General features: G+C 45.6%; 1 long non-coding RNA gene across 1 annotated transcript; it reads right to left on the bottom strand.

Annotated features, from left to right (window-relative positions):
* Nucleotides 1-13866: 13866 nt before the first annotated feature.
* On the bottom strand, nt 13867-62617 carry LOC141169374 (uncharacterized). Its single transcript, XR_012252292.1, has 3 exons — nt 62422-62617; nt 57899-57994; nt 13867-16474 (listed from the first exon to the last, which is right to left on the bottom strand). It is a non-coding gene; the product is annotated as an uncharacterized lncRNA (long non-coding RNA).
* Nucleotides 62618-72089: the final 9472 nt, after the last annotated feature.

Here is a 72089-nt window from a genome sequence, read left to right as displayed (position 1 = left end):
GCCGTAACGACACAAAAATTAGCAGAAATTCAATCTTGATGATTTTCGACTCAAGCATAATACTTAGCAATTTTTCTCATTTGAGCAGCACGACATTGCTGTGAGGCCCTTAGTTTTAGAAATAGCAGAAGTGTGGGGGAGGGAAGTGGAGGCGGTGTATTCAGCAGATGAGAAAGTGGAGGAGGAAAGTATCCAAGTTTTCAGAGTGGGTAAATTACATAGGATGTGGATAGGGAGGAAAGCACAATGGGAGGGGGGATAAGTAAGAGAGTGGATAGAACTCATGGAACACTATGTGTGGAGAGGGTTGGGGAAATCCACTTCTCAAGTTTCTGGAGAAATCACTCCAGGAATGAAGCTGTATTAATTTTTTTGTATACAACAGCTAAAACTAACTCAAGAAATGTATATTTGGCAACCATAGGGGACCACAGCAAAAACAAACCCAAGACAAAAAAAACACTAAAATATTATGACTTTATTAGTTATTAATTTATTAAAAAAATAATAATACATTTTTAATAGTATACAACAGCTGGAGGCGTATGCTCGAGGGGACAGAGTTGAATAGTCAGCAGATGACTCTGTATTAATTGTTAGATTTTTTTAAAGGGTAATTCCCCCCAAAAATTAAGTTATCCCCTACCAAAAGGATAAGGATTTGCAGATTGATACAGATCTGAGTCCTGGGACCATCAGCGATCCTGAGAAGGTGGCACTGAAAAATTGAGAATGAAGCTCTGCAGCCCCATCCTGGACAGTCTGGAGGTGAGCATGCGCGGTCTCCAATACATTATAGTCTGTGGGAATGAGGGAAAAATTCAAGTGCTGTGTTCAGTAGTCTCATGAAAAATAAATGCACTGAGGGTGCACTTGTGCATCTCCGCATTATTTAGGATAGGGCTGCTGAGCCTCATTCTTGGTGTTACATAGCTCCATTCTCAGAATTGCTGGGTTTCCCAGCACTAGGATGCCCATAAATCAAAAAGTTATCTCCTATCCTTTCGATAAGTGATAACTTGATTTTTTGCCAGGCCTGGACTGGCAATCTGCAAAAGCCGGGCAAATGTCTGATGGGCCGGAGCACTAAACTACAAAGTGGGCCACCAGCCCTTTAAAACTTTATTTGCCTTGCACTGTATGTGGACACGCGAGCACACACTCATGCCTATGAAACATTGCCATGTGTGCTAATAAAGAGTCCTCCACTTTTTCTTCACATTTAATCGGAGTGCTGCTTACTTTCTTTTTCTTTATCCACTGGACCTATGGGTATGTGTCCAAACTGCTTCGCACCCGCAGCATAAGATTTCGTGCTGCTCCGTTATATTATATATAAACTGCCTGTATGATGGGTGTAAATCTAAGCATCTGTATTATTCTGTGTATATACTGAACAGTACCACTTCTCCTGTCCTGTATATATACACTGCACAGTACCACTCCTCCTGTCCTGTATATATACACTGCACAGTACCACTCCTCCTGTCCTGTATATATACACTGCACAGTACCACTTCTCCTGTCCTGTATATATACACTGCACAGTACCGCTTCTCCTGTCCTGTATATATACACTGCACAGTACCGCTTCTCCTGTCCTGTATATATATACTGCACAGTACCGCTTCTCCTGTCCTGTACATATACACTGCACAGTACCACTTCTCCTATCCTGTATATATACACTGCACAGTACCGCTTCTCCTGTCCTGTATATATATACTGCACAGTACCGCTTCTCCTGTCCTGTACATATACACTGCACAGTACCACTTCTCCTGTCCTGTATATATATACTGCACAGTACCGCTTCTCCTGTCCTGTACATATACACTGCACAGTACCGCTTCTCCTGTCCTGTATATATACACTGCACAGTACCGATTCTCCTGTGCTGTATATATACACTGCACAGTACCACTTCTCCTGTCCTGTATATATACACTGCACAGTACCACTCCTCCTGTCCTGTATATATACACTGCACAGTACCACTTCTCCTGTCCTGTATATATACACTGCACAGTACCACTTCTCCTGTCCTGTATATATACACTGCACAGTACCACTCCTCCTGTCCTGTATACTGGGTGTAATTCTCAGTATCTGTATTATTCTGTACATATACACTACACAGTACCACTTCTCCTGCCCTGTATATATACACTGCACAGTACCACTTCTCCTGTCCTCTATACTGGGTGTAATTCTCAGTATCTGAATTATTCTGTATATATACACTGCAGGTCTTTTTTTTATTGATAGAATAAGTACAGTACATGACAGAACAATAATACATTACAGGACACCAAACATAAGAACAAAACAAGACGACAAATCACAGAAAATAGAAACAAAATAAATCCCCCCAGGAATATATACATATACAAGAAATAACTATTATAAAACCTATAAAACCCCCGGCCCAGCTTCATTCATACTACTATATACAATCCCACACAACGCTCACACCATCCTATATACACATAAAACACCCCCCTATATACAAGATTATATACAATAAAACACTAAACCTAATATAACGTATATACAACTGGAAACTAACACTAACCTACTGGTCCCACTGCCTGACCTTAGTCACACCCTTACCGCACCTCATTCACACCACAGAAAACCAAAAATAACAATATACACAATAGTGACATGAACAATTTTAAACCTTTTTTTTTTTTTTGTATATATATATATATATATTTTTTTATTTTGTAATTTTTTATATATATATATATATATATATATATATATATATATATATATAAAACACAGACCTACACTAACTATCCCGCCACCCCTGATCCAGCTCTGGCCACAAAGTTCAGGATTACTCCGAGCTAGGATCAGGCCCCAAAGTTTTTCCCCAGGCGGGGCCTGGACCAGGCCAGATCAGTCCTCTTATCGCAGCTGATGAAGAACCCCCCCCAAATCCCCCACCCAACCTAACTAAAACCCCCTATTATACATTATATACAACATATACAGAACACAACCTACACACTCACCATCCAAGGCTCAAGTTCGATGCCGGCAAACCTTCTATCCAGGAGACAGAAATACAAAACAAAAATCTAGGGTGGAAAGACATCAGCCCACCACCTGGATATAAGAGTACTACCGGACTAAGGCACCCTGAAGGAAAAGCCCCTCCAGAGACGGGCCGCCCTCCGGGCACCCAGTCTTTCATACTCCAGAGAACGTACCTTCACCAGGTCACCTAGGATGTTCCTACAGACTTCATCTACATGGAGGATTTTACTCTGCGTCGAGACTAAAACTCGTGCGTTCCACGTGAAATACCTCACCACTGCGCTGACTATGAATAAAGTGTCTCGGTCCCTTCTCCCAAGGTCTCCGAACGCTCCATAGGCCCACCCGGCGTAGGACAGAGTAGCCAGCCGCGGCCAACCAATGGAAGCCCCCACCCTGTTGTAAAGGGAATATGAAGCAGGAAGTGCTCCATGCTTTCCAGCACGTTAGCACAAGCCTCACGGGGGCAATTCCTGTCCTCGGAGCTCCTGAACTTCAAATTGTCCCTCACATACAGCTTACCATGGAAGCAGCGCCAAGTCAAGTCCCAGTACTTCTCGAGGATCCTGCTAGAATTTAACAAACTCAACCCAACCTCCAGATCCCGACTTGGGCAGTCTTTGAGGGCCAATGGACTCTGAAAATGAGAAAGCAAGACCCTCATATCGAGGAGTTTCCTCGGGAGGGACCTCACCTCCCACATTCCCAGACCCCACCGGCGGATCATTTTCAGAACCGGGGTAACATAAGCCGGGAGATGCCCGTGTGGTGTGCGAAGATCCTTCAATCTTCCCCCTGTCTCCCATTCCTGGAAGAAAGGCTGAAACCATCCCTTGCAGGAGAATACCCACGGAGGAGCCCTCTCTTTCCAGAGGTTTGCCACGTTCACCTTCAAGAAGGTGTTCACTAGGAACACCACGGGGTTCACCATATTCAAACCCCCTAGTCTCCTCGTGCGGTAAGTGACCTCCCGCTTGACTAGGTTCAGTCTGTTCCCCCATAACAGCTGGAAGAACAGACTGTAGACCCGTGTCCAGAGAGGCTCTGGCAAGACACAGACGCTGCCCAGGTAGATTATCAAGGGGAGCAGGAAAGCTTTGCACAGGCCAACCCTTTCCCTCAGGGTCAAAGACCAACCCCTCCATTGGTCCACTCTTTGGGTGACACCTTTGATTCTGCCTTCCCAGTTTTTCGTGGGGTAATCACCCTGGCCGAATTCGATGCCCAGGACTTTGGCATGTTCTTGGGGTTCGGGGAGGGTGTCCGGAAGATCAAACCCGGGATCTCCGCCTCCCAGCCAGAGACTCTCACACTTATCCTGGTTGACCTTGGACCCGGATGCCTCGGAGTAGCGTTCCACTTCTGACATCACCACCACTGCCTCCTCTTGCGAAGAAACAAAGACGGTGACATCGTCCGCGTAGGCCACCACCCTCAGGATAGCCTCCGGCGCCGCCCCGCCCATCCGCACCCCCGCCAACGGTCCACAATTGATCCTTCTGAGGAAGGGATCGATCGCAAACGAGTAAAGCAAAGGGCTAAGAGGACAGCCCTGACGGACACCGGATCCTACCCCGAAAGGTCGTCCAATCCACCCATTCACCAGAGGGAAAGTCTCAGCCCCTGCATACAAGGTCTTAAGCCAGTCCACAAACCCTCCAGGCAGACCATACCTCAAAAGAGTGGACCAGAGGTACTCGTGGTTAACCCGATCAAAGGCTTTTGCCTGATCCAGGGTCAGCAAGAACCCCTTCCAGAGGCCCGCCCTGCCTTGCTCCACGGCCTCTCGGACACCTAGAACAGCACTAAAAGTGCTACGGCCAGGAACGCAACAGTGCTGAACCTCCGAAAGGAGCCGGGGTGCAAACTTCACCAGCCTGTTGAAAAGTATCTTAGCCAAAATCTTCCTGTCCACATTGAGAAGCGCTATGGGACGCCAGTTCTCAATGCGTGACGGATCCTTACCCTTTGACAAAATGATCAAAGCTGACCTCCTTAATGATCTCGGCAGAGTGCCCGAGGAGAGACACTCGTTAAACACCTGAGTCAAGAGGGGGACCAAAGAGTCCCTAAAGGTCCTAAAGAACTCGGATGTTAAGCCATCCGAACCTGGCGACTTTTTGGGCCTAAGCCCATCGATCGCCAGTCTCACTTCCTCTTCTTTGATCGCTTCTGCCAAATCGCCCAGCGAGAGGTCAGCCCCTGGCTCAGGAACGGATTCAGCCAGGAAAGCCGACATCCCGTCACGATCAAGCTCCCTCCTTCCCAAGAGGTGCGAGTAGTAGGAACTGACGACCTCCAAGATCCCTGATCTGGACCTTCTCAGGGACCCCGTACTGTCCACCAGCCCCGTCACTATCTTACTATTCACTGACATCTTACAGTTTCTGTAAGGGTCGGGCGAGCAGTACTTCCCGTAGTCCCTCTCGAAAACCAAAGATGCGTGCCTATCGTACTGACACCTCTTCAGCAAGGACTTCACTCTGGAGATCTCCTCGCGGCTACCTCCAGTCGAGACAAGATGCTCGAGTTTCCTCCTCAGGCTCTGATACAGGCGATCTGAGGTTCGAGAGCTGCCGGAAGAATCTCGCCACCCGATGTTTGAACATCTCCCACCACTCTGACTTAGTGTTACTTAGGCCCAGCAATGGTACCTGGCTCTGAAAGAATTCCTCAAAAGACCGTCTTACAGCTTCTTCCTCAAGGAGTGACGAATTCAGCTTCCAATAGCCTCTTCCGATCCGAGGAGTCTCTGTAACGTTCAGAGAAAACATAATCAAACAGTGATCGGAGAACTCCACCTCTACAACCGACAACGGTGAAGAGACGGACTCCTCCTTCAAATAAAACCTGTCTAGCCTAGACCTGCACTGACTACCTCTAAAAAAGGTGAATCCCGTGTCGCCCGGGTTGTGCCGGATGTGGACATCCACCAGGCGAGCCTCACTCACTATACTGTTTAACGCGACGCAGTCATAAGCCAGCCGGTCTCCGGAATCTCCTCTATCACAGGATCTCGTGACATTGTTGAAATCCCCTCCGAAGACCACCTGCCGACTCGAAAATAAAAAAGGTTTGATCTTCAGGAAGAGACATTTGCGGTCCCACTTGAACTGGGGACCATAGATGTTAATGAGCAGAAGCTCTTGTCCCCCCATGGAGACATCTAGGATCAAGCATCTCCCCATTTCTAATTCGATCACTCGTCTGCATTCAACCGCTGCGGTCTTAAAAAGGACCGCCACCCCGCTATACGGCTCGGCTGCAAGAGACCAGTAGGAGGGCCCATGCCTCCACTCCTGCCTTGCTTTATGCAAGGTTGATATATCGGTCAACCTGGTCTCCTGCAAAAACAAAATGTCGGCGTCAAGTTGGCCGAGAAAATGAAAGGCCGTGTACCTTGCCGCATCTGACTTTATGCTGTACACATTAATAGTTGCCAGCGTCAACGGGGTGGGTGCCGCCATCATGATTGATTGAATTAGATAGCCTTTTTCTTCCCACCACTGACAGTCCCAACCTCTTCCTCCGATAATGACGGGTTTTTAGTGCGCTTAAGACAAACGGACTCGTCCATTCTCTCCTTACATACATTCTTGCCCTCGTCTGGTGGTCCTGGGTTAGTCGTCCCCCCAGAGGGCTTTGTATTTGCCCCCCGAGAGGAAGACCCAGCTATCTCCTGAGCCCCAACCACCTTGTCCGCAACCTCCGGCCCCGGGTCCCCACTTCCCCCCTCCAGAGGGAGGTCCTGGAGAGCCCCGAACCGGTTGGAGAGATCCACCAGAGGGGGGGCGGCTGAACCCTCCAATGGCGCTTGGATCACGGCCAGAGATTCAGAGGGGTCGCACTCCAAAGAGGCAGGTCGAGACCTGGTCACCCTCCTACTTCTGGCCGTTTTCCTGTTACCCTTTTTCTTTTTCTGTGACCACTCCCCCTCTCCCTCATCTAGACTGTCACCAGAAGAGGGTTCCTGGGAAGACGTGGCGTCCTCTTGCTCTTCCCTTTCAAGTCTCTTGACTTTCTCGCTCAGTTCGCTGTCTTTAAGATCCTCAGCTGCAAGTGAAGTACCTGGGTCAGAGTTTAGGGACATTACTCCCTGCCGCCTGTCCCCACGGCGCTGCTCCTGCCGCCTGATGGTGGATGGCGGCAGCTTGCTCCTCACCGGTTCCCTGCCTCCCCCGCCTCTGCTGGTCCCTTCACTGGCAAGATTAGTCCCGGCTTTCACCTGTCCCGCACTCGCCGCTTTCAGGACCGCATTGGCGAAGGAACGCAGACAGCGACTGAACGGGTGACCGAGGTCACCACACAAGTTACACCTAATCCTGCGACAGGCAGCAGCAAGATGACCAAGGTCCCCACACAGTGCGCATTTCTGGGTGGTACTCTGTGCATTGAAGTGTGTGGGGCTACCGCACCTGTGACAGACCTTAGGCTGCCCCCGGTAGAAAATCAAGATCCTATCCCTCCCCAAAAAGGTTGAGGAGGGGATATGGGTAACAGTGTTTCCCGAAACCTTCAATCTCACCATAAAGGTCCAGGCCCCTGACCAGATACCATGGTCATCCAGATTCTTTTCGGGAATATTGGTGACCTCTCCGTATCGACTCACCCAGGTGGTAATGTCCATACAGGAAAGCGACTCGTTACTAGTCAAAACGGTCACTTTCCTGACTGAATCTTGGCGGGTTATTGCCAGGGGAAAGAGACCATGCCATTCGGGGCGACTCCGAGCCAGCTCATGGTGAGACCAGAAAATCTCAAGGCCCTCCGGTCTCACGAAGCTGACATCGAAGTAGCAGGTCCCGTAGGGATGGATCAAGGCAAAGATGTCATATGCCGCAAAGCCCATCCCCAGCAGGAGCTCAACCACCTTCGACCTATCAGGACAGGCATCCTTGCTTACCCACTGGAGACGGACCACGTTCCTACGGTTACTCCTCTGCCCCGTTGTCGGCAGAGACCAGACAGTCTCTGCCCCTCTATCTCGGAAGGCTGAAAGACCATGTCTCTCTATCCAGAAAGACAGATCAACCTCCCTCCCCTCTACAGTGATGGAGCTCTCCCCTCTCCTCAGGGCGTCCAGGAGCTGCTGTTGCAAGTCACCATCCCCAGGGCCACCAGACGAGGGCGCACTACTACCCCCAGCACTGACAGCTCCTGAATAGCTTTAGGCTGAAGCCCCCGCCAATGCTGGGGGGGCAGCGGGACCAGCGCCTACTTCCCCCCCACCAACACCAGTGCTGCTCCCACCATTCACTCCACTACTACTCACACCATTCGCAGGACCATTACTCCCATCATTCACTCCACTACTTCTCCCACCATTTGCTGCATCACTACTCCCACCATTCATTGCACCACTACCCCCAACATTTGCTACACCACTACTCCCACCATTCCCACTACTCCCAGCATTCATTCCACCACTACCCCACCATTTGCTACACCACTACTTCCACCATTCCCACTACTCCCACCATCTGCTCCACCATTACTCCCACTATCTGCTCCACCACTACTCCCATCATTCACTGCACCACTATTTCCATTCCCTTTACTTGTCACCCCATTACCTCTGCTGTTCTCTGTACCTTCCACAGTCACATCCATTCCTTCCTCCCTTGTGTCTGGTGTCTCTGCACTCACACCTGCTGGGCCGGGGGAGGGGCTTCCAGAGACTCCTTTCCCTGCAGCACCACACCCGTTTCCCTTTGGTTGCTGCTGGCTTTCTGCAGGTCATCTCCTGGAGCGCCCCGCCCCCCTACTGGAGCATTTTGGTCCTTGTGCTGGGCAGACTGTTTGTTGGGCACCGCTGCCCGCCCTGCACCCACAGACTTTGGGGTCTTAGTGTCCTTTTTGGGCGCTGGGGCACACTGCCCCCCTGTCGCAGCAGTGTGCCCAGTGTTCCCTGCAGATGTGTTTTTCACATCCCTCCCGGCCCCCCCAGCCCCGGTGATAACCGGCTTAGCCGCAGAGGGCAGGGAGGGAAACTCCACAGAACTTCCTATGTCCGGCGCTGTGAGTACCTCCACAGCCTCACCCCCTGCACTGTTCCCCACACAGATGGCAGCATCATCGGACGTCTTTCTCCTCTCCCCACCTTGCCTCTGCCTCGAGCCCACTGCAGAGCCCGTGCCTTTAGATTTGGTGGGGTTTAAACAGAAGGTGGCAGGCGCAACATCAGACATTGGTACATTCTTGTAACTCACCACCTCCTGTGCGGCTCCTCCGGTCTTCCTCTTCCTCCTGTTGGTCTCCTCCATTGGTTTGTCCTCACCGAAGGAAAACCGTGTCAGGTCCACTGGAGACTCCAGCAGTCAGATCTCCCTCAGCAGTCCTCCTTCCTCTTCCTCCCCCGACACTCCAGCCTCTGCTGTCGGAGTCCTCTGCCCTGCAGGGAGACCACTTGGGCTCCGGCTCTGCCCCTCACTGGCTCCAGCAACTGAAACTCCAGTCACCTCTTCATCCTCCTCCTCCTCTTCACTAAGGACGCCGGCTGGCGGTTCTCCTGAGGTGTTTAACCCCTTTATTTCTGAGAACCGCCGCTGGTTCTTAAACCTCTCCAGGAAGGGACCTGCACTTTTCTCAATCCCCTCCCGGAGGATCACTAACCTGACCACCTCGTCTCTGAGGGCTTTAAACCTCTGGGAGGTCACGGGTCTTTCCTTGTTGGACGCCCGGGTGTTCAGGATCCGGGCCTCCCTCAGCTCCTCTTTCAGCTGGGTTAGTGCTTTGCCAGCGTCCTCGTACTCTCGCAACGTGGCGACCACTCGGGAGGAGAAGGAACTTGTGGACTCGCTGGAGCTCATCTCCCCCCAGGATCTTGCTGGGCTCTTGTTCCTGGGGCTTGGGGTGCCCCGGTCTCCCTCTCTGGGCGGGCGGTGAACAGTCTCGGGGTTGGAGCAGGTGGATGTACTCTTCCTCACCCTTCCCGATCTCCTCACTCCCTCCTGGGCCGGTTGTTGAGGCTCCTTCTCCCCCGCTGGCATAGACCGGGGGATAGGAGGCTGGGAAGCCATGCCGGCCTCCCAGTAGGCCTGCCTCTCCCTGGGGAGAAGAGAGGCAGACGATGACCCTCCTCCTGGAAGTGCTTGAGCTCAGGAAGCAGGTGCTACTCTCAGCACCACTCCTCCTGTCCTGTATATATACACTGCACAGTACCACTCCTCCTGTCCTGTATATATACACTGCACAGTACCACTTCTCCTGTCCTGTATATATACAGTACAGACCAAAAGTTTGGACACACCTTCTCATTTAAAGATTTTTCTGTATTTTCATAACTATGAAAATTGTACTTTCACACTGAAGTCATCAAAACTATGAATTAACACATGTGGAATTATATACTTAAGAAGAAAGTGTGAAACAACTGAAAATATGTCTTATATTCTAGGTTCTTCAAAGTAGCCACCTTTTGCTTTGATGACTGCTTTGCACACTCTTGGCATTCTCTTGATGAGCTTCAATAGGTAGTCACCGGAAATGGTCTTCCAACAATCTTGAAGGAGTTCCCAGAGATGCTTAGCACTTGTTGACCCTTTTGCCTTCACTCTGCGGTCCAGCTCACCCCAAACCAACTCGATTGGGTTCAGGTCTGGTGACTGTGGAGGCCAGGTCATCTGGTGTAGCACCCCATCACTCTCCTTCTTGGTCAAATAGCCCTTACACAGCCTGGAGGTGTGTTTGGGGTCATTGTCCTGTTGAAAAATAAATGATGGTCCAACTAAACGCAAACAGAATGGAATAGCATGCCGCTGCAAGATGCTGTGGTAGCCATGCTGGTTCAGTATGCCTTCAATTTTGAATAAATCCCCAACCGTGACACCAGCAAAGCACCCCCACACCATCACACCTCCTCCTCCATGCTTCACGGTGGGAACCAGGCATGTAGAGTCCATCCGTTCACCTTTTCTGTGTCGCACAAAGACACGGTGGTTGGAACCAAAGATCTCAAATTTGGACTCATCAGACCAAAGCACAGATTTCCACTGGTCTAATGTCCATTCCTTGTGTTTTTTAGCCCAAACAAGTCTCTTCTGCTTGTTGCCTGTCCTTAGCAGTGGATTCCTAGCAGCTATTTTACCATGAAGGCCTGCTGCACAAAGTCTCCTCTTAACAGTTGTTGAAGAGATGTGTCTGCTGCTAGAACTCTGTGTGGCATTGACCTGGTCTCTAATCTGAGCTGCTGTTAACCTGCGATTTCTGAGGCTGGTGATTTGGATAAACTTATCCTCAGAAGCAGAGGTGACTCTTGGTCTTCCTTTCCTGGGGCGGTCCTCATGTGAGCCAGTTTCTTTGAAGCGCTTGATGGTTTTTGCAACTGCACTTTGGGACACTTTCAAAGTTTGCCCAATTTTTCGGACTGACTGACCTTCATTTTCTAAAGTAATGATGGGCACTCATTTTTCTTTACTTAGCTGCTTTTTCTTGCCATAATACAATTTCTAACAGTCTATTCAGTAGGACTATCAGCTGTGTATACACTTGACTTCTGCAAAACACAACTGATGGTCCCAACCCCATTTATAAGGCAAGAAATCCCACTTATTAAACCTGACAGGGCACACCTGTGAAGTGAAAACCATTTCCGGTGACTACCTCTTGAAGCTCATAAAGAGAATGCCAAGAGTGTGCAAAGCAGTCATCAAAGCAAAAGGTGGCTACTTTGAAGAACCTAGAATATAAGACATATTTTCAGTTGTTTCACACTTTTTTGTTAAGTATATAATTCCACATGTGTTAATTCATAGTTTTGATGCCTTCAGTGTGAATGTACAATTTTCAAAGTCATGAAAATACAGAAAAATCTTTAAATGAGAAGGTGTGTCCAAACTTTTGGTCTGTACTGTATATACACTGCACAGTACCACTCCTTCTGTCCTGTATATATATACACTGCACAGTACCACTCCTTCTGTCCTGTATATATATACACTGCACAGTACCACTCCTTCTGTCCTGTATATATATACACTGCACAGTACCACTCCTTCTGTCCTGTATATATACACTGCACAGTACCACTCCTTCTGTCCTGTATATATACACTGCACAGTACCACTCCTTCTGTCCTGTATATATACACTGCACAGTACCACTCCTTCTGTCCTGTATATATACACTGCACAGTACCACTCCTTCTGTCCTGTATATATACACTGCACAGTACCACTTCTCCTGTCCTGTATATATACACTGCACAGTACCACTTCTCCTGTCCTGTATATATACACTGCACAGTACCACTTCTGCAACATACAAAAGACAAACATAAGTTTTTGATCTGGGAATGCTGCTAAAAAATAACTTGCGTCCAGAAGATCATAAGAGACTGTGTCATTACAGGGTTAACGAATAGTATTCTGTACATGAATGCAAAGAAGAAAAAGTCCCATTCATAACGTTGTCTTATTTTCTGAGCAAAAATGAGTAAATTAGTATGAAACCAGCGCTGCGGCATTCTTCTTATTTCCCGAGTGCGGTTTCCTATTTGATCTGACTCATAATAGCGGGCGAGCTGCTGGATTGCTCATTTCTTCCCTTTCAGAGCGGTAGCCGGGTCTTGTTGTGCATCTGTGTTGTGTTCTGCAATAGTAATTAGCAGATGGGGCTTCGGCTTTTGAAGTAAATACAAAGGAAATGCCACATTCCAGCATCACAGAGAGCGCTGACAACTACACCTATTATCTCCAGATATTGTTTTGCAAGGTGATTTCTCTTAACCAATGTAATTGTTCCTTTAAGTTAACTCCTTAAGGACCAAGTCAACATCTGTTTTAAAGAAGTTTTCCTGTTTTGTATAAGTAGCTGAAAAGTTTCTACAACTTTCTAATATATTTTGCCGTTTGCGGGATCTTTTCTGTTTGTTGTCAGTTAACTGATAACACTCTTGTTTCCATTCAGAGGCATTAACTCTGTACATCGCTCATCCTGCTCTCAGCTGAGAAATGGATACAGTTGTTAAATATATAAGAACATTAAAGAACAATCTCATCCTGGTTTGGACTTTTCTCATGTGGGAGTATCTCTTCCAGTAATACATGCTGGATGTTACGTCTGAGAATCCGGGATGATGCTGTCTTCACTAGTTCTCATGTGTCAGCACAGCTTCATTCCTGGCGTTATTAACCCTTTTACAGGCCATGAGAAATCTTCTTTCCCTTGGGCTGATTGTCACTGATGCTAATGAGTATGTGATCCCACCTCCCTGCAGAATCTGCTGTGTGTGCTTTCCTCTTTTTCTACACTGTGTGATCTGCCCTCTCTGAACCCTTGGATGCTTTTTTTACCTCTCCATACTCCATTTACAATCTTCTCTCCTGCCTGCTGATATTTTAAGAAATGACAGATGAAAGGGAGAGAACAGAGAGAGCTGAAACAGTCAGGAGCAATGCACTTACAGCTTTTTGTAAGAAGCAGCAGGATAGCCAGCTATGTGAAGAATTTAACCAAACTTCAGCAAAATGGTAGGTAACTTTTTAATGCAGATTATTTAGAAAGTTGGTTTATTTCCCATCTAGAAAACATTTGAATGAAGACAAACATTTAGTGCAAAGGAATCCAAAGTCTTTAAAGATAATCTGTCAGCAGGTTTGTGTTATGTAATCCGAGAGTAGAATGATGTAGGTGCTGAGAGCCTGATTACAGTGTTGTGTTTTGGTGTCTCGTGCCTACTAGTCCTGCTGCTCTGTGTATCTCCACCCCCACCACAGATTGTCAGCTTTCTGCCTATGCACATTAAACAGAGAAAGCTGCCAATCAGTAGTGTGGGAGGGTTATACAGAGCTCAGCCTAAAACAACCACAAGCAGCCCAGAAAGTGATACATCACTGTAATCAGGGTCTCAGTCCCTACATCACGATACTGTCAGATTACAAAGCAAATACCTGCTGACAGATTCCCTTTAAGCTTTATTTATATAAATCAGCGAACCCCTTTAAACTAGTTGTCATACTGGCCAATCAGCTCGTCTGGCGGACCAGTGAATCAGAGAGGCTGGTCAGTGGAGCAATCGGTGCACGGGTTCAATAGCCAATCGTCACTACAAGTACCCTATTTGTGTCCCTTAATTCCCCTTCTAACTACTTCTAGATTTTTTGGTATTTTAACCTTTTAGTGCTACCCCTTTAAGGGGTGGAAAATAGGCAGCCATTGGACCCTTCTAGCCTGACTGCTTCGTTTGAACAGAATCTGATCCTTACTTCATCCATTATCTCATACAGGTTATGTAGAAAGCTGGCAAAATAGGTAGGTAGCCATGACTCTACAACCCCACTCTGCCATGTTACCAGTGACGGATCTTCTTTATTGGTCACCCGGTCACCATTTAAAATGGTAGCCCAGCATGTATCTCTGATGTCAATCCAACATGCCTCCTGACAAACCCAGCTCTGCTACATCGCTGAGCTCTGCTACATTGCCACAGGTTTTCCTCCTGACTTACATAGCACTGCAGTACTGCTGGTTTCTACTGCATCACCACAAGTGAGTCATTTGGCATTCCCTGCTCTGCTGCTGGGCTCTGCTATAACACTGTACTCTGCTCCTTATTCTTCTCTCCAGAATCCAGCGTTTGACACTGCTTCCCCCTCTTGATGCTGCCTCTCTCTCCTCTTGTAGTGGCCTTCTTCTCAGATGCCATGCCCAATGTTCTCTTGGGATACCCAGCTGTGCTACATCGCTGAGCTCTGCTACATTGCCACAGGTTTTCCTCCTGACTTGAATAGCCCTGCAGGCAGCACTGCTGGTTTCTGCTGCACCACGACAAGTGAGTCATCTGACATTCCCTGCTCTGCTGCTGGGCTCTGCTACAACACTGTACTCAGCTTCTTCTCTACAATGAGTCTCCAGCTATGCTACATCGCTGAGCTCTACCACATTGCCACAGGCAGGGCCGGCGTCATCACCCGGGCAAGTGCCGGGGCCCTGAGCAGGAGGGGTGACCCACTCACCGTTGGGCATCCTGGTGTGCTATGGCGTCCGTGAATGGAGGAGTGCGGTGCCAGCGCCTGCGAGTAGGCCCCCCACCCCGCTTGCTCAGCAGGTTCTGTATCTTCCACGTCTCCTGACTGACGTCTCAGGTCAGAGGGCGCGATGACGTCTTTCCACCGTGCCCTCTTCTGAGCCGTCACAGCGCAGAGAGCGGGAAGACGGCGATGCTGAGAAGTCTGGAGCAGAGCAGCAGCAGCAGCAGAGGAGAGGTGAGTATTTGATTTTTTTATTTTTTTATGTATGGAGGCATGGGACATTATATAGGCCCATTATGTAGGGAGCATTTATATGGGGCCCATATTGCATGGAACATTTATAGGGGGCCAGTATTCTGTATGGAGCATTATATGGGGCCCATTATTCTGTATGGAGCATTATATGGGGCCCATTATTCTGTATGGAGCATTATATGGGGCCCATTATTCTGTATGGAGCGTTATATGAGGCCCATTATTCTGTATGGAGCATTATATGGGGGCAAGTATTCTGTCTGGAGGACTATGTGGTGCCCATAATACTGTATGGAGGACTATACTGTCCGGTCTGCACTGTGTGCTGCGAGGATTCGCCGGTTTCTGAGCTATTGTAGAATTTACAATAGATATCGCTCGTGTAATGTAAGAAGTGAAATCTTTACATTGTACTATATATATTTCTGTGCGGTATCTGTGTGTCATGAATCGTGATATGTGTTAAAGGGGCCACTGAAACTCTGTCGTCCAGGGCCCACGAAAATCTGGAGCCGGCCATGACCACAGGTTTCCCTCCTGAGTTACATAGCCCTGCGACACTGCTGGTCCCTGCTGTATCACAACAAACTAGTCATCAGACATTCCCTGCTCTGCTGCTGAGCTCTGTTACAACACTATATACTCTGCTTCTTCTCCACGATGAGTCTCCAGCTCTGCTACATTGCTGATCCCTGCTACATTGCCACAGGTTTTCCTCCTTACTTACATAGCCCTGCAGCACTGCTGGTCTCTGCTGCATCACGACAAGTGAGTCATCTGACATTCCCTGCTCTGCTGTGCTGCTGGGCTCTGCTACAACACTGTACTCTGCTTCTTCTTCACGATAAGTCAACAGTTCTGCGACATCGCTGAGCTGTACTACATTGCCACAGGTTTTTCTCCTAACTTAAATAGCCCTGCAGTACTGCTGGTCTCTGCTGCATCACAAGTGAGTCATTTGACATTCCCTACTCTGCTGTGCTGCTGGGCTCTGCTACAATACTGTACTCTGCTTCTTCTCCACGGTGAGTCTCCAGCTCTGCTACTCTGCTGCATCAATGTTCAGACTCTGCTTCTTTCTACGCTAAGTCTTCAGCCTCTACAGCCTCCATTGCACTAATCAGCTCATCTCGCTGCACCAACGTCATCTCTCTGCGCCGCTTTCCATCTGCTCATTCGGACCAAGGGCTGTGAGCATGGACCTTACCAGGAGACATAACAGAAAGTAGAACATAAGAAAAACTAATATAAAATCCTATTAGCAATTGTCCATTTTTTAAAAAATGTTTTTTTTTAAAAAAAATATATCATTTTTATTGTTTTTCTGTGGAACCCTTTTACTATTCGATCACAAACACATCACACACAGTGTTACGTGTATATAAATTCTCAATGGTTGTTGTTAATGGGGGCACAACTCATGACAAGGCGGTAAATGAGCCATCGGCATCTGTAAGTCTCCATTTCCCTCCTTATAATTAGTGGGGTTAGATGTTAATCTGCTATCAGTCGCTTTGCTGGAATTCTCGGAACTTCCTTTTTCGCTTCCGGGGAGTCAGATATTTAACCCCTTCCCACAGAGCCTCAGCCATTCATTAAAAATAATTATACCGTAATATCGTTTTCATCATCCGTGCTCATAGCCCTATATATATATATATATATATATATATATATATATATATATATATACTGTAGGATTATTTCTGAAACGTGAAGGGAGTGGGAGGACAAGGAAAGTGATCACTTATCCCGGAGGCGCTTACCAGAGCCTTCACTGCTTTACATCACCAGACATAATAACAACAATTCACATTTATATTTCTAATCTTTTGTTTGGAAACTAAAGACACAATTCGCTTTTTTTGTATCAATAGGTGGAGAGAAAAAATAACATAAAAAATGTAAAAACAAATAAACGCTGTAAATAAATATAAAATATAAATAGAAAAATATATATATATTTTTTAGCATTTTTTAAGCCTCTATTAAAGAAGCACTCCTCTTCCTCCTCCTCCTCCTCCCATCAAAGTTTTTATCCTCTTAAAATATTGCAGTCATCATATTATATAGCACTGTGTACTTACAATTGCTCATTTTGCCTTTCTACCTATAATTGTTCTCTTTTCCATTAGGTCTATGACATTAAGAACAGACTAGCAGAATCCTTCTAAGCTTTATGGAGAAACATGAAGTCAATTTTCTCTGTATGAGTCATGATTCCCTGCAAAAGTCAATGGCAGGGGGAAGATGGAGCAGCTGGGTCAGGAGGTGAAGAGGGGAATGATAAATGCACGGACAAGAGACTTCCTGTTTCTACATAGAGCAAAGAAAAGAGATAAATTAGCTGGGTAGAAAGGCAAAATGAGCAATTGTAATTACACAGTGCCAAAATGTGTGAAACTACTCCTGAGGAGAGACTTTTTGCTGATATAGTCTAGTGAAAACTTCTTGAAAAAAAACCCCTCAAAACTCCTCAAAAACGTGGGCATTTCCGCTCCCCCCAAAAAAATAAGCTTCTTACTTTTTTTTAACCGCTTCAGGCTTCCAAAGCTGGAAAGTGGTTAAAGAAGTAACAAAAGAGTGATAATATGCACAAGTCATTTTGACATTTTGGCATTTTTTTGCGCTTTTTCAGACAGGTTCCAGCCAGGAAAAAAAGATGTCCAAAGACAACCAAAGCCTGTGTGCACATGGAGCCTTTTTGTAGAGTTTTTTTGTGTAGGAAACTAAGCAGCAACTGAAAGGTTTTTGATCAGTTTTGAGATTTGGAGAGAATGCCGGTGTTTATTCTGGTGTCGATGGCGGTTATCACTTTGCACTTTAGGTATAGAGAATGGACGGCTTTCTAGTGAAAGCTGCCTGAAGACTGAGCACGTGACGTCTTTTAACCGCTTCTGCGTTCCCGAACCTCTGAAGCTATTGAGAGAAGCGACATAAGACTGAACATGTGCACAGGGCCGTTTTCACATTGCTGCTCATTTTATGGGGCACTGTTGCAGCACTTCCGGGTAGCATCCGCCTTAAATGCACGGTGTGTACGCGAACCCTCAGGGTATGAGCACAAACAACTACTAAAATTATGGGGCACTGTTGCAGCACTTCCGGGTAGCATCCGCCTTGAATGCACGGTGTGTACTCGAACTCTCAGGGTATGGGCACCAACAACTACTAAAATTATGGGGCACTGTTGCAGCACTTCTGGGTAGCATCCGCCTTGAATGCACGGTGTGTACTCGAACTCTCAGGGTATGGGCACCAATAACTACTAAAATTATGGGGCACTGTTGCAGCACTTCTGGGTAGCATCCGCCTTGAATGCACGGTGTGTACTCGAACTCTCAGGGTATGGGCACCAACTACTACTAAAATTATGGGGCACTGTTGCAGCACTTCCGGGTAGCATCCGCCTTGAATGCATGGTGTGTACTCGAACTCTCAGGCTATGGGCACCAACAACTACTAAAATTATGGGGCACTGTTGCAGCACTTCCGGGTAGCATCCGCCTTGAATGCACGGTGTGTACTCGAACTCTCAGGGTATGGGCACCAACAACTACTAAAATCAGAGGAACCCTGAGTTTTTCAAGCAGAAATCTCTTCAGTAAACTCTAGTGTTTTTTTCACTGAATTGTCTTGTTTTTTTTTCCGGTTGATTCCTGAGCTTCTTTCTGAGGGTTTTTCTGGAAGTTTTTCCCTATGGTTTTTGTGATGTCTTTGTTACTGTCATTTTACCCTCCACTGATTAATTAAGAAATGATGGAAAAATGCTCCAAAAATGTTCGGGCGTCTTTTTTTGCCTTCCCATTGACTTGTATTGTAAAGTATGGAACGTTTTCCGAGCGGAAACTGGCAGAAAAATAGACGTCATTTCCTTCATACCCTTTTTTTTAACTCAGCTAATGAGACATTTTCAGTATGACTGCTTGCTGTCAGTGAATCTACATGGATCTCATACATTATGCTCCTATGGGTTTGCTACAATGTATCCAGTGCAGACAATGTTCTATGAGCTGAACATCCTGGACTCCGGACTGATACATTGTAGCTGATTCTCAGGTTCGTCCTGTTTGGATTGTTATATCTGTTTCTGGGGTGACGACATCGTTCCCTTTCTTGCCTGACATTCAGGAGTCTGGGAAAGCTGGGAGATAAACTACACAGTAGCCGTAATAGTGGCCATCTTGGTTGCCGGCTGGCCGGCTCGGAAGTAACTGATATATGAAGAACTGCGATTAGGGGGAAAGTGAACAAGTTCTGTATTCAGCAGAGATACATTATTACTGTGAGCTGATGACCGCATTACTGAGTGTGCTCACTGTACTGGTCATGGCCAGTAGGGGGCAGTATCTTCTCATACTAGAACAATAACCCTGGCGTCCAGATCCGGAGCAGCTTTTATTATAATGCAGACTGGTGTGGAAGGGAAACATCTCGCTCAGATAATACCAGCGTCGCCCGGGCAGATGGATCGTACATTTACTGATTTGCTGTTGAATTGAAGCCTCAGAATATACAATATATATTTATATATATATATATACAAGAGGAATAAAGCAAGGACCGGAATTAAAGGGCCAGTACCTCCCTGGAAAAAAATTGTTATATACTTCTATTATAAGTCCCATAATAGTGGAAAGTCAGCTCCCATCAGCAGGGGAGTATATGCTGATCCCTGGCAGATGCATGACCAGACATCAGGGGGCGCCACAACACAACACAGCGGATTCCGGAAATTCCCTCTTTAGTGCTCAGTTGTAATGTTGTAATGGTTCCCCACATAAGTTTTGCCTGGGGGGGTTGTCACTAATTAAAGGACTTTTATAGGACTATAATATTGATGTGCCATCCTGATTGTTTACACAGCGCCATCCACAGGGATGTGGCGGTGTCTGGTACTGCTAGTATCCACAGTAAGGCTGTGTGCTCACGATGCGTTTTTTAAGCGTTTCCGCAGTGGCAAAAACGCTGCAGAAACGCTTAAAAAACGCATGGTAGAAGGCCTGCCATGTTCCCCAATGATAATCTGCATGTGCTGTGCACAGGCTGCGGAAATTTCTGCTGCGGATTATCATTGCAGAAAAAAACGCAGCACTACCAATTATTTTGAGGAAGCGCGGCGTTTTCGCCGCCATTGACTTGCATTAGAACGCGCCAATTCTTCAAGACTGCATCTGTACATGCAGAATCCATGCGTTTCAATGTGCGGGTGGTACCCGGGTGTGGAGGACAGGAGACTCTCCTCAGGACCCGGGTACCATAGAACCTGTAAAAAAAGGAATAAAATAAAAAATAAATATCATATTTACCTTCTGATGGCCCCCGGTCTCCTTGTCTTCACTTGCCGGCAGATCGCGGTGGACTGAAGGACCTGTGCTGAAGTCATAGTCATGTGACAGCAGGTCCTTCAGTGTAGTGTACCACGAGCTGCCGGCAGCCAGGACGGAACGAAGCAAGACTCCGGGGGCCATCGGAAGGTAAGTATAGATTAATTTTTTTATTTTTTACCATTCTTTACGGTCACACTATATAAATCTGTGCAGTTTGCATGGATTTATATAGTGTGACCAAGTTGTCAAGCACTTTCCAAGTGATGCTAAAATCGCTTGGAAAGCACTTGTCAACCCGCATGCGGAAATGCAAGTGAAGAACACTTCACATCCGCTTGTCCCTGGCAGGAAAAACGCATGTACAATCCGCATGTACAATCCGCATGTACAATCCGCATGTACAATCCGCATGTACAATCCGCATGCACAATCCGCATGTACAATCCGCATGCACAATCCGCATGTACAATCCGCATGCACAATCCGCATGTACAATCCGCATGCACAACCCGCATGTACAATCCACATGCACAATCCGCATGTACAATCCGCATGCACAATCCGCATGTACAATCCGCATGCACAATCCGCATGTACAATCCGCATGCGTTTTTTCTGCCGGGGGAGATGCAGAAACGCTCAGGAAAAATCCGGAGCATTTCTGCATCGTGGGCGCATAGCCTGAGTGTCAGAGCCCATCGTTCATCAGTTCCATGAGTCCCAGTGATCCGATACTGAAGGACTGTCCTAAAGAGAGATCATCGATATTATAATCTCCAGAGACCCTTTTATTATTACATTTCCTCAATTCATCACAAAAAGCAGCATTATTCAAGAAGAGAGCTATTTTAAAAAAATTATCAATTAATCCGGGTATTGTTAACCACTTGTTATGGCGCCCCCTGCTGTTACATTCTTATTATAGCACCCTCTGCTGTTACATACTTGTTATTGTGCCTCCTGCTGTTACATACATGTTATGGCGCCCCCTGCTGTTACATACTTGTTATGGCGCCTCCTGGTGTTACATACTTGTTATGGCGCCCCCTGCTGTTATATACTTGTTATGGCGCCCCCTGCTGTTACATACTTGTTATGATGCCCCCTGGTGTTACATACTTGTTATGGCGCCCCCTGCTGTTATATACTTGTTATGGCGCCCCCTGCTGTTATATACTTGTTATGGTGCCCCCTGCTGTTACATACTTGTTATGATGCCCCCTGCTGTTACATACTTGTTATGATGCCCCCTGCTGTTACATACTTGTTATGGCGCCCCCTGCTGTTATATACTTGTTACGGCGCCCCCTGCTGTTATATACTTGTTATGGCGCCCCCTGCTGTTATATACTTGTTATGGTGCCCCCTGGTGTTACATACTTGTTATGGCGCCCCCTGCTGTTACATACTTGTTATGGTGCCCCCTGCTGTTACATACTTGTTATGGCGCCCCCTGCTGTTACATACTTGTTATGGCGCCCCCTCCTGTTACATACTTGTTATGGCGCCCCCTGCTGTTACATACTTGTTATGGCGCCCCCTGCTGTTACATACTTGTTATTGCACCCCCCGCTGTTACATACTTGTTATGGTGCCCCCTGCTGTTACATACTTGTTATGATGCCCCCTGCTGTTATATACTTGTTATGGCGCCCCCTGCTGTTATATACTTGTTATGGTGCCCCCTGCTGTTACATACTTGTTATGGCGCCCCCTGCTGTTATATACTTGTTATGGCACCCCCTGCTGTTATATACTTGTTATGGTGCCCCCTGCTGTTACATACTTGTTATGATGCCCCCTGCTGTTACATACTTGTTATGTCACCCCTGCTGTTACATACTTGTTATGGCGCCTCCTGCTGTTACATACTTGTTATGGCGCCTCCTGGTGTTACATACTTGTTATGACGCCCCTGGTGCTATATACTTGTTATGAAGCCCCCTGCTGTTACATACTTGTTACGGCGCCCCCTGCTGTTACTTACTTGTTATAGAGCCCCCTGCTGTTACATACTTGTTATGAAGCCCCCTGCTGTTACATACTTGTTATGAAGCCCCCTGCTGTTACATACTTGTTATGGCGCCTCCTGCTGTTAAATACTTGTTATGGTGCCCCCCGCTGCTACATACTTGTTATGGCGCCTCCTGCTGTTACATACTTGTTATGGCGCCCCCTGCTGTTACATACTTGTTATAGAGCCCCCTGCTGTTACATACTTGTTATGAAGCCCCCTGCTGTTACATACTTGTTATGGCGCCTTCTGCTGTTAAATACTTGTTATGCTGCCCCCCGCTGCTACATACTTGTTATGGCGCCCCCTGCTGTTACATACTTGTTATAGAGCCCCCTGCTGTTACACACTTATTATGGCGCCCCCTGCTGTTACATACTTGTTATAGAGCCCCCTGCTGTTACATACTTGTTATAGAGCCCCCTGGTGTTACATACTTGATATGGCGCCCCCTGCTGTTACATACTTGATATGGCGCCCCCTGCTGTTACATACTTGATATGGCGCCCCCGCTGCTACATACTTGTTATGGTGCCCCCTGGTGTTACATACTTGTTATTGTGCCCCCTGGTGTTACATACTTGTTATGATGCCCCCTGCTGTTATATACTTGTTATGGCGCCCCCTGCTGTTATATACTTGTTATGGTGCCCCCTGCTGTTACATTCTTATTATAGCACCCTCTGCTGTTACATACTTGTTATGTCACCCCTGCTGTTACATACTTGTTATGGCGCCCCTTGCTGTTACATACTTGTTATGACGCCCCTGGTGCTATATACTTGGTATGAAGCCCCCTGCTGTTACATACTTGTTACGGCGCCCCCTGCTGTTACTTACTTGTTATGGCGCCTTCTGCTGTTAAATACTTGTTATGGCGCCTCCTGCTGTTACATACTTGTTATGGCGCCCTCTGCTGTTACATACTTGTTATGGCGCCCCTGGTGCTACATACTTGTTATAGAGCCCCCTGCTGTTACACACTTATTATGGCGCCCCCTGCTGTTACATACTTGTTATAGAGCCCCCTGCTGTTACATACTTGTTATGATGCCTTCTGCTGTTAAATACTTGTTATGGTGCCCCCCGCTGCTACATACTTGTTATGGGGCCCCCTGCTGTTACATACTTGTTATGACGCCCCCTGCTGCTACATACTTGTTATGGTGCCCCTGGTGTTACATACTTGTTATGGCGCCCCCTGCTGTTACATACTTGTTATGGAGCCCCCTGCTGTTACATACTTGTTATGGTGCCCCTGGTGTTACATACTTGTTATGGAGCCCCCTGCTGTTACATACTTGTTATGGCACCCCCTGCTGTTACATACTTGTTATGGAGCCCCCTGGTGTTACATACTTGTTATGGCGCCTTCTGCTGTTACATACTTGTTTTGGCGCCTCTGGTGCTACATACTTGTTATGGTGCCCCTGGTGTTACATACTTGTTGTGGCGCCCCCTGTTGTTACATACATACTTGTTATGGCGCCTTCTGCTGTTACATACTTGTTATGGCGCCCCCTGCTGTTACATACTTGTTATGGCGCCTCTGGTGCTACATACTTGTTATGGTGCGCCTGGTGTTACATACTTGTTGTGGCGCCCCCTGTTGTTACATACATACTTGTTATGGCGCCTTCTGCTGTTACATACTTGTTATGGCGCCCCCTGCTGTTACATACTTGTTATGGCTCCCCCATACTTGTTATGGCGCCTCTGGTGTTACATACTTGTTATGGTGCCCCCTGGTGTTACATACTTGTTATGGCGCCTCTGGTGTTACATACTTGTTATGGCGCCCCCTGCTGTTGCATACTTGTTATGGCACCCCTGGTGTTACATACTTGTTATGGCGCCCCCTGCTGTTGCATACTTGTTATGGCGCCCCCTGCTGTTACATACTTGATATGACTGCATTGATCAGGCCACCAATAATCCACGTACATGGAGCGTCTTCATCTTACCAGTACTGGTCACAAATTAGTGATCGGGGTGCAGATATTTTTTGCTTTTCCTCTGGAGATTTCTATTACAGAACACAAAAGTATCAACCAACCTCATAGAATCTGGTGAACGTTCCATGGAGTGCCCCTTTAAACTCTTCAGCCTGTAACCTCACGTGTCCTCCCTGCTCGGCCTCCTCTCCAGCCTCCTCACATTGTTGCGCTATCATCTTGGCGAGAATCACTCGGCATTAATAATCTCTACACTTGTGAGGAACATAATACGGTTCTCAGGATCCTCATGGGGGGAGAAGACGCTAAACTCCGGGTGATTACTGCAGCGGAGCGGAGAGGAACAGCTGTGGTGTCAGGCGGCAAACCTGGCGAGAAAGCCTCAAACGTAAAGAAGCAAAAGAAGAGGAAATGGTGAAGGAGACAAAAGTGAACAAATACAGGAGAAGTGGGCAACACCCGGGGCAAAACCAGCCCGAAACTACCCACAGAGGTCCCTGCTGACATTAAAGTTACTACCTATCAATAGCACAAGGGATAACTGATCGGTGCCATTAGTTATGTGATCAGCATGGCAGCATTATTTATATGTATACAGTATATGGTGGCATTAATCATGTATGCATTATTTATGTGTATACCTGTGGAGGTTAGTCATGTATGCATTATTTATGTGTATATATATATATATGGAGGTTAGTCATGTATGCATTATTTATATGTATATATGGTGGCATTAATCATGTAAGCATTATTTATGTGTATATATGTGGAGGTTAGTCATGTATGCATTATTTATGTGTATATCTGTGGAGGTTAGTCATGTATGCATTATTTATGTGTATATATATATGGAGGTTAGTCATGTATGCATTATTTATGTGTATATATGTCGAGGTTAGTCATGTATGCATTATTTATGTGTATATATGTGGAGGTTAGTCATGTATGCATTATTTATGTGTATATATGTGGAGGCTAGTCATGTATGCATTATTTATGTGTATACCTGTGGAGGTTAGTCATGTATGCATTATTTATGTGTATATTTGTGTAGGTTAGTCATGTATGCATTATTTATGTGTATATATGTGGAGGTTAGTCATGTATGCATTATTTATGTGTATATCTGTGGAGGTTAGTCATGTAAGCTTTATTTATGTGTATATTTGTGGAGGTTAGTCATGTATGCATTATTTATGTGTATATATGTGGAGGTTAGTCATGTAAGCATTATTTATGTGTATATCTGTGGAGGTTAGTCATGTAAGCATTATTTATGTGTATATCTGTGGAGGTTAGTCATGTAAGCATTATTTATGTGTATATCTGTGGACGTTAGTCATGTATGCATTATTTATGTGTATATCTGTGGATGTTAGTCATGTATGCATTATTTATGTGTATATCTGTGGAGGTTAGTCATGTATGTATTATTTATGTGTATATCTGTGGAGGTTAGTCATGTATGCATTATTTATGTGTATATCTGTGGAGGTTAGTCATGTATGCATTATTTATGTGTATATCTGTGGACGTTAGTCATGTATGCATTATTTATGTGTATATCTGTGGACGTTAGTCATGTATGCATTATTTATGTGTATATCTGTGGAGGTTAGTCATGTATGTATTATTTATGTGTATATCTGTGGAGGTTAGTCATGTATGCATTATTTATGTGTATATCTGTGGACGTTAGTCATGTATGCATTATTTATGTGTATATATGTGGAGGTTAGTCATGTATGCATTATTTATGTGTATATATGTGGAGGTTAGTCATGTATGCATTATTTATGTGTATATATGTGGAGGTTAGTCATGTATGCATTATTTATGTGTGTATCTGTGGAGGTTAGTCATGTAAGCATTATTTATGTGTATATATGTGGAGGTTAGTCATGTATGCATTATTTATGTGTATATATATATATATGGAGGTTAGTCATGTATGCATTATTTATGTGTATATCTGTGGAGGTTAGTCATGTATGCATTATTTATGTGTATATATGTGGAGGTTAGTCATGTAAGTATTATTTATGTGTATATCTGTGGAGGTTAGTCATGTATGCATTATTTATGTGTATATCTGTGGAGGTTAGTCATGTAAGCATTATTTATGTGTATATCTGTGGAGGTTAGTCATGTATGCATTATTTATGTGTATATCTGTGGAGGTTAGTCATGTATTCATTATTTATGTGTATATCTGTGGAGGTTAGTCATATATGCATTATTTATGTGTATATCTGTGGAGGTTAGTCATGTATGCATTATTTATGTGTATATATGTGGAGGTTAGTCATGTATGCATTATTTATGTGTATATATGTGGAGGTTAGTCATGTATGCATTATTTATGTGTATATATGTGGAGGTTAGTTATGTATGCATTATTTATGTGTATATATGTGGAGGTTAGTCATGTATGCATTATTTATGTGTATATATGTGGAGGTTAGTCATGTATGCATTATTTATGTGTGTATCTGTGGAGGTTAGTCATGTAAGCATTATTTATGTGTATATATGTGGAGGTTAGTCATGTATGCATTATTTATGTGTATATATATATATATGGAGGTTAGTCATGTATGCATTATTTATGTGTATATCTGTGGAGGTTAGTCATGTATGCATTATTTATGTGTATATATGTGGAGGTTAGTCATGTAAGTATTATTTATGTGTATATCTGTGGAGGTTAGTCATGTAAGCATTATTTATGTGTATATATGTGGAGGTTAGTCATGTATGCATTATTTATGTGTATATATGTGGAGGTTAGTCATGTATGCATTATTTATGTGTATATATGTGGAGGTTAGTCATGTACGCATTATTTATGTGTATATCTGTGGAGGTTAGTCATGTAAGCATTATTTATGTGTATATATGTGGAGGTTAGTCATGTATGCATTATTTATGTGTATATATATATGGAGGTTAGTCATGTATGCATTATTTATGTGTATATCTGTGGAGGTTAGTCATGTATGCATTATTTATGTGTATATATATATATATATATATGGAGGTTAGTCATGTAAGCATTATTTATGTGTATATAAGTGGAGGTTAGTCATGTATGCATTATTTATGTGTATATCTGTGGAGGTTAGTCATGTATGCATTATTTATGTATATATATATATATGGTGGTTAGTCATGTATGCATTATTTATGTGTATATAAGTGGAGGTTAGTTCATGTATGCAGTATTGCTTCATTATTTATGTGTAAATATGGTGATTTTAGTCGTGTTAATCACATCATTATTTTTGTGGCTATATGTGGATGTTATTTATGTGTTTTATAGCATATAATATATCTGTACATATGGTATTATTATTGTTATTTATGTATGTATTATGTATGTATTGTATTTATTATTGTTATTTATGTATGTATTATTGTATTATTGTTACTTATGTGTGCTTTATAGCATATAATATATCTGTACATACGGTATTATTATTTATGTGTATATCTGTGGAGGTTAGTTCATGTATGCAGTATTGCTTCATTATTTATGAGTAAATATGTTGATTTTAGTCGTGTTTGCTTTCTCACATCATTATTTCTGTGTGCTTTACAGCTGCATTATTTATCTGTACATAAGGTATTATTATTTATGTGTATATATGTGGAGGTTAGACTTGTATGTAGTATGGTGGCATTATTTATGCGTATAGATGAGTAGGTAAGTTATGTAAGCAGTATTGCTTCATTATTTATGTGTAAATATGATATTTTAGTCGTGTTTGCTTTATCGCATCATTATTTTTGTGGATATATGTGTATGTTATTTATGTGTGCTTTATAGCTGCATTATTTATCTGTACATACGGTATTATTATTCATGTGTATATTTGATGGGCTTAGTTGTTGTTTTCTAAGAACGCTGTATAGCGACATTATTCATGCTCATGTAAGCACAGCCAGACCCCGCCAGACCCCAAGTCACAATTTTCAGATTTATATTTTTAAAATAATTAGAAAACCATGTATCATTATTTCCTTTACACTTCACAAATGCTTGCTTGATGGTATAACACATAAAACACATTTAAGTTTGTGGGTGTCATGTGAGAAAATGTGGAAAAGTTCACGGGGTATGAATACTTTTTCAAGGCACTGTAAGTGATGAGCCAAAATTGAAATTTGGCAGATTTGTTTGAATTTGGACAGGAAATTCGATTCACATTGAATTAATTCGATGCGAATTAAATGTACATTATTATGACCTGAGGCCTCTCCAGACCCCTGAACATAATAAACATATGTATGAAAAAAAATGTCAAAATTATACTCAACCAGCCCTCATTAGTCCATCTGTGCAGCTGCCCTCTGGTCCAGTCATGTTCTTCCATCCGGTTACTGGTGCAGTCTTCATTGGCCATCTTTGGCATCTTCCAGCATCTATCATCTTCTAAATCTTCCAGTGTCCATCATCTTTGGCGTCTTCCGGGGCTTGGCATTTTAACACCCGGCATCTTTGGCATCTTCCATCATCTGGTATCTTCTAAATCTTCCAGCATCCATCATCTTTGGTGTCTTGCAGCGCTTGGCATTTTAACACCCGGCATCTTCAGCATCTTCCAGCATCTGGTATCTTCTAAATCTTCAAGCGTCCATCATCTTTGGCGTCTCCCAGGGCTTGGCATTTTAACACTCGGCATCTTTGGCTTCTTCCAGCATCTGGTATCTTCTAAATCTTCCAGTGTCCATCATCTTTGGCGTCTTGCAGCGCTTGGCATTTTAACACCCAGCATCTTCAGCATCTTCCAGCAGCTGGTATCTTCTAAATCTTCCAGTGTCCATCATCTTTGGCGTCTTGCAGCGCTTAGCATTTTAACACCCGGCATCTTCGGTACCTTCCAGCATCTGGTATCTTCTAAATCTTCCAGCGTCCATCATCTTTGGTGTCTTGCAGCGCTTGGCATTTTAACACCCAGCATCTTCAGCATCTTCCAGCATCTGGTATCTTCTAAATCTTCCAGCGTCCATCATCTTCGGTGTCTTCCATGGCTTGGTATTTAAACACCCGGCATCTTCGGCACCTTCCAGGGCCTGGCATCCTCACCATCTTCTTGCGCCCACCATCTTTGGCATTTTCCAGCACCCAGCATCTTCGTCATCTATCAGCCCTTAGCATCTTCGGTGTCTTCCTATGCCCAGCATTTTTGGCATCTTCCAGCACTTGGCATCTTCAGTGTCTTCCAGCACACAGTATTTTTGGCGTCTTCCAGCACCTGGCATCTTCAGTGTCTTCTAGTGCACTGTATTTTTGGCGTCTTCCAGCGCCCGACATTTTTAACATTGTGACATTGCATGATGCACATCAAAACATCGTGTGACATCATGACATTGTGGTTTATTCAGTGTAGGAAACATTGAAGATGCCACCAGGCACCAGAAGATGCCTAAGATGACCCATTGAAGACCACACTGGTCACCAGACCAAAGAAGTCAGCTGAGGACCAGGTGAGTATTGTTTTTTTTTACATTTTTTAAACCCCTGCTCGATTTGTTTGGCCTTCATTGTGCTGGATTCCAGTGAAACGAATCACAAAATATTCAGACTTTGGTGAATCCAAATATGTTGTGAAATACAAGGTGAATTTAATTTGGAATCATCTACTGTATATGGAACCAATTCATAGCAAAATATACCGGCACCGCTCATCCACTGCCTTCACATTGCGGCACTGATATACAATAAACAGTTATGTAATATCTTCATCGATGCTCAGCAATAGTTACTGTCATAGTCACTTCATACAAGAATATTCTATATAGTACTAATAGAGCACAATAAAAAAGTATCACTACACAGAACACTTACTATTGTTTATTACTTTCACCCTGGAAAGAAGCTCAACTCCTCACATAGGAGGACTACATTGTAGTCATGTCCTCCTCAGCTGGATCCTTCATAGCAAAGACTGTACAACACACTGTAATATCTCTGTACTGTGCATGGACTGGAAGTACACGCTCAAGACTGGACACACATGCTCAGGACTGGACGCATATGCTCAAGACTGGACGCACATGCTCAGGACTGGACACATATGCTCAAGACTGGACGCACATGCTCAGGACTGGACGCACATGCTCAAGAATGGACACACATGCTCAGGACTGGATGCATATGCTCAAGACTGGACGCACATGCTCAAGACTGGACGCACCTGCTCAAGACTGGACGCACCTGCTCAAGACTGGGCACACATGCTCAGGACTAGACGCACATGCTCAGGACTGGACGCACATGCTCAGGATTGGACGCCCATGCTCAAGACTGGATGCACATGCTGAAGACAGGGCACACATGTTCAGAACAGGACACGCATGACAAGGACATGACACACATGCTCGGGGCAGGACACACATGCTCAGGGCTGGGCACACATGCTCAGAACTGGATGTACCTGTTCAGACCTGGACGCACATGCTGAGGGCTGGACACACATGCTCAGGACTGGGCACACCTGCTCAGGTCTGGGCGCACCTGCTCAGGACTGGGCGCACCTGCTCGAGACTGGGCACATCTGCTCAGGACTGGACGCACCTGCTCAGTACTGGACACACCTGATCAGGACTGGGCACATCTGCTCAGGAGGACTGGACGCACATGCTCAGGACTGGATGCACATGCTCAGGACTTGGCACACCTGCTCAGGACTGAACGCCCCTGCTCAGTACTGGACACACCTGCTCAGTACTGGACACATCTCCTCAGAACTGGACACACCTGTTTAGAACTGGACACACCTGTTCAGAACTGGGCACACATGTTCAGGACTGGACGCACCTGCTCAGGACTGGGTGCATGTGCTCAGGACTGGGTGCACCTGCTCAGGTCCGGGTGCACATGCTCAGGACTGGGTGCACCTGCTCAGGTCTGGGTGCACATGCTCAGGACTGGGCACACCTGCTCAGGACTGAACCCACCTGCTCAGTACTGGACACATCTGCTGAGGACTGGACACACCTGTTCGGAACTGGGCACACATGTTCAGGACTGGGTGCACCTGCTCAGGTCCAGGTGCACATGCTCAGGACTGGATGCACCTACTCAGGACTGGACGCACATGCTCAGGACTGGACACACCTGATCAGGACTGAGCACATCTGCTCAGGAGGACTGGGTGCACTTGCTCAGGACTGGATGCACCTTCTCGGTACTGGACATACCTGCTCAGTACTGGACACACCCGCTCAGTACTGGACACATCTGTTCAGGACTGGGTGCACCTGCTCAGGTCCAGGCGCACATGCCCAGGACTGGACGCACCTGCTCAGAACTGGACACACCTGCTCAGGACTGGAAGCACATGCTCAGGACTGGATGCACATACTCAGGACTGGTCACACCTGCTCAGGACTGGATGCACATGCTCAGGGCTGGGCACACCTGCTCAAGTTTTGGCACATCTGCTCAGGACTGGGTGAACCTGCTCAGGTCCGGGCGCACCTGCTCAGGACTGGACGCACCTGCTCAGGACTGGATGCACATGCTCAGGACTGGACGCACATGCTCAAGACTGGTCACATCTGCTCAGGACTGGGTACACCTGCTCAGGACTGGATGCACATTCTCAAGGCTGGGCACACCTGCTTAGGTTTTGGCACATCTGCTCAGGACTGGATGCACCTGTTCACGACTGGGCACACATGCTCAGGACTGGGTGCACCTGTTCAGGTCTGGGTGCACATGCTCAGGACTGGGCACACCTGCTCAGGACTGAACCCACCTGCTCAGTACTGGACACACCTGCTCAGTACTGGACACATCTGCTGAGGACTGTACACACCTGTTCGGAACTGGGCACACATGTTGAGGACTGGGTGCACCTGCTCAGGTCCAGGTGCACATGCTCAGGACTGGATGCACCTACTCAGGACTGGACGCACATGCTCAGGACTGGACACACCTGATCAGGACTGAGCACATCTGCTCAGGAGGACTGGGTGCACTTGCTCAGGACTGGATGCACCTTCTCGGTACTGGACATACCTGCTCAGTACTGGACACACCCGCTCAGTACTGGACACATCTGTTCAGGACTGGGTGCACCTGCTCAGGTCCAGGCGCACATGCCCAGGACTGGACGCACCTGCTCAGAACTGGACACACCTGCTCAGGACTGGAAGCACATGCTCAGGACTGGATGCACATACTCAGGACTGGTTACACCTGCTCAGGACTGGATGCACATGCTCAGGGCTGGGCACACCTGCTCAAGTTTTGGCACATCTGCTCAGGACTGGGTGAACCTGCTCAGGTCCGGGCGCACCTGCTCAGGACTGGACGCACCTGCTCAGGACTGGATGCACATGCTCAGGACTGGACGCACATGCTCAAGACTGGTCACATCTGCTCAGGACTGGGTACACCTGCTCAGGACTGGATGCACATTCTCAAGGCTGGGCACACCTGCTTAGGTTTTGGCACATCTGCTCAGGACTGGATGCACCTGTTCACGACTGGGCACACATGCTCAGGACTGGATGCACCTACTTAGGACTGGACACACATTCTCAGGACTGGACGCACCTACTCAGGCCTGGACACAAATGCTCAGTCACTCTCCCTGCAAGCGGCTCTTTGCATAGCGATGCATTGTGCACTGCAGGGCAGCCAATAAAAATAGTTTGCAGAGCAGAAAAATATTTCAATTGCCTGAGGTTCCCTATGCAGAGAGCCAGCTGCGAGGAGTGTGACTGACCATGTGCGACCACCAGTACTCAGCTCAAAGAAGGACTTGAACATCGCCATACATTTAAATCACTAGGTGGCGCCAAAGTATGAAAGAAAATGGCAGAACTCGTCACTGGATTGCTTTTTTTAACATTGAGTAAATTGCAAATATTATTCATTTTTTATGATCTATGCGGGAGTGATAGGTAAAGGTGTGCCAAATCCTTTAAGGATACAGTTTTCTCTTCTTGATTTTGCTGTCGCGGTTCCTCAGGATTTGGTTCTATTTCCCCTTCTCTTTCCTTTCCAGACAGCCCCTATAGGACAAATGTTTAGCAGATTTGGTTTCCAGTACCATCTACATGCTAATGACAACCCATTATCTACATCTTCTTATAACATCAACCACACACTACTACAAAATACCCGTGATTATCCATCCACTCTCTTTAATTTCATGTCCTCCTACCTCAAAGTGAATCTTTCCAAAACTGAAATTCTCCATAATCTGAACTTCCTGTTTTTCAAGACTTTACTTGTGCTGCACCTGATCTCTGTTCTGCACTACTCCAGGCAGTCAGATAAAAGCAAGCACTAAATTACATTCTTCTTTTGTACAAGAGGTGGTAAGATTATTGTATCCCTTTTTCCTGATAGCTTAAAAGCTCATGTGAGCCGAGCCCCCATTCATTGTTAGTTAGTGTGTTATTCTGATTTTCTGAAATTTCCTATATTTTTTGGGATCAAATAATAAAAAAAAAACATGAGTGCTTTCTTCCATGGATAGCTCCACATCTGTCCACAGGTTGTGTCTGCTATTACAGTTCAGGCGCATTCGCTGAACTGCAGTACCAGACACAACCTGTGGACTGGAGTGGCGCTGTTTAAGGGCACACATGTTTTTCTGACTCTGCACAACCCATTTAAGAACAAGTGGTATGTTTCAGATGTAGTTATCCTCACAGGTCTAAAAATACCCACTTCGACAGAACATAAGGTGATTAACCATCCGTCTTGGTTGGACTTTCACGCCGCCGGTTGTCATTGATCACTCCCGCTAGGTGAAAGGTCTGTAAAATATTACGAGAGGAAATTGAATTACAGTGACCCGACACAGTTCAGTCAGTGACAAACAAAAAGGAATTGGGTAAGTGACTTCCATTTCGAGCTTTTACAAGTGACCTCGAAAGGGAGCGACTCCTGGAATGAACGGTCCGGTCGCGATGGAGAGACCGAGGTCGAGGCTGAATACGTGTTTGCAAGCAACCAGTAAGTGATCTGGTTTGTTCACAGATGTTATCACCTTTGAATTCACAGAAAATGTGAAATATTCTTCTAAAGAAGTTTTCGAATTTAAATAAAAAAAAAATATTGTTTTGCTAAAAAGTTTGTGAACCCTTTGGAGTCAGATGTAAAATATGATCACATCACTGTCTCATTACTGCCACCTACTGGAGCCACATTAGGCCATGTCTCCACGTGCAAAAAAAAAGAGCTGTTTTTTTCTGCAAATATGAAATAATAATATGATTTGTTTATTGCATTTTTGCTGTTTTTTTTTCCTTATTTTTTTCTTTATGCATTATTTGGTGCAGATTTGAAGCAGTAATTTTTTCGATGCTTCTTTCTTACTGCAAAAAGCGAGGGAAAAATGCGATTTTATATAATTGCAGCAAAAATGTTGCAGTGTGGCAAAAAAATACCCCGCAAGTTGTGAATCATTTTATGGGTTTGCTCGATAATGTGGGTGTGATTTTCATTATCCAGATGTTTTGGTTAATTTACACAACTTTTTGAAATGTTTCAAAATGTTTGCGCGATGGCACATGAATACTCTAGCGGTGCACAAATTCTTTTTTTTTTTTTTTCACAGATGAAGCCTAATGTGTAACATTTTAAAATGTATTAAAAGGATTATGCGACATTTCGGTCTAAAAAGTTTAAAAAATAATTAAACAAGCTAGGCAAATTAATACTACATTAGCAAAAGTAAATTTGCCTACTAGGGTCAGGTTATTTTTGCATGGGCCACAATAGACAATGTCACTGGTGGGCCTTTGCCAACCTAGTCCGACGCTGACGACGGGGATCAGAAAATGCGACGAGTACCAAACGAGTGATGGTGAGGAGCGAAGGAAATAGCAAACTAGAGACCTATCCTGGCTGCAGTATCCTCTCATGCTCTCCAGTCTTGCTCATCACTCTGACAAAAGCCAGGAGACTCTTTGCTATACAATGTACTGCCTTTGGTCTCTTCGGAAAAGAACTAAAGACACGGGGCTACATATTCCATTAATTAGCTGATGGTGACGCCATGTTCTATTTGTCTTTCCGAACCCCCAAAGAGATTTCGCCAACTTGTTTTGTTTTGTAATTTACGCCAAATCACTAAGCAATAATAATGCAATAAAATCCAATTTTCTCATGTATTAAATACTGAACGTGTAATTGTGTTACCTCCAAATTATCCATTCTATACTTATTCCTGCAAAAAAATACTCCGCTTAGTCCCAGCACCCGAGGGAAGTGCGGCCAATAATGAGAAACCGCAATGTTATAATCACCACATTAATTGAGCAAATTACATAACAAGGGAAATCACGTGAACGTTGTATTGTAGTCGGCCATAAGAAGATTAAAGAAAAGTCCTCTATTAGACATTGCCGAAAGTGGCTGCAAAGAATGTCCCTCCTCATTGGAGGACCCAGCATTACACAAGCAGCCGAATGATTTTTAATAGCTAACGTGATACTACATTTCTCCTGCGGAGGCGCTGCAGGTGGGGTTGGATACTCCTTTTCTGGTTACCTCACAGATTGTTGTTCACCGGTGATTAGAGATGAGTGAATCAATTTAATGCACATAGAATTTGTTTGAAATTTCACAAAAAAAAGTCCCAAATTTTTGTGAAAAAAAAAAATCAAACTAAATTGAGGTTGACCAGATCCTACTTTGCTAAACTTATTTTAGGGCCAGCAAGGAATACCCCCCCCAATATAATACTCCCTCCCCTTGCCCAGCCCCTGCAGATCCTTATGGCTCTGGTCACATTTCAGGGCTCCCCTGGGCCGCCGGCATTGACAAGACCTCACATATCATGATGGCGTAGGCTGACTCATATCATGATAGCAGACCACACATGATGTTATGACGTGCATCCCCCATCAATACGCCGTGAAGCAAAGTCACCACAGGAGGAGCCGAAGAGCCCTGAAGAGCGACAGGAACCGGGGAATGGTGAGGGCTGAGGAGAGTATATATATATATATATATATATATATATATATTAAATACTGGTCTTACTTTGTATATTGCTCTGTGCACCTTCTGTTGGAGTCCCCGCCATACAGCGTACATATATCCATACCATAGAGAGCCATAATCACATGTGTCTCAGTTGGGTATATTGGGTCACAAAATTGACAGGTCGGCCCTGTAGATGTGAACAGGACTCCCTAGGGGGCAGCGTTATAGTGAAGGTTCATTGGTCGCCCCCCCCCATCATGGACTGTGACTTAAATTCTACCCTTTTGGCCTCTCGCAATCGTAAAACAAAGACTTTTCCTAAAATGCCTACACTTGTTTTCTCTTCCATCGATGGACTCCATGACTTGATCCCGGTTCTATATTGTTTCCTAAACAGATCAATTACCTTTTAGCTAAAGTAGTTTAAGTGAGATTCTTACTATTGACTTCGATCTGCGGAGCGGAGGGGGACGGGGGGCAGGAAATTAACCTCATCACTTCCAGAGGGAATTAGCTCAATTTGAACTTGAAGATGTCACCAGCAAAGATAGAATGTATTTCTGATTATATCAATATTAATAACTTATATAGGAAAGAAACTAACATGTACATACAGTATATAGAAGTTTCTGTATTCTATGGGATATATCCCTTACTGGGTGGCAAATCTGGATTTATTGCTTGTTTGGATCTGGTGCAAGGTTGCAGCTGGAGCTCGGCTGGAACACAGGGATCTACTCATGCCACAACGGGTGGGATTAGAGATAACTCCCATCCCAGCAGTTTAATCCAAAATCAGTAGTGATTACAGCTTATAAGGTGTTTGACAGAGGGGAAGGTCTTCCTGTATCAGCCCAACAGCACCCATGATCACAAGGTGCCAGTAGATCACCATGGCGGCCAGGGTCATAACAAAGGCAGGGGCAAAACTAGTAATGATGGGCGAACCTGAATGGTAAAGCTTGGGGTCTGTACCGGACACCTAGTGTCCGTGAACGGACTCCGAACACGGACTTCTCCCGGAAGTCTGTGTTACTGTTCGGGTTCGGCAACCCAAACAAAGCTTGTTGAAAGGCTGCAGCGTGGGGTCCCCCCCTATTTTTGATAGCCAGTCAAGGTAAAGCAGACAGATGGGGGCTGGTATTATCAGGCTGGAAGGTCCATGTATATTTGGCCCTACCCAGCCTAAAAATAGCAGTCCGCAGCCGCCTCAGAAAAGGTGAATGCATTAGATGTGCCAATTCTGGTGCTTTGCCTGTCTTTTCTTGCTTGCCCTGATGCGTTCGCAAGCGGGGTAATATTTGGGGTTGCTGTTAGCTGTGTAATGTCTACTGACCTCAAGCCCAGAGGTTAGTAATGAGGCGGCGTCTATCAGACACCCCCATTATTAACCGGGTATAAGTGAATAGTTAAAAAAACACAGACACAGGAAAAAAAAATACTTTATTTGAATAAAGACTCCGCCACACTCCCTCGTTTACCCATTTATTAATTAAAAATAAATCCAGGAAGTTCCAACGGTAATCCAATAGTGAAATTTACCACGACGCCCATCGAATCCTATGGAGTCTCGTTCTCAGAACGTTCTCAAAGCGAGACTTCATACGGTTTCTCACGGTCAGCGGCAGGCAGGAGTGTAAGAATTTCCATGCCTGTTGCTATCCTCCCTATTTTTAATAACCAGCTAAGGGAAAGCAGACAGCTGTGGGCTGATATTAGCAGGCTGGGAATACCCATGGTTATTGGGCCATTTCCAACCTACAAATATCAGCCTGCAGCCGGCCCAGATGTGGCGCATCATATTTGATGCGCCAATCCTGGCGCTTAGTCTCAGCTCTTCCCGATTGCCCTGGTGCAGTGGAAATCGGTGTAATTGTTTTTAAGATTAGTAATGGAGCGGTGTCAGTCAGACACCCTCATTACTAACTGATTAGTAAAAATAAATAAACACGCACACAATTTTTTTTTTATAAATAATAATAAAGACTCCCTCACACTAGTCCTCGCTCACCTATTTATTGATGAAATGATCCCACAAAGTAATCCATGTTCATCTTCTTCTTCGTCTCTGGTGCCTGTGGATAGCAGTAAAGCTACCGCTATACAAAGGTGCCAGGAAATGAATACTCTCATCAGCGTTGCCCGCTCTCGCTACTATCCTGGCTGTCACTGGTGGTGACTTCAGTAAGGTTACAACTGGTCAGAGCCGCTGTTTCCCACGCTGTCACCCAGAGGACAGCATGGGAACCGCCGGCTGTTCGGGCCCCCCATTCACTTGAATGGGGTTCAGCATCAAGTTCGGGTACCGTTCTGGTACCCGAACCAAATTTATTTCTAAAGTTTGGCCGAACCTGACGGACCAGAACATCCATGGGTCCGCCCATCTCTAAAAGCTAGCGGTAAAAAGTAGGACAGTGCCAAGTAGCCATTTTGCCCTTGATTAGGGTATTTAGATCTAGATTTGGGGGGATTTGTGAACCGAACGTTTTTCCTGGGTAAAATCATACCTGACAACTTTCTGGGAATTCGGAATATGCAGTGTGCAAAGTCACAGCCATGCTAGGTTTTGAGAGCCTCTTGTCACCTTTTCACCGCCTCTTTTACGCCACCTCCATTAAAGAAGCTTTCAGGAAGCTTTTCGAAGATTTTGGCTTTAGTCCAGGAGGTCTCTCCTTTTTTTGGGAGTCTTCCTGATATTCCAGGAGATGTGGCAATTGTGGCTAAATAAAGCCTAAAACTCTAAACAATGACCCAAAGGTCTGACATAGGTATCTGTCAAACTGGCCATGAACCCACCGATATTCTCTCCAGCAGCCTATCAGTGCCCATGGCAATGGGCTTCAGCTTTCACAGACTGATTGTCTGATGCTCCTTGCATCCGGTCACCACTGCAGTCAATCAGTAGACAGTGACTAGTTTTATTGGCCATGTGTCAGCAGAAAGAGTCCCTGCCTCTCCCTTTTATGGTTTATGTCGCACATTATGGTCGCAGTCAATCAGTAGGTAAAGAGAAAGCATGGAGACTGACAGAGTACACGGGCACCACTGAGGATCACGTCTGGCTCCAGTAGGTGCGTATATATATATTTTTTATTATTTTAAGACCACCATGGGTGCATTTTTAAAACAGGCGAAAGCAGTGAACGATCTCTTTAAGGAGTTAAACTCAGAGCTGAGGCATTAAACTAAATCCTCGCCCCTAGATACAGGAAAATTTAGCTGCAACTTTGCATTTTTGGATCTTAAGCGTGCACCAGACCACCTGGAGGAAACCCACCCAAAGCACATGGAGAAGAATTCCAGACAGATGTCATCTCTGGTGGAGTTTATTTTCTACTGATTTCTTTTTTAAATTTAGAAAAAAAAATAATCTCTACGCTTCACAGCTGTGTACATTCCCTACTCCAAGAATTGGAAGAACATCATAGAAGTAGGTGCAAGGTGTTCCGGAAAGTTCTCTTAACCCTTCTCACACCTGGTCACATAGTGCCGAGTGTAAGTCAATCTGCTGGTAAATCCAGAACAGCGGGAGAAGAAGAGAAGTCAAACAATTTACGTCTGCCCGCTGTTTATGTCCTCCTCCACCCCGCCGGCAATGCTTCTGAATGGTTATGACTCATATGGAAAGATTTGTTCCATAGACCCTCGTAGATGATGTGTGGAGCAGACCCCGGGAAAAAAAAGAAGCATAAAAACCCGAAAGCAGCTGAAACCAGCCACCGATTCCTAACATTTGCTGACTTGAGATGTTAAATGCCAGATGGTCATACATATTTCTCCAACAACTAAACTAAATGCATCGACTCCAAATCACAGGGCACACAATGCCAATAAGTCTCCGATCAGCCAATGTAAATATATCCTAGACTCTGCCCACGCTCCACACTAAGGAATATCGGATAGCATAACCGATTCATTAGAAGTATTAGCTATGCATTCAGCGCCTTCCCATTGGGATTATTGTGGGAAAATTCCAGAGCGGCCACAATCTGATATAATTTATCGGGAGCGTTCAGTACAAGAGCAGAGCAGCATGCAATGTTATTCTAGTCTGTTGAAACGCAGAGCATTATCAGCCTCGAAATGAAAGGGAGTCAAGAGAAAGTTCAGCCCAAAATGCCTCTATCATTTACACCCAATTTTTTTTACAGGACTTGGGAAATGAAGGTCACTGCAGCCTCTTTTACATGTATGATCATTGTCTACTTTATTAGAGACACCTGTCTTTTTATCCGGAGTTTCCCTCCATGAACCCAAACGACGGCAAAAAAATCAAACAGTTTTTTTATGGATCCCTGTTTGTTAGAATGGGAAAGTCGAGTGATCTGGTTACAGGGTCCAAGTCAGCCGAGGAAAGTATTTCACACACTGCCAGCCTTTTTCAGGTATAGTACGTATACAAAACATGGTGTGATCCAGAAAAAAACATCCAAAAAAGGGGAACCAGTAGACCAAAATAACTTATGCCCTAGGAGGGGGATGCGAAGAATCGTTCTCATGAAAGGATCAGTAGAGGATGTGAAGAGTCAGTCTGATGAAAAAGATCTGAATAGGATGTGAAGAATTGTTCTGATAATTGGATCAGAATTGGATGTGAAGAATCATTGTGATGAAACGTTTAGAGGAGGTTGTGGATAGTGATGAGCGAGTATGTTCGGTTAACCCTTTCGGCGAGTATGCTCGGGCGAGTACCGAGTATCTTCAGCGTACTCAATGATTTGTTTGAATCACTCCCGTGTGCATGATTTGCGACTGTTTGACAGCTTTAATACATGTGAGGAATGCGAAAGAAACAAGCTTTCCTCACAAGTATTAAAGCTGTCAAATCATGCACACGGGAGTAATTCAAACATATCACCGAGTACGCTGAAGATACTCGCTACTCGCCCGAGCATACTCGCCGAAAGGGTTAACCGAACATACTCGCTCATCACTAGTTGTGGAGAATAATCCTAATGAAAGCATTAGAGAAGGATGGGAAGAATCATTCTGATGAAAGAATCAGAGGAGGATGGGAAGAATCGTATGGTAAAAGGATCAGAGGAGGGAGTGAAAAATTATTTTGATGAAAGTATCAGAGGAGGATGTAAAGATTTGTTCTGATGAAAGGATCAGAGGAAGATGTGAAGAATCGTTCTGATGAAAGGTTTAGAGGAGGTTGTGAAGAATCATTCTAATGAAAGCGTCAGAGGAAGACGTGAACAATCATTTTGATGAACGAATCAGAGGAGGATGGGAAGAATCATACGGTGAAAGGATCAAACAATGATGTGAAAAATTATTTTGAGGAAAGTGTCAGAGGAGGATGTGAAGATTTGTTCTTACGGAAAGATCAGAGAAGGATGTGAAGAATTGTTTTGATGCAAGGATCAGAGGAAATGGTCAATAGAGGACATGAAGAATTGTTCTAATGAAAGAAACAATGGATGGTGAATTGTTGTAATGAAGGATCAAAGGAAGATGTGAAGAATCATTCTGATGAAGGGATCAGAGGAAGATATGAAGATTCATTCATAATTAGGAAAACTGCAGTCGTATATAACACTGGTGCATGTCCACTACTCATCATTCCTTATGAGAGGATGGGATGAATCGTTCTGATGAAAGAATTAAAGAGGATGGGAAAAATCGTTATCATGAAAGGAACAGAAAAGAATATGAAGAATTTTTCTGATGAATGGATCAGAGGAAAGAATCAAAAGAGGACATGAAGAATCGTTCTAATGAAAATACAAGTGGATGAAGAATTGCTCTAATGAACAGATCAAAGGAGGCTGTGAAGAATCATTCTGATGAACAAGCGGTTAAACAATCAATAAAACTGCAGCCGAATCTAACGCTGGTGTCCAACTAAGATGTCTACTACTCATCAGTAGTGTTGAGCCACCCCCGTAGTGTTCGAGTTCGGTTCGGTTCGTCGAACACCCGTGTGTTCGCCGAACTGTTCGTCGAACACCTTCGAACACCGTTAAAACCAATGGCAGGCAAACAAAAACACAAAGAAACACATAGAAAACACCTTCAAAGGTGTCCAAAAGCTGACAAACTGCTCAGAAGACACAACTAACACATGGAAAAGTGACAAGTACATATAGTCATGCGAAAAGAAAAGAGGTGGAGGAGTAAAAGGAGGGGGAGACACAGATATAGGCATGTCATGCCCTTCTAAAATCCAAAAAGTGAGAAGCCGAGACGGCCAGTCCGCTCCTGCCCGTGCCACCTCCGTGTTGCCGGGTTTGTGCCAGAGCCGCGGTGAACCCTGACGGCCAGCCCCCCTCTCCCAATACTGGTGCCTGTCCGCTGGTGGGTCGAGCGAGCCCCCCTGTGGTGGAGGCAGCTCTAAGCTTTTTAATTTAAATTGTCTCTCTAATTTGAATGAATACACTTTAAATCCATTTACAAGGATCTATTGGAGGGCAAGTCTCATGCCAGCAGCTGCGGTAATTCCAGCTCCAGTAGCGTCCACTAAAGCTGCTGCAGTTAAAAAGCTTTTATAAGGATCGAGCTCGGCTGTCCACCGCAAGGCATCCTACTGCCAGTCCCAGCCCCTATGCCTTGGGGTGCCTCCTGATGCTCTTCACTAAGTATCCCATGGTCCCAAAGCATTTCCTTTGAAAAAATTAAGTGTCTAAACTACAGGTGGTGTAGCTTGCTTAACAGCCGGGATAATCCGCTGACTAGCAGACACTGCTACTAGGCACAAAGTATTTCCTGGGCTAGATGCAGTTAAAAATTTGTAATTAGATACTCTCGTTGGATGCTGAGAAAGCATTCCATAGAGTCTCCTGGCACGCCATATATGATTCTCTTAAAGAGCTTGGGGTAGGGGTCTAGGGGACCCTTTTATAGCCAAAATCACGGCCCTGTATCGCAATACGTCACCTAGGCTGAAGATAAATGGAACTGTAGCACCCTGAGGGCTCGGTTGCTACAGACGTATTGCACCTCACCCAGAGGTGTGATATCTCACTCTCAGGTAAGGATGGAGTGTGGATCAGGACCCGACACCTGCATGCATTACACCACATTGCCGTGGGGCAGGGCGACCAATATGCCCCTGAGATGGGCACGACAGTCCCTGTCCCTGGCTGGAGTGGGGGGAGGGAACACTGAGGAAGGGGAACCCTGTAGTGCAGGAGCAGGGAGGAAGCAGTTCCTGGGTGCATTGAGAAGGGAGTATAAAAGGTGGGCACCATCTTAGTTCAGTGCAGAGAAGTCTGAGCAGAAGTGGCAGGGAGCAGGGGCTCTGCATGAGCTCTGCTCCGGAGGCGGGCCTAGTAACAGAGGCCCAGGCCTGCAAGAGGGAGAAGGAAGGAAGAGGAGCGGAGAAGGCTCCAGGAACGAGGAATGAAGGGATCCCAGGGGTGCGGATGGGCGAGTCGCCACCGCACGCCCGAATCCACCTGCGTGGAGGGGTCAGGCCAAAGGGGGAGACCGGTCCCCGAACTAGTGGAGGCAGGAAACGACCCTCAGCTAGAAACCGGAGGCTCTGACATTTTATGTGGCGCAGCCCCTTGCTCCACCCGCTAGGAAGGCACCACATAGGGTCAGGGAAACTGGCGCCAAGTTTACCAAGAGGAGGCCCGAGGCAGCCGGACAGAAGTGTTGGTAAGAAAGGCCAGACAAAGGACACACAAAGGGGGTCCTGTGAAGCGCTCCAAAGTTATCTGGGAGTTGTCTGAGCCCCTCACCTGGTGAGCACAGTACGACGTGGGCAGCCGTTACCTGCAGACGTGGTCTGGATAATAAGAACTGTGAGTAAAGGCCCTGAACTGCATCACTGACTCCGTGTCATTACTGCTGCTGCCCTGCACCATCACCCCCATCCTCCGCATACACTGCCCTGAGGCTATACTCCTCCCGTGGGGAGTTATGCTACGCTCTGCTGCACCCACAACACCAGCCTTAGCGGTCTGCCCTGTAGCGGCGGTTCACTCTGACCGCAATCCACGGGTGGCGTAGTCGGACATTTAAACATCAAAACCACATAAATAGTTCCGCCACTGGTTTGACCGCCCTGAGCCACGGAACCGGATCGCCGCCACGAAGACTACAACCACCAGCATCCACCAAAAAGGGTCCGGCTCCGGGTGTCCCAAGGCCCAGGGGGTGCGTCAGAACATTTTCATCACCTTTCACAATCACCAATGGGACAAGGCAGGGATGTCCTCTGTCCCCTCTCTTATACATCCTAGTGACGGAGCACCTGCTCTCATCAATTCGCCATAACCCCAATATTAGGTGGATTGAGGTGGGAGGCACCGAGTACAAGTGCTCTCTATTTGCTGATGATGTCCTAGTATATATCACTCAATCACATATATCCATCCCTGCTGTTATGGCTGAAATAGATCACTTTGTTACATGGTAAAATTTTAAAATCAATGCAGCGAAGTCTGAGGCCCTCGATGTCTCCCTCCCTAAATCCATATAGGATTCCATCCAGTCCAACTTTCCCTTTGCCTGGCCCTCACAGGGTATCAAATACTTAGGAATTCCTATTCATAGAGACCTCTCCCATCTATGTTATCTTAATTTTGGGCCCTTTATTGAACAACTCCATACAGACCACGGTTGGCAAGTTAGAACTGTAAGATTCACTACGTGAACCACTGGTGTTTTGTGGAAAAGCACATGTACACTGTGTTCCAAATTATTATGCAAAAAGTGTTTAGGAGTGATAAGGGAAGAATTTGTTTGTTTGTCAGTTAAACTCATTGATGGTGATGTGTGTCAGGGCTCTTTATATCACTGTAAGCAATTGCAGACACCTGTGCTAATTAGTTTGGCAGGTGTGTCCAATGAAAGGCAAGACTACTTAAGAAGGCTCTCTCACATTATTAAGCAGCCTACATTTTCTGCCAAAATGGGAAAGAAAAAGGATGTGTCGGCTGCTGAGAAGCAACAAATTGTGGAGTGTTTAGGTCAAGGCATGACTACAATCAACATTGTGCGATGATCAGGATGAAGTGTCTTGGCAATCAAGAAGTATGTAGCTGATTCACAGTACACACGTGTGCGTGCTGATAAGGGCAAATTGAGGACTCTTTCCTACAGGCAATTACGTCAGGTTGAAAGAGCAGCGGCAAAAAAGCCTTGTCATAGCAGCAGACAAGTTTTTGAAGCTGCTTGTGCCTCCAACGTCCCCCGAACAACAAGATGCAGGGTCCTTCAGAGGTTTGCAGCTGTGCATACGCCATCCTGTCGACCTCCTCTATCCACTTCACACAAGCAGAAACGGCTCCAGTGGGCCAAACATTACATGAAGACTGATTTCAAAACTGTTTTGTTCACGGATGAGTGCCGTGCAGCGCTCGATGGTCCAGATGAATGGAGTGGAGGATGGCTGGTTGATGGACACCCCACGCAAACACGGCTACAGCGCCAACAAGGAGGAGGTGGAGTAATGTTTTGGGCTGGAATCATGGGGAGAGAGATTGTCGGCCCCTTTAGGATCCCTGAAGGCGCTAAAGATGAACTCCATAATGTATGTGGATTTTCTCAAACAGCACTTCCTGCCATGGTTCAAGAAGAAGAACCGTGTATTTCACAGCAAGATCATTTTTCTGCATGATAATGCACCATCTCATGCTGCACATAAAACATCTGCATCTCTGGCTGATATGGGCATAAAAGGGGACAAACTTATGGTGTGACCCCCATGCTCCCCTGACCTCTACCCCATTCAGAACCTTTGGAGCATCATTAAAAGGAGTGTCTATGATGGCGGGAGGCAGTTCACATCTAAGCAACAGCTCTGGGAGGGTATTCTGTCCTCATGCAAAACAATTGAAGCAGAAACCATCCAAAACCTGACAAATTCAATGGACGAGAGAGTTCAGAAGCTCCTTTCGAACAAGGGGTCCTATGTGAAAATGTAACATCACCTAGAATAAAGTTTTGAGTTGAAAACTGTTTGATTTCAGTTTCTAACAAGCTGCTAATGCTTATAATTTCAAAAATGACCATTTTTTTGGTCTTTATTAAAATGAAAAGGTTGATCGAAAAGTTTGGGGGATCTAAGAGTGTGGCAACCCAGTAGTCATGATTACTTCGAATTCTGACAATATGAGGGTCATGCTGCAGGTAGTGCAGCAAGAAGGCACTTATGTGTCTTGCGCATCTCGGAGCCCCAAAATTATTTTCCGGGCTAGATGCAGCTAAAAATTATTTTTAATTTTAAATCTGGTGGAGCTTAGTATAGATGGCCTAATAGGATCAGTGCTGCACACTGCTACAAAGCCCAAATTATTTTCCAGCCAAGATACAGATAAACATGATTAGTAATTTGAAAGCTTAAAACGGTTGATAGGGTGATTTTAACCAATCATCAAGCTTTTACTCTCCCCAGGATGACACAGGGGTAGAAAAGTCGTTTCGGATCCATGATTTGTTCATCTTTATGAACGTGAGTCTGTCTACATTATCAGTGGAGAGCCGCGTGCGCTTATCTGTCAGCACACCACCAGCAGCGCTGAACACACGTTCAGACAGAACGCTGGCTGCGGGGCATGACAAGATCTCCAAGGCGTAAGTGGCTAGCTCCGGCCATTTATCCAGATTGGAAGCCCAAAAAGAGCAAGGGTCCAGTGACACAGTCGTGGCTTCAATGTTTACTTGGAGATACTCCTGTACCATCGTCTCTAGGCGTTGACTATGTGTCAGACTTCTTGTCTCCTGTGGCCTTGCAAAGGATGGGCTAAAAAAGTGGTGAAATGATTCCGCAAAATTGATGTTACCAGCAGATACTGTGGTTCTGTTACGGTTTGAGTGCTGAACACTTGACGGTCCCACGGTTGGCAAGTTGGAACTGTGAGATTCACTACGTGCACCACTGGTATTTTGTGGAAAAGCACATGTAAGATTCTGCAACAGTCTCTGCTGATACTCCTGCATGCGTGCATCCCTTTCTATGGCAGGAATAATTTCTGCAAATTTACTTTTGTACCGGGGATCTAACAGTGTGGCAACCCAGTAGTCAGGATTATTTCTAATTCTCACAATTCGAGGGTCATGTTGCAGGTAGTGCAGCAAGAAGGCACTCATGTGTGTTGCGCATCCAGGAGCACCAAGTCCCTGTTGTGTTGGTGGCGAGGTAACAATCATGCTTCCTTCCTCTGTCCTCTCCCCCCAACCTCGCACAACAGAAATGTGATCAAGGTCTCCCTCATCTGATGAGTCTTCCATCAGTTCGTCCTCCACTTCTTCCTGGGCTCCTGCACCTTCCTCACTAGTTTGGCTGCTACCATGCGCCCTGGTAAAATCATCTCCCCCACCCTCACATGCCTGCCGCCTTGGTGCTGCCGACCGTCTGGACCTTGCAGATGTTAGCCCTTCCGCATACAACTCCTCCTCCTCTACTTCCTCCACCTCCTCTTGTGCCACCACCTGACTCCGAATTCTGTTTAACATGTGCTCCAGCATGTAAATCACCGGAATAGTCATGCTGATAATGGCATCGTCAGCACTAAACATCTTCGTTGCCATTTCAAAACTGTGCAGAAGGGTGCATAGGTCCCTGATCTGAGACCACTCCTCCAGCGTGATTTGCCCCACCTCTGAATCTCGTTGGCCCAGGCTATACGTCAGAACGTATTGCACCAGGGCTTGTCGGTGCTGCCACAGTCGCTGCAACATGTGCAGAGTTGAATTCCACCGGGTAGGCACATCGCATTTTAGCCGGTGAAGTGGCAGGCCCAACGACTTCTGTAGAGATGTAAGTCGCTGAGCTGCGGGATGCGAACGGCGGAAGTGAGCACACAGCGACCGTGCCCTCTGCAGAAGGCCATCTAGTCTGGGATAGTGGGCTAAAAATTGCTGGACAACCAGGTTCAACACGTGAGCCATACAAGGCACGTGTGTGACATTGCCCCGGCGAAGGGCCGCACCCAGGTTTGCAGCATTGTCGCACACGGCCTTCCCTGGTTTCAGGTCCAGTGGAGACAACCATTCATGAAATTGGTTCTCCAGAGCTGACCACAACTCCTCAGCTGTGTGACTCACATTTCCCAGACATTTCAATGTAAAAACCGCCTGATGACGTTGAGCCCTACTGCCAGCATAGTAAGGAGGTGTGCAGGATCCCTTCTGCGCAGTTAGAAAGCTTGTGGCATGACCAGACAGGCTTTGGGTGCAGGTGGAAGACCGAGAGGAGGTTGAGGAGGCAGAAGCAGTGGAGGAACTTTGACATAAAGAGGATTGACGCACAACTCGTGGGGACGGCAAGACTTGGACAGCAGCCCCTTGTCCTGCTGTCACCATAGTTACCCAGTGCCCAGTCAGCGACATGTAACGCCCCTGTCCATGCCTACTCGTCCAAGTGTCTGTGGTGAAATGCACCCTGTCACACACAGAGTTTCTCAAAGAAGCGGTGATGTTGTGTGCGACATGCTGGTGGAGCGCAGGCACACCTTTCTTTGAGAAGTAGTGCCGACTGGGCATCTGGTACTGGGGCACTGCGACGGACATAAGGTCTCGAAAATCCTCTGTGTCCACCAGGCGGAAAGGCAGCATTTCTGTAGCCAAGAGCTTGCAGATGGTGAAATTCAACCTCTTAGCTTTCTCATGGCTAGGAGGAAATGGTCTTTTACTTGTCCACATCTGAGGGACCGAGGGCTGGCTATTGTGCTTAGACGGGGTTGATAAGGGTGTCCCCGGCAAACTGCCGGTCTGTGAGGAAGATGCAGGTGGACATGTTAGGTTGCCTTGATCCAAAGGTGGTGCTATCGATGTCGGACAGCGCTCAAGACCAGCTGGTGTTACCACCTCCAAAGAAAATGATGACCTGCCAATCACGCTGGCTGTTGCGGGTAAAGAGGTGGCAGGTCTGCGCCCCAAAACAGGTGTGACTGCTGTCCCCCCAGTCACAGAGGATGAAGAGGCCGCGGATGCACAAGATATGGCAGACGGTGGTTGGCCCGGCCGGCTAGGCCGCATTGTAGCACACTGAGCTTCCCACTGCAACTTATGCTTCATGTCCATGTGCCGGTTCATGCATGAAGTACTCAAACTATGTATTTTTTGGCCTCTACTTAGCTTTTGCTGACAAATGTTACAGATAACACGAGTTGGGTCATCTTTATCGATCTGAAAAAATGCCCAGGCTATGCAAGGCTTAGCACCCATGCGACCTGAAGAGCCACCACGACTTGTGGTGAGAGGCAGAGTTGTGTTTGAGGATGCAGTTGTTGACGTGCTTCCAGTACTACGTCTCTGTCCAGGAAGGCGCAACCTGACCTCGTCGTCACTAGCATCTTCCTCCACCTCCTCTGCTGACCTCATCTCTTGGCTGACTGTGGGTTGACAGTAAGTGGGATCTCCGACCTCATCATCATCACCCTGTGCGTTATCACACCCGTCGTCCTCAGAGCCAACCTGTTCCTGCCCTGACAAAAAACTAAAGTTGTCGCTCCAATCAGGTATTTGAGTCTTATCATCGTCTTCCTCATTGTCTCCACCAACAGGAGTTACAGTTTGGGAATGAGGGTCTACATTATGGTCAGAACCTTCTGCGTCTGGTCCTGGATCCGACTCATAAAGATTCTGGGCATCAGTGCAGATCATTTCCTCGTCTGGATTCACAGAAGCGCTGGAGTCGACCTCTGATTCCCAGGCTATAGTATGAGTAAACAGCTCTGCAGACTCAACCATCTGTTCTACCTCATACTCAGACGGGCAGCTGGAGATTTGGGAGCTGTGAGGAAGCAAGTGCGATTTGGGTGACACCTTTGAGGACTGGAGTATTTGTGATGTTGAAGTTGATGTGGAGGAGAGCCCACTTAAAGGAGCACTTGATATCCGTTGAAGCACCTGCTGTTTTTGTGCCTCATCTGGAATTTGTAGCGATTGGCGTGGCCGTAAGAAAGGGATCTTATCACATTGTCCGCTAAAAGAAGTAGACATTTTAGTTTGGCTGGAAGATGGTCTTTCTTCTGCAGATGTTACTGTTGCTTTAACACCTACCCCACGGACACAACCTTTTTTCCCCTTCCCAACACGCCTATTCCCCTTTCCACCAGCAGCAGGCCTTTTTCCACTCATTTTGGTGGTTAACTAATTCACAACTCTGGAGTTGTTTGCACAAAAAAACAATGGATGGTAACCGAGCAGAGCTGAGTGGCCAAACTGTGGTATTAGGCCAAAACTATTGGCTGGGTTAGATGCAGAAAAAAAATATTTTTAATTTGCAACCTGATGGAGGTCAGTATAGATGGACTAATAGACCAAGTCCCACACACCGCTAGAAGCCCAAATATTTTTTCAGAGCTAGATGCAGAAATTTTTTTTATTCAATTTGCAACCTGATGGAGGTCAGTATAGATGGACTAATAGACCAAGTCCCACACACTGCTAGAAGCCCAAATATTTTTTCAGAGCTAGATGCAGAAAAAAATTATATTCAATTTGCAACCTGCTGGAGGTCAGTATAGAAGGACTAATAGAACAAGTCCCACACACCGCTAGAAGCCCAAATATTTTTTCAGAGCTAAATGAAGAAAAAAATTATTTTTAATTTGCAACCTGATGGAGGTCAGTATAGATGGACTAATAGACCAAGTCCCACACACTGCTAGAAGCCCAAATTTTTTTTCAGAGCTAGATGCAGAAAAAAATTATTTTTAATTTGCAACCTGATGGAGGTCAGTATAGATGGACTAATAGACCAAGTCCCACACACCGCTAGAAGCCCAAATATTTTTTCAGAGCTAGATGCAGAAATTTTTTTTATTCAATTTGCAACCTGATGGAGGTCAGTATAGATGGACTAATAGACCAAGTCCCACACACTGCTAGAAGCCCAAATATTTTTTCAGAGCTAGATGCAGAAAAAAATTATATTCAATTTGCAACCTGCTGGAGGTCAGTATAGAAGGACTAATAGAACAAGTCCCACACACCGCTAGAAGCCCAAATATTTTTTCAGAGCTAAATGAAGAAAAAAATTATTTTTAATTTGCAACCTGATGGAGGTCAGTATAGATGGACTAATAGACCAAGTCCCACACACTGCTAGAAGCCCAAATTTTTTTTCAGAGCTAGATGCAGAAAAAAATTATTTTTAATTTGCAACCTGATGGAGGTCAGTATAGATGGACTAATAGACCAAGTCCCACACACCGCTAGAAGCCCAAATATTTTTTCAGAGCTAGATGCAGAAATTTTTTTTATTCAATTTGCAACCTGATGGAGGTCAGTATAGATGGACTAATAGACCAAGTCCCACACACTGCTAGAAGCCCAAATATTTTTTCAGAGCTAGATGCAGAAAAAAATTATTTTTAATTTGCAACCTGATGGAGGTCAGTATAGATGGACTAATAGACCAAGTCCCACACACTGCTAGAAGCCCAAATATTTTTTCAGAGCTAGATGCAGAAAAAAATTATATTCAGTTTGCAACCTGATGGAGGTCAGTATAGATGGACTAATAGAATGATGCTATGCCCAAAAGATTTTACTTCACTAGGTGCAGTAAAAAAATTGGTATTCTATACACAGGTGGTATATCTTGCAACACAGATAGGCTACTCCACTGACTAACACACTCTGCAATAGGCCAAAAAGGATTAGCTTTGCTAGATTCAGCCAAATGCTGTGAAAAAAACTTGCACAGCACTGGCACAGACCTGCCTGGCAAAAACTGATAGGAACTGATGTAACCTAGTCCTGAAAAGGACTCCAATTACAATTAGTCTTTACTCCCACAATCTATCTATTTAAGAGCACAGACCTGCCTGATAAAAGTCGTAGGAAATGCTGTAACCTAGTCCTTAAAAGGACTGCAATCACAACTATTCCCTACTCCCAAGCTATCTGTATATTTGTGCGAAAATTGGCTTGAAATTAACAAGGTATAGCGCACACAGCAACAGCGGTGCCGTCTAACACGCAGCTGCAGCAGTGAGAAAATGGTGGCGACGGGGAAAATGGCTTGGTCTTATAGGGCAAGGACATGTGACATACACTGCCAATCACACATGCCCTTGCTTGTGTGAAAAAAAGCACTTCGCTCCGTGTGTGCGCTGCTGATAGGCTGACAGATTGCACCTCCCCACTGCAAATGCGGGAAAGAGAAAAAAAAATGGAGATCTTCATTATTCCTGCAGAGATCCATCCCCTGCCCCTCCCCCCACCCCGCTGTACACTCAAACTGCGTATTAACATTAATTTTCATCATTACTGAGAAAAAATCCAGTTATGATTTTGGTGCACGAACAGTTATCGAACATAACCTCGAACAGCCGAATTTTTCTCAAATTGTTCGTGTTCGCCGAACGGCTCGAACACCGCCCAAAACAGCTCGAATTTGAGATTGGCTTACAGTTCGAGTAGAACAACGCTCATCTCTACTCATCAGTCCTGTCAAAGATGGACTATAACAGAACACCAGTTGTTTGGAGCATGTCAGTACTTCTGGAGCTATCCTGTCTGCACTTGTATGGAGCGGACTCAGAAGCTGAGCCTGCACCATATCCAGCAGACGCCAGCTGTGTACCACAGTCAGAATCTGCCTGTAACAGCAGGAACTTTCTTTGATCTCTGGTGTTAAACCATCAGCGACATATAAATGACATGATTGGCTGTGCAGGGCTGCCAGCTCCCATCGGCTTCCCGTGACAAGATAGCGGGGTGCTCATGGGTCGCCATTGCAGCCTGCTGAAGTCATCCCTTGTATGAAATAAAGAAGTGGAATGTACTACAAAATCCCCTGTAACCGGAGTCACAATAGACCGGCAGACATACATAATAATTTCCCTAGAATACAATCACCCAACAGAAGCGGCCACCTACCTGGACACCAGGGGCAAAAACAAAAAGGGTGGGCTAGTGCTTTACTGGGAGGGCTAGTGCTAGAAAGTAAGAATTCAGACCTCCACCCCGTTAGTAGTGTCTGATCTAATTTATATATTGCTTTTTTTACATACTTGTTGCAAACAATTGCTTTTCCAGGTCTTTGGTTATGAAGCCTTATTAAATGCATAATATTTTGTCCTTTCATTCTACAGGAAAACCCACCATAGTCTAATTTATTTTTTTTTTTACCACTTTTGTGGTCAATGATTGGCTGCAGCGGTCATGCTCTATTTCTGGGCAGTGGTATGGACATGACTTGTGTCCCATCTTCAATACAAGACTGGAAGGAGAAAGGGAAGTATCGGACAGGAATCAGGAAGATACAAGGTGCATCTAGGACAGGTGAGCATAATATTTTAGTGTTTTTTAATCTCTTCCCAAAATTTTTGAGTATGACTGAATTTATTTGGAATTAATCAAATCTGCTGGTTGATTAGAGCGAATCTGTTTGTTGATTAGAGCGAATCTGCCTGGTGATTAGAGCAAATCTGTCTGTTGATTAGAGCAGATCTGTTAGTTGATTAGAGCGAATCTGCATGGTGATTAGAGCGAATCTGCCTGGTGATTAGAGCAAATCTGTTTGTTGACTAGAGCGAATCTGCCTGGTGATTAGAGCGAATCTACCTGGTGATTAGAGCGAATCTGCCTGATGATTAGAGTGAATCTGCCCGGTGATTAGAGAAAATCTGTTTGTTGATTAGAGCGTATCTGCATGGTAATTAGAGCAAATCTGCCCGGTGATTAGAGTGAATCTGTTTGTTGATTAGAGCGAATCTGCCCAGCGATTACAGAGAATCTGTTTGTTGATTAGAACGAATCTGACCGGTGATTAGAGTTAATCTGACCTGTGATTAGAGTGTATCTGCCCGTTGATTAGAGCGAATGTGCCCAGTGATTAGAGCGAATCTGCCTGGTGATTAGAGCAAATCTGTTTGTTGACTAGAGCGAATCTGCCCGGTGACTAGAGCGACTTTGCCTAGTGATTAGAGCGAATCTGCCTGGTGATTAGTGTGAATCTGACCGGTGATTAGAGCGAATCTGTTTGTTGATTAGAGCGTATCTGCGTGGTGATTAGAGCAAATCTGCACTGTGATTAGAGCGAATCTGTTTCTTAATTGGGGCGAATCTGCTCGGTGATTAAAGTGAATCTGTTTATTGATTAGAGCGAATCTGCCTGGTGATTAGAGCGAATCTACCTGGTGATTAGAGCGAATCTGCCTGATGATTAGAGTGAATCTGCCCGGTGATTAGAGAAAATCTGTTTGTTGATTAGAGCGTATCTGCATGGTAATTAGAGCAAATCTGCCCGGTGATTAGAGTGAATCTGTTTGTTGATTAGAGCGAATCTGCCCAGCGATTACAGAGAATCTGTTTGTTGATTAGAACGAATCTGACCGGTGATTAGAGTTAATCTGACCTGTGATTAGAGTGTATCTGCCCGTTGATTAGAGCGAATGTGCCCAGTGATTAGAGCGAATCTGCCTGGTGATTAGAGCAAATCTGTTTGTTGACTAGAGCGAATCTGCCCGGTGACTAGAGCGACTTTGCCTAGTGATTAGAGCGAATCTGCCTGGTGATTAGTGTGAATCTGACCGGTGATTAGAGCGAATCTGTTTGTTGATTAGAGCGTATCTGCGTGGTGATTAGAGCAAATCTGCACTGTGATTAGAGCGAATCTGTTTCTTAATTGGGGCGAATCTGCTCGGTGATTAAAGTGAATCTGTTTATTGATTAGAGCGAATCTGCCTGGTGATTAAAACAAATCTGTTTATTGATTAGAGCGAATCTGTCTGGTGATTAGATTGAATCTGCCCGTTGGTTAGAGCAAATCTGTCCCAAATAAAATTTCAGTTGATTGACTCTTCTCCAACTTGGACCCATGGATTCTGCACAACCGCAACTCAACAAGCCATATTCACAACCCCAAGGCTGACAATCCTCTCCATGACATCCATAGGATACATGTAAATTTGTGATATCGCAATGGACTGTCTCACATGAGAATATTGGCTCTGCTACTTTATACAGTAGATATCTATTGGTACTGTTATATAGCAGCAAGAAACATATTGTACGGCTATGAGAGCCATGTCGGACATGCATGAGGACATATAACTAGGAGGGTCCCTGCAGCGCTCAGGTATCTTTATGCTTGTTGTGTAAGCAGAAGCCGCTATGTGATGTTCAGAGAAGCTTTTCCTGGAAATCTTGATGCTTCCCCGGGGAACTGAGACAGATGGCTTAGGAGGACTGAATATGGAGATGAGCGGTGCATATGGGGACTGATGTGCCGCTCTCCCGACTGTCAGGCTCTTCTATAATAATCCATCACAAGGTCTATTTTGAGAAATAAGTGGAAGAAACTGAAGAAAGTGTTTTCAGCCCATTGGACCGAAATGCTGAACTTCTAGGATCCAGGGCCGTAACTACAATCGGGGCAGCCGGGGCACTGCCCCGGGGCCCCAACTACCCAAGGGGCCCCAAACTGATGGTAAAAATTAATTTTTTACCATCAGTTTGGGGCCCCTTGGGTGGTTGGGACCCACTATGAAGTTTTGCCCCGGGGCCCCGAAGTTTATCGTTACGGCACTGCTAGGATCCAACGAGAAATCTGCAACGGGGTCTGTAACAGTTATCATATGGGGGCAGAGGGACACTGTTACCTCTGCCGCATTTATACCTGCGCCCCTTTATGTACCGCTCCTTACCAAGTACCGTAGATTGTAATGCATTAACGTGCACTGGGCTATGTGGAAAGAGCTCTTTTTTGAGGTGATCAAAAATGACAACTCGTCTAGTGGAAACCGCTTCATGGAACTCTCCTTTGTTGGGAAGTGTTTTGGAAAAGTTTATTTTTTTCACTGAAAGTTTATTTTTTTGCAGCATTTTGATTGGACACTGCCTAGTTTAGAGCAGGTTCCACCAGGAGCTGACGCAAAGAAGTGACACACACTTTCTTTTTTTCCTCCGCTAGGTGTTTGAAGCAGAAAAAAAAAGTGCTCAAAAGGCAATAGAAGTTAATAGGAAGAAATTTTCAGGTGTTTTTTGAGCGATTTTTCACGAGTTTTCTTTTAAGTGAACCAACTTCAAAAAAACTTAGAGCGATCAACACCAAGCTACAAGGAGGGCTGCCGCAGCTATGATAAAGGCACAACTGGTATAAATGCACATTCATTAACTCAAAGCATTTATTTTGGGATAAAAATAATTTTTCAATTGAGTTGCATGGTAAATTTGCCACTGTTTGGCTTTAACAGGCTACTTATTTCCCGGCTGCAGAATGAGTTACCTGAGAATCCATCAGTAAGCTCGTTCTGATTGGAGTTTGTAATTATTTTTACTATCTTGTTTGGACTCAGAACAAGGGCTCATGCACGCAACCATATAAATCGGATGAGTGCTATCCATGGTTTTGAGGGATAGCATGCATACCCATGTTATTCTATGGGGCGTTGCACCTGTCTGATTTTTACCTTGGACGGCATGATCCAAGGAAAAAAAAACGCAGCATGTATGATCTGCCTAACCAAAAGTACATGCATTAGCAAAAAAATTACCAAAAAGTGTCCATATCCTTTATAAACTTGGATGCTCTGTACACTGGTATCAAGTTTAATAGAAAAAGGAAGAGCATTTCATAGAGGAGGTGCAGCACAGGAGAAGTGTATGAGATGTGAGATGAGAAGACGGTTTCCATGGGTGAAGACAGTGTTTGGTGCGTAGCAGATAGGAGTGGTTAGAGAAGATGCATAGACAGGTTCAGGATTACTAGGGGTGCTGAAGAGAGGTAAAAAGTTTCCCCACCTATCTCGAGAGAAGTTGGGTGACCAGTGGAAATAATTGGAATGGTTAGTAATATAAATTAGTGTGGTGATTATGTATAACCACGCAACTGCTATGGGTCCTTGGGATGGAAGGGGCCCGGTAGAGGTGGATCTAATGCTTTTTGCTGCTGTGTAGCAAGAACCTGTGCAGAACTCCACTTGTTTTTCAAGTTATCATATTCAGTAGCATTCACGTCGTTCTTATTTTTAGATCCCAGTAACTACAACTCCCATGGGTGAAAGTTAATGAGAACCTGCAGATTCCCTCTATTTGTTCATTATAGAGTAAAACGTTTAGTCATGTATCTCGGGAGAAGTTGGGTGACCAGTGGAGAGAATTGGATTGGTTAGTAAAAAAAATAGTGTGGTGCCCGTGTATATTTGATTAGCAAGGTCGTCCATGACATAGAAGATGACCATGCGGTTGTGGATGATCTAATACTTTTTGCTACTATGTGGCAAGAACCTGTGCAGAACTCCCCTCATTTTTCATGTTATCATATTCAGTAGCAATTTACCTTGCTCTTATTTTTAGTTCTCAGTAACTACAAATCCCATGGGTGAAAGTTAATGAGAACCTGCAGATTCCCTGTATTAGTTCATTATAAATGCATCTTTGGCAATTAGAAAGAAAATGTAAATTCCACATTAGCATAAACCATCATCTTGCTGCTCTGGTACACAGACCTTTTGCTGTGCTTAATGGGACTGTGGGACCATCTTTAGGGTCCTCGTGAAATCTGCAAGCCAGTTGAGTCACATTCCCATGCCGGGATCCTGGTCCTAATAGAAAACATGAGGTTAATAAATGAAAGGTCAGATCCATACAGGAATCCCATTAGTTATATCACAGCTTAATTGCAGAACTTTAATGTGCAGAATTGTAAATGTATTAAGGTACACTGATCACTCACATACTATACTTTGTTTTCTTGTATCTTTAAGTAGCCTATACACATTAACATCACCCAGTCCTCCTGTATTATCCTAAAATCTAGTGTACATAGGGTCTCCTAACTGTCAGCTGTGAACGCCCAATGTAAAATGCGGAAACGGGACACAATTTGGCTATAAATTATTGGTTGGGGGTCTTAGTTAGAGGTCTGGAAACTGAATTTATTAAGGGCATGAATTTATTAAGGGATATGAATTTTTTGGTCTTGCCATGTAGACTTGGGATGGTTGAATATTGGCAAAAATCTTTAGGCAGCAAATTCTGCAGTCATCAGGAGAAGTCGTCATAACAGTCTGACTGGACGGAGATGAATGATTTGTTAAGATAATATAGAAGTCTTATTTAGGCCTGAATTAATTTGGGGTCTGATCTGGGATCTGTACTTATTTAGGGTTCTGGTCGGGGGTTTGTATGTTTTTAGGGGGTCTTCTTTTAGGGCTGCATTTACTAAGAATCTGAATTCATTTGTGTAGCTTTAGAGGCTGCTCTTATCAGGAGAAGCAATCATATTGTTCTGGGCTGGATGGAGAAGAAAAAATAATATCTACAATTAGGGAGGATATGACCTGAGCCTCACTGGATGTACTTGATAATTTTGACTGTTTTGAGACAGGAAAAATCCACTGCCAGAGCTCTCCTTTCCAAGGAAACAAAGGATTGGGCCTGCAATGATGCATCTGTGGCGCCCCTGAGGGTTCAGTCGCCACAGAGGTACTACAACTGGTGGTGCCTTACTCTCAGGAAAGGAAGGCGTGCAGCCTGGGACCCTAACACCTGCATCCAACACTACACTGCTCCAGGCCGGCAGGAAGGGCAAGATGCGCTGTGTTCTGCTGAGCCCTGTCCCTGGCTGGAGTGGGGGGAACCAGAGTGAGGGGGAACCAAGTAGTGGGTGTGGGTGGAGGAAGGAGTTTAGGGGAGCGTTTGTTAGGAGTATAAAAAGGGGATCCATCTTAGTTAGGGGGGGAGTGTACAGTAAGGAAGAGAGAGTTCTGAGTCTAGTGAGAGGAGCAGAGTCTCTTCAGGAGCTCTGCTCCAGAGTGGGCCTAGTAAGATGAGACCCAGCAGAGGAGAGAAGAAAAGGGGAGCAAAGGAGGAAGGCTCCGGTAACTGAAGGTGTCCCAGGAGTACAGAAGGAGCAGGAAGCCACCCGTACACCCTAATCTGCCAAGTGTCAGAGGGACCAGGCCGCAAGAAGGGAACCGGTCCCTGGGCTAGTCGTGTCACTTCAAGTCTCGTCTAGGAAACCGGAGGCTTCTGACCTTTACGGTGCAGTTGCCATACTTACATTCGAGTAGCCAAGAAAGGTAGCCATGTAGGATCAAGGAATTCCAGGTGACCCTGAAGGATCCGAGGACTCAGTTTGTGAGGCGCAGGGCAGGAGGGAGAGACCCAGCGCGGAAAGTCGGCTGAGGAAAGGAACATATGGAAGGGGGTCCCGATAAGTACTCTCGAATTGCCAGAGGGACTTCTGAACCTTTGCTTGGTGAACGCAGCGCGACGCGGGAAGCGGTAACCTGTGCAGTGTAACCTGAGGAACTTGTCAACTGTGAGTAAAATCAGAGGACTGCACTTCACTGTCTCTGTCGGTTATTGCCGCTGCCCCATCATCCCTCCTACACTACAACGCCCTGCATCCCTTCCATCAACCCTGCCCCAGGGGCCCGCTCAGCCTGTGGGGAGCAGAAACATCCCAGCTGCCATCCCATCACCCCCCGGAGGTCTGCAGCAGAGCTGGTAACCATTACCAGAAACCACAGGTGGCGTCACGAGACAAACTGTTAACAAAACCCCTTTTAAAGAGTGACCCCAGAGGACGGGCCCGGGAGCCGACTGCTGTGATGTCCTACAAAGAAGGTAAAGGCCCGGGTACCGAGTCTCCCCCATATATCCCCCTGGGCGAGTCACATCCCCTTCTAGGTCAGTACGAGGTTAGGATCCATGACCACTGCTCATTTGCAGCACTAACACATCCCAATATTTATACAAAGAAAAACTTCAGAATTGTAGGCTGATAAACTCCATCTTGGTTCCTAATCACAAATTAGAACCTTTATTGAGAAAGTCGCTCTGAGGAGCCAGCTCATGCATTCTTGGGGCTATAGAAGCTTCATCATCTTACATATTGGACCTAATGATCTGGAAGGGGCAGATAGGCTCTTGCCACCTGTTTTAACAAACTATTGAATATCTTCACTTGTTTAGCTCTGGTTCCTGGCCTATACACATATATGTACACGTCTGCTTGTTTTTTTTAATCTATTTTTGCTCTTTGAGTGTTAGTTTTAAATATATCTATTAAAAATACATTTTTTAAGGTTTGTTTCTTAGTGTTTTTCATCTGAAGTGCACAATAACCGGCCCAATAGCGAAAGCAGCCGTGATCTCGTCCATCAATCGTCAGTCAATTTCGGAATTGTTCAGACGATTGGAGGCAGGAGAGTGCTGGTTCATAACAAATTGGTGGCAGTGGTGGGATATCTACAAGACCCCTGGTTGTTCCCTGACAGCCCCTATTAAAAATGATACATTATTTTGTAGAGATCCATTGTGCCTTTCATGAGAAATCTAGAAGAAGAAGCCATATCCAAATATGGCTAGAAGTGCATTGTAAGAAACCACTCAAGTCTGCTCCCAACCTAAACTGCCGATGGCTTCTATGCTAAATTGTTCATTTCTGGAACATCAGATCTCTACAAAAAAAAAGTATAATTTTTTTTTATTGGGAGACAAGCTCCTATATAGCCATACCACTACTTCCACTTCCAGTAGTGACACAGTGGGTTCACGTTCTTCTCCAGAGACCTGGCCACAGACCTATCCAAGATCATAAATATTTTTGGAAGAATGGCACCACAGGGGCACTAGTAATCATTGTATTCGGACATTTTGGTTTGCTTTGTTTTTACTTTTTCTCTTCTCTTTACTTCTTTATTTCTTATCCTTCCAGTTCTTTCTCACAATGTTCTTATTCCTGACCTTGTTTTATTGTTATGTGGATTTCACGATTCGCTTTGATTGCACAGCTTGTCGTATTTGACTGAAAGATATATAATATGCACCGCTCTTCTTTATGTCACGTTTTCAGTATACCAATATTCAACTCAACATTCATGTGTTTTGTGGTCATAAATCAGACTCGGGGTGGCTATAGAAGCATATTTTCAAAAAGATTGTTAGGAGAAGTCATCATATTGGTCTGGGCTGGATGGAGAATAAAAGAGGATGTCTATCATAGATAAGGTCACCTGTGAGTCACTGGATGTTATTCTTGTGTATTATGCTTGAGAGGGGAGAGAAAAAGACCACTACAATACTCCTCATTTACATGGAAACAATGAAACATTATCTATTCTTCCAATGATATCTGCCTTCAGGGAGGATAGAGACACTACAAAATATTTAATCCCATAGAAATCATCCAGTTTCCTGGCTACAGAACTATCCATACATAATCATAAATATCCTTTTTGGGACAATTATACCCTAAGGATCACTAATAATTACATTCAGACATTTTGGTTTGCTTAGTTTCTACTTTTTCTCTTCTCTTAGCTTCTTTCTTTCTTATCCTTCCAGTTCTTTCTGACAATGTTCTTACTTCTGACCTTGTTTTATTGTTAGAAGGTTTTATTTATTCGCCATGATTGCACAAGTTGCCGCATTTGACTGAAAGATATATAATATGTAACGCTCTTCTTTATATTGTGTTTTCAGTATTCCAATATTCAGTTCACCTTTCATGTGTTTTGTGGTCATAAATAAGACTTGGGATGGCTATGGAAGCATATTGGTAAAACATGTCAGGAGAAGTCATCATATTGCTCTGGGCTGGATCGAGAAGAAAAGAGGATGTCTACAATCATAGAGAAGGTCACATGTGAGTCATTGGATTTACTTGTGTATTTTAATTGTGGGGAGAGGTAAAAAAAAGCCACTGCCAAACTCCTCTTTTATGTGAAAACTAAGGATCGGGCAGGTTAAAATCCAACATTACCTACCCATCCTCCCTGTAATATCCAGCATCAGGGAGAATAGAGACACAATGTTACATAATCCTGTTAAAATAATTAAACTTTCTGACTTCAGAACTATTTATTCACAATCCTAAATATCCATTTTGGAACGATAACATCCTATGTATCACTAGTAATTACATCCAGACAGGATAGTTTGCTTAGTTTCTGCTTTTTCTCTCTTTACTTCTTTATGTCTTATCCTTCTGGTTCATTCTTACAATTTTCTTACTTCTCACCTTATTATGCAGATTTCTTTATTTCCCATGATTGCACAGCTTGTCGTATTTGACTTATGGAATCGAAACATATTGAATATGCATGGCTCTTTTTTATATCATGTTTTCTGTATTCCGATAGTTCATGTATTATCATGTTTTCTTTCCTTTTCGATAAACTGTCTCGTTCTCTCTCTCACAGCGGGAAGTCACAGCAGTATCTTTGAGGAAGAAAAAAAACAATGGTAAATAAACATTACAAGAAAATCAAGGAAGAAGAATTCTGAGGCTTAAAAGGGTAATATAAGATTACAAAAACAAGGCTGCTCTCTTCCAAAAACAGCAAAATGCCCATCCTCAGGCCGTTTGTGGTGCTGCTTGTTAAAAAAAAAAAAAAACAGAGTAGACGAATCTTTTGCAAGAAACTGTCATGTCTGACATTTTTAGCACAAAGGCACAAATTTTGGGATTCCATAAGGGATGCGAGATCGATAAGACCCATTTTCTTGGCACAAAAATGTTGGAAAATTTTTGTCGCAGCGCAAACTTTTTTTTTCTTCGTTTTTTGGCATTTTTACATGAGTCCCAGTCAGCTCCACACGTTCCTAGAAAAGGATCGTCGCTAAGCCTACTCAAAAAATTCATCATAATTTACGTGACATAAATGTGTTAAAATCCCTCACTCCAACCAGTCAAAGAACCGTGGATCTCCAGAGGGCGCCCTGTCCCCTCCATTATTTACCAGGCACAGCGCCATACTCCATAAAGTGTCTGTGCCTGGTATTGCCACTCACTGAGTCTCTGCCCCAATTGTATATTGTGCCTTGGTGCCAAAGTACTTCTGGTGCTCACTCTTCCTCACCAGACCCAATATTAGACATTAACTCATGACTGGGTGCGGTTACACAGGTGAGCAGTGTCAGTCACTGACATTGGCAGTTGCTCCCTCCCCGCACGGAATTGTATTTGCATCTTTCAGATGTTAATACAACTGATGGAAGTGTCGCCCGGGACAGGAGCTGTAATCAGCTCCTTGCTTTGCCAGGAACTCCATCAAAATGTAGGCTACTTCCGCCCTGCACCCTGTTGCAGACGGCACATGCAGGGGACGTCGGCCAGCGCAGTGACGTCACTGCATGGTGCCATCCAGCGCCCACTTCTGTACCAGATAGAAGAGGAGATGGAGGCTGTCCTGGACAGGGAGCCTGAATTAGGTGAATATTAGATGAATGGGGGACACCACAAGAGGGGCTGTGAGGGATATCATATCTGGGCTGTGGGGACATCATATTGTATGGAAGACTGTGGTGCACATTACACCTGGGCTGTAGGGACATTATATTATCGTGGGAGCTGTGGAGGGCATCATATTTTTTATGGGGCCGGGGAAGACGTTATAATGGGGCCAGTGGAGACATCATACTGTAAAGGGGGCTGTGGTGACCATATTATATAGGGGGCTGTAGGGGACATACTGTGGTCTGTGGTCACCATACTTTATTGGGAAAGCAAAAGTAGGTGGACTTCAAGTGCGCTGCTAATTCAAGAACGAATCATAGAAAAAGTTAATTAAAGGTGGTTTATTTGTCAAAGCGCTTCAGAGTCAAATCTGACTCCTTCTGACTCGCCCCCTGGGCCTTGGGGCACTCGAGACCGGACTTCAGGGCAATGCTGGGAGTAGTAGTGGCGACCCGGTCCCGTGGCTCAGGGTGGTCAGACCAGTGGCAGCCTTTTATATGTTTTAGGTAATGTCCGACTACGCCACCCGTGGATTGCGGTCAGGGAGGACCGCCGTTGCAAGGCAGACCGCTGAGGCTGGTGTTGGGGATGCAGCGGGGAATAGTACAACTCCCCACGGGAGGAGTGTAGCCTCAGAGCAATGTAATAGGATGCTGGGGGTGATGGTGCAGGCGCAGCAGTAACCACACAGAGTCCAATAATGCAGTCCAGGGTCTTTTACTGATCTTATCACAGACCCACCAGGAGTACAGGGTAGGAATGGACCTGGGTGTCTGAGGGCATTCAGGCGATCTCCGCTGGTCAGGGTGAGTGGGTAGGCCTACCGTACTCTCTCTGCCCTTGCTGACTATCCCCCTTTTCGTGGTGTAATAGCCCACGTCCCTGAGCTTGCCGTGTACTACGCCTGTATGGCTTGCGACTCGGGCCTTAGGTACCTGTAGCTTCTCTGTGCTGTACTGGTCCCTCTGTGTGGCGGAGCCTCCAGGCTTCTTGGCCAAGGGACCTGGAATCCCTTGCGGGTTGGTTATCTGCGGCAGGGCTTGCAACCCTGACAGCCTCGGACCCCAGTGTCCGGTTGTGTAGTCTCTCTCTGCCAGGACCGGCTCTCGTCGCCTCTGTCCCTGGCTTTCTGTTCCTCCTTTGCCTCCTGGACTCCTCAGCTGCGGCTGACCTGTCCCTCTCTTCTGGGAACCCTTCTGGATGCTTCAGAAGTGGGTCCTGGTCTCTCTAACCCTGCCCTCAGTACCAGTTTTTATAGGGGCAGCCTGCTCCCCCTACTGGCCTGGGACAGGAGATGCTGCATGCAAATGGTCCATGACCAAAGAACCTCCTTCCTGCTCTCAGACACAGCCTTACAAGTTTGTGGCATCCAGGCCTGGGGTGACACACTTCCTCAGGACAATCACATGTGGTATGATGGGGGCTATCATACTGGGTCTGTGGAGGACACCATACTATGTAATTGGGGGCTTTGATGGACATCATATTTTATGGATGGCTGTGGTGACTATCATATTGTGTAGTGGGACAGTGTGAGGAATAGAGTGAATGTTTCAATATTCGGTTCGGATTACAATCGTCAAATTTGCAACATTCGCCTATTTATTCGTCGAACATTACCAAACGCCATTGGATTCAATGGGGGGGCAAAAAGAAAAGCATACAAAACACCTTCAAACGGGCCCAAAAACTGCCCAAACACATCAAATTAGGGGCAGACACCAGGAAAGTGGCATCAATTGACCCAGAGTACAAGTACTATAATTATTATTATTTATTATTATAGCGATATTTATTCTGTGGCACGTTACATGTGAAAAGGGGTCACCGACTGGTACAGGAGGAGAGAGGACCCTGCCCGCGAGGGTGCACAAACAATCTACAAGGGATGGGTGAGGATACAGTAGGTGAGGGTAGAGCTGGTCGTGCAGCGGTATGTTGGAGCGGTGGTTACTGCAGATTGCACGCTTGTCAGAAGAAGTGAGTTTTCTACTTCCTCTTCAAGGTTTCCACGGTAGGCGAGAGTCTGATGTGTTGGGGTACAGAGTTACACAGTAGGAGAGATGCACGGGAGAAATCTTGTATGCGATTGTGGCAAGAAGAGATAGGATGGGAGGTTGGAGGATGGGAGGTTGCGTGCAGGTAAGTACAGGGAGACTAGGGCACACATGTATGGAGGAGACAGGTTTTGCAGTAGTTGAGGTGGGAGATGATGAGGTCGTGCACTGGTGTTTTGGCAGATTCATGATTGAGGAATGTGCGGATACCGGAGATATTTTGGAGTTGGAGTCGGAAGCAAGTTTAAAGGGCTTGGATCTGACGTTTGAAGGACAGATCAGAGTGAGCAGCCATTGACTTTGTTGAATGGGTTAGTTGGGGGGGGTGAACGACATGGTGGAAAGATGATGAATTCAGTTTTATCCATGTTAAGTTTTACAAATCTAGCAGAGAAGAAAGATTAAATAGCAGACATACATTGTGGGATTCTGGCTAGTAAGGAGGTGATATCAGGTTCAGAGAGGTAGATCTGTGTGTCGTCAGGATAGAGGTGATACTGAAAACCGTGAGACTGTGCAAGCTGTCCCAGGCTGAAGATGTAGATGGAGAAGAGCAGGGGTTTGAATCTTGGGGAACACCAACACATAGGGGGTGAGATGAGGAGTTGGTGTGTGAGTGGGAGATACTGAATGTCCAGTCGGTTAGATATGAAGAGATCCAAGATATGGTCAAGTCAGTGATGCCGAGACAGCGGTATGTTTTGTAGATGAGGGCCAGAAAGAACATGTGCTCCAGTAGATGACAAGCGCTGCATCAAGTGGCCTCTGCTCCTCCTCCTCCACCTTAACATCACACACAGTACAGTCCTCAGAGGTGGTATCCCAATTACCCTTGTCTCCGCCCGCGTCACAACTTTCCAACCGCCCAACTGACTGTGGGGAACCACAGATGGGGGAGTCTGCAGAGCTGTTCACACATTGTATTTCGGGGCATCAGAGGTCTGATCCAAAGCTTCACAGACTCAAGAAGAATTTTTTTCAGTTGATCCGGGGCTGGACAAAGTAGGGTCCGAGCAGAATCCAAACCCTCGTCACCAGATGTTAATCCCTGGGGGTGGGCATGGATGGGTTGGAGAACGAAATAAATACACACCAGAACATGGAGAACTAAACTAATATACAACAGGGGTTTGAAAACTAAACTACTAAACTGCTAGGGGTGGAGAACTAAACTACTACACACCAGGGGGTGGAGAACTAAACCACTGGACACCAGAAGATGGAGAACCAAACTAATAGACAACAGGTGTTGGAAAACTAAACTACTAAACAGCTAGGGTTGGAGAACTAAACTAATACACACCAGCGGATGGAGAACTAAACCACTAGACACCAAGGTGTCACTAGACAGCAAGTGTTTTAATCCCCAAGGCTTGATGGACAGACCTCTGTATCTAACACTACCTCCAGTGCTTCTGCCTCCTCCACCTCCTCTAGGGCCTCCACCTGTGCCTTCAACCTCTGCCTTAATGAGACACAGGTTTCAAAAGTGCAGATATAATCCCCCTCACTTCCGTACTGCGCAGCCAGGGCTCACCGCAATCAGGCAGTGTTAAAATTAATATGCCTTGGAGATCACAATAATACAGCTGAAGAGTTGTGGACAGCTCTCCAGGCCGAGTTTGAGCAATGGCTGTCTGCACTGAATCTGGAGCCAGGGAAGGCCGTGTGCCATAACGGTGCAAACCTGGTGGTGGCCCTATGCCAGGGCAACCTCACACATGTGCCTTGCATGGCTCGCATCCTCAACCTGATGGTTCAGAAATTTCTCCGCCACTATTCCGGCCTGGATGCGCTGCTGCAGTAACCACGGTCTCTGTGTGCTCACTTGAAACTATAAAAATGAGCCGGATCTTTAGTATAAAGACCAGACTACTAGACAACGAGCTAACTCCTTCATGATGATAGAGGCCACCATCTCCTTAGCTTGCTGCTGGTACTATTCTGTGGGAATGAGCTTGTCTCCAACCAGCCTGTAATATTTCTAGTGAATTATGGCACGCCATGGTATTAGCAGTACACCAAGTACCCGAAGCAAAGTCATCCACAATTTCCTTCTCAGGAATTTTATTTGGTAGACTGAGTGGCAGCACAAACATTAGTTTCTCAGAAAAAAGCTGGAGACACTGAGTGGCAGTAGGTGCAAGTTTCTCTAGCATGTCCTGTTTGTTATTGTTAGATATCAGAGGGAGAACAGAATTAGGCTTTTCCAAGATGCCAGATTGCATCTTAAGTCTTATAGACCCTGCCCCTGCGGGCTAACATTTTACAGGATGGTGGGGAAGGAGAAAGTAGGTTGGGGGGTTGCAGTAGCCCCGGTGGTGTTGAGGTGGCAGCGAGGCATTGGCAGGCTGTCGGCTGTCTTGAAGAGATGGGTTTTCAGGTTCCGTCTGAAGGATACAAATGTGGTGGCTAATTGGATGTGTTTATAGCACAGAATTCCAGAGGATGTTGGATATTCAGGAGAAGTCTTGGAGGCGATTGGGTGAGAAACGAATAAGTGTGGAGGAGGAAAGGAGGTCTTGGGAGGACCGGAGATTACGTAAGGGAATATATCGGGAGGGCTAGTTCAGAGATGTATGTAGGAGAAAGGTTATGGATGGCTTTGTAGGTCAGTGTTAGTAGTTTGAACTGGATACGCTGGGCAATTTGGAGCCAGTAAAGGGATCTTATAGATTGCAATCTTATAGATTGTTGGAGCCAGTCCACAGTAAAAAAAAGAAGCAATAGAGTGTCCGGGAACCTTCACACAGACTTTCTTAGCCAGGGCTGCTTCTTGGCAGGGTTGGACTGGCCCACCAGTGGGCACTGGCTTCTCCTTCATGAGAGTTCATAGCACAAACATTTCAGCTGCTATGGGGCTCTTGAGCAGGGGAGAAAGGCCCTCAGAATCAAATTCTCTGGTGGGCCAAATGTTCTTCAGTCTGACACTGCTTCTTGGTGACAGTTGTATTTCATCTCAGCCATATTCTTTAGCTCGGTGAAAGAACTGGCATAGAGGGAAATCATATCTACTCCGGCTGTCAAAACTCCCACGAAATCCTCTAATGCAGCTTGTTCCATAAGCAATGGCAGCGGCAGCCCGTCCAACATCATCTCACACTTCTCGGTGGTACTTAGTCACACACAAAGATCTTTCTTTACACCTTGAATTTCATGACTACAGAGTTGGGAAATGGCTTGATCTGCAATGCGTTTTGAGAAATAAAGTGCATAAGCAAAGCCACGGTTTAGGCTACTGAAGGTCATCATTAAGCGAAACTCATACAGCTTTCCCACAGACTGAAAGAGGGGTATCAAGACTTCCAAGAGGACGACTGTCCATGTTCTCCTCCACCTCGTCCTCCTCCTCCTCATTATCACCCAATCCGCATTGAGATGAGATGAGGATGGGCTGTATAGTTCCTTGCTCCGCCTGCAATGCCTCCTCTTTAACTGTGAGCAGCGAGCATTTCAGTAGACAAAGAGAGGGATGGTGACGCTAATTATGGCATCATTGCTGCTCACCATCTTGGTGGAATCCTCAAAGTTTTGGAGGATGGCACAGATGTCAGACATCCATGCCCACTCATCAGCTGTTATGTGTGGAGGCTGACCTGAAATCCAATGGGCGTGTTGAAGCTGGTACTCAACAACTGCCCTCTGCTGCTCATAAATCCTTCCCAACATCTGCAACATTCATTTCCAATGTGTGGTCAGTCGAGGTTTTGAGAAACCGCTGAATCACTAAGTTGAGCACATTTAGTGCTCGCACATCACTAATGTGTACCCCTGTATGGAGAACAGTATCAGAACCAAAGAATTAAAAGATGAAATGCAGCCTGCTTTATATACCACGGTAGTAAGAAAACCAATTTCGATTATATCATGTGTACCTCTGTGACAACAATTTCTGCACCAAAGAATTCATTTCACTAGAGTAGAACTAGTATAATGGTGACTGACAACTCTTCCACTACAGCCAACCCAGAAGATGAAGACCCAACCAGGAGTCTTCACATTTCAAAATATTAGGGCCTGACATCACGATTTCCATGGCCAACAGATTGGAGATGGTGGAGTTCAATCTGTTAGCTTTGTCATGTGTAGGAGGAAACAATCTTTTACATGACCACAAATGTGGGATCGAAGGCTGGATGCATTGTTGAGAGAGGGTGGAGTACGGTGAACCGGGCAAACTGCTGAACTGTGAGTGAGGTGCAGGCGCAGATGTGACGGTGGATTGAGAAAGATGTGGTGTGCTCGGTGAAACAAACACAGCAGACATGTACGCTTCCGTTACAGCTGACGTACTCTCTCTGTGGTGGGAGACCTGCATGACAATACTTGGCACGGTAATAGAGGAGGAGGAAGAAGCAGCGGATGTGGTTGATGGGGCAGATGATGGTTGTTGAAGTCCGCTGGTTCGCATTTCAGAGCAGTAAGATTGCCAGTGTAACGCATGTTGATTGTGCATGTGAAGGTTCATGCATGTATTAGTCAAATTATTGCACTATTTCCCTCTACTGAGTTTTTTCTTGCAAAGTTTGCAAATAACGTGACTTGGCTCATCCTTTGCAGTGACAAAAAAGGCCCAGGCTAGGCAACCCTTGCCACCCCTGTGAGCTGCAGACCCATGACCGCTGCTTGCCACAACCATAGTTGTGGCTTAGGATGCAGTGCTCCTTGTGCTTGCATCACTCGTGTCTGCGCTGTAGGATGAAACATAACCTCCTCGTCTTCCTCCTTCAGCTCCTCAGATGAGCTACTCAGCTGCGTGACTCTGGGTTCACACCAAGTAGGATCTCCAACCTCGTCATCATCCAATGTGTTATCCCATTCCTCTCCTTAGAGTGACCATTCTCCTCTTGTTGCCCTGACAGCACAGTACAGTCTGTATGAGCCTCAGGTATCTGAGTCTTATCAGGATCACCTCCCTCCCCGGTGGTTAACGCCTGGTGACGAGGGTCCTGCTCGGATCCTACCTCGTCCTGCCCGGAATCCAACCTAAAAAACTTTTGGGCATTGGTGCAGTTGCTTTCCTCCTCTTGACTCTGTGAATGTTGGAGTACACTTCTGATGCCCATGGTGTAGAATGGGTGAACAGTTCTACAGACTTTCCCATCTGTGCTTCGCTACAGTCAGTTAGGCAGTTGGAGCGTTGTGACGTGGGGGGAAGCAAGGGTAATTGGGGTGCCACCTCTGTGGACTGTACTGTGTGTGATGTTGAGGTGGAAGAAAAAGAGGAGCGGCCACTCTTTCTAGCCCTTATTAACGCGCCCCCTGGGCCGTGGGGTACTCGGTGCCGGGCCGGTCGTTGCTAGGGGAGATGTCACAGTGGCGGTGACCCGGTCCGTGACCCTGGGCGGTCATTCAATATGGGAATTATTTACAGGGGATTTATGTACAAAGTTCGTGACGCCACCTGTGGTATGCGGCTATAGGAGCCGCCGCTGCTGTGCAGAACCTCTGGAGCTGGTATTATTGCAGCAGGGTTGGTTCAGCTCTCCACAGGTAGAGCTTAGCTCCAGGGCAGTGTAGAAGTAGTAGGTTGTGCTGGGCGTTGTAGTGCAGGGGTGGCGCAGCAATAATCACAGAGACAGTGGAGTGCAGTCCCCAGGGTCTTTACTCACGGTTATTGCAGTCCAAGTTACAGGTACCAATGTAACTTCCCTCGTCGTGCTGCGCTTACTCAGGGAGGGGTTCAGTCCACCCTCAGATATCTCCGGAGTACTTAACTGGACCCCCTTCTGTGTCCTTTCTCTGGCCGTCTCCCTCCACCTCATACCAAGTGTTCCAATCCGGTACCTGCGGGCCTTGTCGGGCGACGTCTGTTCCGTCCCCTGGGTCCTCTATAGCTACCTTCTTGGTGAGACTGATATGGACTATTGGCTGCAGGACTTGAAATACTGCAGCCTCCGGTTTCTAGTTGAGACATAAAGCATAAAGTACTCTGCTAGTTGAGGGACCGGTCCCCTTTGTGTGGCCTGACCCCTCCACCTCCTGGTAGATTCGGGCGTACGGGTGGCCTCCAGCACTGCCTGTACCCGTGGGGTCCCTTCTTCCATTCCTGGAGCCTTTCCTGCTCCTCTCCTCTTTCTTCAGTCTTGGGCCTCTCCTCAGGCCCTCTGCCTGAGCAGAGCTCCTGCAGAGCCCTGCTCCACTCCTCTCACTGTAGACTGATCATTCTCACTCTCTCCTCAGACTGAACTAACTGTCTAAACAAGATGGCTTCTCTATTTATACCTTTCTTCTTATGTGCTCCCCTAAGCTACCTTCTCCACACACACCCACTACATAGCTCCTAACAACAGCTAGGGACCCGGGACTGTGCTCTCCCTTAGGAGCAATCTCGCCCTACCCCCACTGCGGGTATGTGTTGGATGCAGGTGTTAGGGTCCCGAGCTGTACTCC

Source organism: Phyllobates terribilis, unplaced genomic scaffold (genome assembly GCF_046119375.1).
Source record: "Phyllobates terribilis strain yellow unplaced genomic scaffold, ASM4611937v1 Scaffold_1__5_contigs__length_1240528914, whole genome shotgun sequence".
In the NCBI taxonomy this organism is placed as follows: Eukaryota; Metazoa; Chordata; class Amphibia; order Anura; family Dendrobatidae; genus Phyllobates; species Phyllobates terribilis.
Note: the sequence above shows the minus strand (reverse complement) of the source record. Positions and strands in the feature narration are given on the sequence as shown.